Here is a 70,207-nt window from a genome sequence, read left to right on the forward strand (position 1 = left end):
GAGTGCACCCTGTCTCTCTGCAAGGCAGACACTTGTGCCAACCCAGTGTTCTGGGGTGTGTGTGTGTCTGGATAGTGTGGAGGCCAAGAATTAATTAATAAAGGTTTGAAGGGATCTTAATGTATGTTAGCTAATTAGCAGAGGTTAAGATGTTACCCTGTATCTGGTGCAGAGTGAATTGTGTGAAAAGTCGTTACGACCTTGTGAATTGCAGTCTTGTTTTCTGTTCTAGTATTGCAGACAAATAAGATAACGAATAGGCTTATGTATAAACAAATGCAAATGTTTACTTTTACTGTCTCCAGGTTTGCTAGCCACTGTCTGTTAAGAAGGTATAAAAATTATTATGATTGTTTACTAATTGAGAGAGATCCGTCCAGGACAAGGGGCAACCCAGTTCCTGACACTCTCTCCCTCTTGTGTTCACTAGAGTATTATAATAAAGTATTTGTTTTTGCTGCACCCAAACATAAAAGCGAGAACTGAGTTTTTCTTCGACAATTTGGGGGCTCGTCCGGGATGGCAACGCCCACGGACACACAGACGGCTGCTACGGATCGTTCCCCTTCGAACCCCATGGCGCCACAATAGAGGTAAGAGACCTTTTGAAATCTCTATTGGGGTATCGGAGGAGGACTGTCTGTGGGGGACGTCTGTTTCTGCTGGGCTCACGCCATCTGAACTTTTTGACTGTGCAGCAGGATCAAATGCAGAGTGGTATTGGGGAGAGGCCCCAATAAGGTTAGTTTATAGCAGTACTGGGAACTGCTGAGTTGGCCAACAGGTAATGCATAAGGTAATGCATTAGAATGCACCGGTGCTGAGGGGTTTTTACCGCCTCAAGAGGGGTTGTCATACCGCCTCATGGTATTGGTCCGGACCAGGTAACGATGCATCTTGGTTAAAAAAAAAAAAAAAAAATTTAAAAAGGTTAAAAAAGGGTTAAATAGAGGAAAAGAGGCCTTGGTGTGTGTGTGTGTGTATACCTGTGTGAGTGTTTGTTACTGGAAGACGCCCAGATTGCCCTGTGAAGCGATTGCTAATGATCAGGAGTAGTCTAACGCAAGCCCAGTAACTAGTGGATCTTTAGGAGATCCGACCCACGGTGGGCTGACTCAGCTTGGCATAGTCCGGCGAGGAAGCTGCCTGGGTCTAGGAGTGTGTGAACCCATCTTCCCTCCCTTTCCCTTCTGTGTGGGCTACTGACAATCTGATCGTATTGGCTGGCAAACTAAACCCCTTTCAGAATTGGTGACAGTTGCAAATCATTGTACGGCTTGCATAGACCAGAAGAAAGCAACTAGTGAAAGCAACTCTTCCCAGCAAAGCATCCCAGGAAAAACTCCAACTGTGTCAACCCAAGGTTTATTATCTTGGTCATGATATTTCTCATGGCAAGCGTCATTTATCAGACTCTCGTGTTTCAGCTCTTTTAAATATGCCTAGGCCTAGTACTGTTTCTCAAATGCGTACTTTTCTGGGCATGACTGGATATTGCAGACAGTGGATTTTAGGTTATGCAACAGTGATTAAACCCTTACAGGATCTGACTAAGTCTGGTACCCCTGAACCTCTTCCTTGGCCCCCAGAGGCTGAGAGCGCTTTTGTTGCTATTAAACAGAGACTATCTACTGCTCCGGCCCTGGGACTTCCTGATTATACTAAACCATTTACTCTTTTCTGTCATGAGCGTAATGGGTTTGCTTTGGCTGTACTAACGCAAAAGCACGGGGACAAACACCGTCCAATTGCCTACTACAGTACTGCCCTAGACGCTGTGGCGGTAGGATTTCCCCCTTGTTTACGGGCTGTAGCGGCCGCGGCCCTTTCTGTTCAGTTATCTGAATCTATTGTATTGGGTTCTCCTTTGAGTGTGTGTGTTCCGCATGCTGTGGCTGCACTCTTGTTGAAATCTAGGACGCAGCATTTATCCGCTTCTCGTCTTATCAAATATGAACTGGTTTTGCTATCTTCCTCTCATATTACTTTGGCTCGTTGCCCTGTTCTTAATCCAGCCTCTTTGTTGCCTGGGCCTGAAGATGGAACCCCACATGATTGTGTGTTTGTAACGTCTGTTCTTACTCGTCCTAGAGATGATTTACTGGATGTGCCTTTGCAGAATCCTGATCTCCTTTATTTTGTGGATGGCTCGTGTTTGCGAGATTCTAAGGGTAAATTAGTTGCTGGTTATGCTGTCTGCACTACCTGTGCTGTTGTTGAAAGTGCTTTCCTTTCTTCAGTGTTTTCCTCTCAAGTAGCTGAACTTGTGGCTTTGACTCGAGCTTGTGTTCTGGCTCGAGATCAAACGGTCACTATCTATACGGATTCTCGTTATGCTTTTGGAGTGGTTCATGATTTTGGATTGCTTTGGAAATATAGAGGCTTCCTTACATCCACTGGTTCTCCTATTAAGAATGGTTTTTATGTTTCTGCTCTTTTGGATGCTCTTTTGTTGCCTAAAGCTATAGCTGTTGTTAAATGTACTGCTCACAAGACCCCTCATGATGAAGTTACCCGTGGGAATGCTCTAGCTGACTCTGCAGCTAGAACAGCGGCTCTTTCTGCACCTCAGGCTGTACATTCCTGTGTACTGATAGAGCAGCCTTCACTGGCCTCCCTTGACGATCTGGCTAAGATCCAGGAGGCAGCATCAAGAACTGAGAAGCACTCTTGGAGTGCTGCTGGCTGCATTTTACATTCTGATAATCTTTGGCGTGCCCCGGATGGTCGCCTGGTGGCACCAAAGATGTTATTGCCCTATCTTGCTCGCATATACCATGGGATGGCACACGTGAGCAAAGGGGGGATGGTTGCTGCAGTTGCCCGAGATTGGTTTGCACCCATTTTCCCTTCTGTTGCCCATTCCTACTGTCAACACTGTGTGATTTGTCAACAACACAACATTGGTAAAGCTGTTAAAGCTAAGCGAGCAGCCCACCCTCCTCCTTGGGGACCTTTTGTAAATATTCAGATTGATTTTATTCAAATGTCTAAATGTTGTGTTTATGAATATGTATTGGTTTTAGTTGATGTATTTACCAATTGGGTTGAAGCTTTTCCCTGCAGGAAGGCAGATGCCAGGACTGTTGTGAAACTTCTGCTTAAGGATTTTGTCCCTCGTTTTGGCATTCCTGTGAGTATCAACAGTGATCGTGGAACTCACTTTACTGGACAGATTGTAAAGGAGTTATGTACAGCTTTGCAGATCCAACACAACCTTCACTGCCCTCATCACCCACAATCTGCTGGGACAGTGGAACGCCAGAACGGGATTTTAAAAAATAAACTGGCCAAGATTTGTGCTGAAACGAACTTAAAGTGGCCAGATGCCCTTCCATTGGCACTGATGAGTATGAGAGCCATTCCCAATCGAAAGACTGGACTCAGCCCTCATGAGATTTTGACGGGGCGCCCAATGCGACTACCAATTGCACCCCCACTGACCTTAGCTCAGATGGACATTCATTTGATGGATGATATAATGCTTAAGTATTGTCAGGCACTAATGAAATGTGTTAAGTCTTTTTATACACAGGTGAAGGAAGCCTTACCGAAGGATCCTGTGCAACCTTGCCACTCGTTGGAACCGGGAGACTGGGTCTACATAAAGGTCCATCAACGAAAGACTGCCCTGGCTCCACGCTGGAAAGGCCCTTTCCAAGTCCTGTTGACTACCAACACTGCTGTGAAGTGTCAAGGACTACCTGCCTGGACCCATGCATCGCACTGCAAAAAGACCCCTCCACCTCGGGAGGCCACACCTACTGATGATCAACGTGCTCCTTCTTCTAGCCCTGCTGTTCCTGCTGGACAGCGGAAGAAGAGGACAAGGTGACGTACTGGTGACCTCTCCCTTGTCCTCTGACGGACCTACTGTGCCTTTGGATTTTTCTAAAGGAATTCCAACATTACAACCCTCTTCCCTTTATCATGCTAGACCACGATTGTTTTTGGGGAAGAGGAGAAGATACATTCGTTCTGCAAACTCCTCCAGAGTCCAGGGATTCCTGACTAAAAGAGACATTATGAACTGGCCCTGGTGGAAGAAACGAAGCATCGTTTATTGGCAAGGAGGGAACTGTGGGGAGCGTGCTTGGGCGTGTGGGGTTGAATGGTGGCTTGGCTTTCTTCCAGGGGCAGGGCTCTGTGCTTATGGACAAGTACCCTGGGGATGTACTGCCCTCCCTAATTGGCTTTCAGATAATGACTACCAAAAGCACCTTGCTACCACAAAGGTTACCCCCACTAGCCCCTCAACCCTGGCCGTCACTTCTGTAATTTATCCAGATGTAAACGAAATTGTATATTCTAATGAGATTCATTGGCCCCGACCTTCCCATCTTAGTGATTTATTAGAATATTGCTCAGAAAGCCTATTTTTTGAAGTTCAACAGACTTCATATGAGAGGACCATTGAGTGGAAAACAAATGGATCAGTGGCAATAGAGATCCATAATATTACTGCAAATCAGCCCCTAGACTTTAAATATGAAATTGATGGATTCCATAGTGAAGTAGATATGATGGTTATTCCTGGAATTTGTGCTATGTTACCTGAAAGAGGCCCTTATTGTTATTTGGTTACCCAATTAGTGAATAATCAAACGACTACCCAAAGAGTTTGTTCTACTACTGGAAATTTTACCTGTCTTGAGACCATTCCAGTGACTGATAATGTGACTTGTACTTTATTGCAATACACTCCCTCTTATGCTATTGATATTAATGCCTCTCAGAAATATATGCAGGTCTACAACCAACAGATGTGGTATAGACCTACGCTGAGGGGAAATGTGCCAGAATATCGGTGGACTGTACTTAACACTACACTAGGGACTGTGAAGTTTACATTGCCTTTATCTAGTTTTCAGATCACCTCTACATATCCAAATTGTTCCCAAGGGGCTGCCATTAGATTAGCACAACTGAGGGCCTGGGTTATTTCCTCTAGAAAGAAGAGGGATCTAGCCGGATCCTTGTGGGATGGGGCCAATTCTGCAGCTGCTGTTTGGAATATTTTTAAGACCCAGGAGCATGATGAGAAATTGGGCCAATTAGAGAAGGCCACTGGCCTGATTTCTGGGGCACAGCTGACACAAGTGCGAACCGGAGTGGGTGAGTTACATGTCATTTCCGCCCTTAGTTCTCTGACCCAGAATTTATTGAGAGAAATGGTACTGAATATCACTGAGGCTGGGAAGGCATTGCAGTGGGATCTAGCATGTTCGGAAATTCAGGATTTCCTGAATGACCAGCTGATGGCCATTCGGAATGATCTAGTGCACCAAGCTTGGCCCACTGCCCTTACAGACACGTCAGGAGTACCATCTGATCTGTGGCCATGGAGACATACTTGGAGACTTTCTGGATGGAAATGTGGACGTTCACAGTGCTCCTTCCAAGCATATGGACCGGTTAAGGGGGTGTGGGCTCCCACATACCGAATCCTGCCGGGTCCATGGGGAGGATGCATGTGGGATTGGGTGATTCACCGAGATATCTGGGAAGTCAGGCCACCAGATTCTCCAAATCGATTTTTGGTTAGTGCTCCTGGGATTACAGCTGATATTTGGATGGGGTTAGGGAATTTATGGACATTTTGGCCGTTAGAACCACCACAGCTTCAGGTTATACGGAAACTGAAGCCAGGGGAAGTTGTCACTGTTTATGACAATATTTGCTGGGAGGGTAAAGGTCAAGGGACTACCCTTACAGGACACCCACTTTTTCAGGCTAATGATAGCTGTGTGTACGTTAATACCACCACATTACGAGATATACATTTTAATCTTACCACTGCTGCAGGCAATCATATTATTTACTGGCCTGCAGATAGAATGTTACATGTAGCTCTTAGATTTCAGGTATCTTTTAATTGGACTAGGATAGTACCTGATCGGTTTCAGAATTTGCTTTCATTGTTGCCAGAGGTTCGCAGAATTTCTGAGTTGCAAGGGCAAATTCACATGCTTCAGAATATATATCATGCTGAGCAGAATGCCTTTCATACAGCTTATAGAGTGTCTACTTTATGTACTAAGTTTGATGTATTGTGCTTTGTTACCAAAACTGTACGACAACCCCATTATTTTATTCCTATGGGGATGTTATTGTTTGTAGTGTTGTTGGTTGGTGTGGGATTATGTTATTGTTGTTGTTGTTGTAAAGGACGTAATGATAGTAATACTACTTTTCATGTTCATGCTAATCATGCATTGTCATTACATCCCATGAAAACCCCTAAGGTTGAGATGTCTCCTGTAGACTCTGAAATCCATGGTTTAATGCAAATTGAGATTTGAGGTATTTGTTGTACTAGAAGTACAAAAGGGGGGAGTGTGGAGGCCAAGAATTAATTAATAAAGGTTTGAAGGGATCTTAATGTATGTTAGCTAATTAGCAGAGGTTAAGATGTTACCCTGTATCTGGTGCAGAGTGAATTGTGTGAAAAGTCGTTACGACCTTGTGAATTGCAGTCTTGTTTTCTGTTCTAGTATTGCAGACAAATAAGATAACGAATAGGCTTATGTATAAACAAATGCAAATGTTTACTTTTACTGTCTCCAGGTTTGCTAGCCACTGTCTGTTAAGAAGGTATAAAAATTATTATGATTGTTTACTAATTGAGAGAGATCCGTCCAGGACAAGGGGCAACCCAGTTCCTGACACTCTCTCCCTCTTGTGTTCACTAGAGTATTATAATAAAGTATTTGTTTTTGCTGCACCCAAACATAAAAGCGAGAACTGAGTTTTTCTTTGACAATGCTCTAGGGACAGTGTTGGGGGGGGGGTTCCCCTGGCTGAGAGGGTAGTGGGCCAGTCCCTGGCTGGGAGGCAACCCCACTCTAGGCTGGGCTCCCTATCTTTGCAGGCAGGCTCTGCCGTCTACTCTCTGCGCTGCTGTGAAGGTGGCAATATATCGTGCCATGCCACCCTTACAGTGAATTAATTTTAACAGTTAAGGTTCTGACTTATTTTGCTAATTAAAAATGCTCTTGGTAGACATTTGCCAGTGTTGAAATGAAAGACACAACATCAATATGAATTGTGTTGCTGTCATAACAAATACTAACCTTTTTTCAGATGTACAGGAAGCATATATATTGTGTGGATGCAGCCTACATAACACACAGAAAGCTGCATATGCGGCCCACAATGGTAAATAGGTTGAGAATCACTTTTTGGAATGACTGGCAAGAGGCTACAGGGCACCATTGTTGTTTCCCACTTCGTGAACCTGTGCAACTAACACTTGGCCTGCAGGGACATCAGCAGGGAGGTCCATTTTTCTTGGCTGACCCAATGGCCCAAATTAGATCATCTGTTGTCCCCATTTAAAGTGGCAGATGCTGTTCCTGCAGGTGGTTAGGTGCCATCTATACTATCATAACTAGGCCTCCTAACAATCTTGTCTTTCCTTCCTAATCTACCCTGCATGCAGCAGGATCATTTTATCTAGAATACTACAACTGGTCTATCAAAGTCAGATGATATTTATAAAATTTTAACTGAAGAGGCTTAAAATTACAAACTCCTCTATGGATTAAAAATAGATCAACTCCTAGAGCTCAACTCCCATTCACCAACTGATTTTAATCCACGTCATGATTTATACTGCTAGATCATTAATCTTGGTCGTCATGTATATTACTACTAAACTGAAGAGCTCTGCATAGCTCAAAACTTAAGTTGGTTGAATAAAAGATGCTACCTCACCAACCTTGTCCAACTAAATGCTACCACAGGCCAGAAGATTGTATATCTTTTCCCCCTCACTCAGATGCCACATTCCAAACCTTGGGATCCATGGTATTTTATTTACACCATTCCACTTTATAAAAACAAAGACCAAACGAATCACCACCATATTTTTTAAAATCAGAGGTTCCCAGTAGCAAATACCATTGACCTCTTTCCATCTGAATCTGTGTTAATTCGTTGGTCAAGCAGCAAAGGGCTGCCATAGGGCATGTGATGCCTGCACTGTATTTTGTGGGGAAATGAAAGAAATATAACTATGCAGACGTGTTTATTTTAAACAAAGCACGCTGAGCAGAACTGCTTGTGCAGACGGCGCGAATCTCACGGGCAACGAAGGACGCAGATCCTGGTTACTGCGTGTGACCCAGCGCACGGAGTTGGGTGGGCTCAACGCTGCCGGCTACTCCTACGCTGGCGAGAGCAGCTACCGTCCGGGTGGGGCGAACGGGCCCTGGCTCGCCGCTGCCTCCTCGTAGCCCTCCTAGCCGCAGATCGTTGGTGGGGCTGGGGAAGAGCTAATCCCCCGCCCATCGCTGGAAGCTCCGGGGGCTTGAATCGCTCCCTCCCCGCCCTCTCACTGGCTTCCGCGTCCGCTCCCGTCCCGCCTGTTCCCAGGAGGTCGGGGCCAGGCCCGGGCCCGGGCCCGAGCCCCATCCTTTAGCTCCCGCAGGAAGGTCTCCCGCAGGCGGGCCAGGCCCCCGTCCCGCAGCAAGCGCCGCGCCGCCGCCCGACCCCCCAGCTGGGCCCGGGTCAGGGCTGAGGCAGTGACCTGGGCCGCCACGCGGATCGGCCGCGACTCCGACAGCTTCTCGATGAGCCGGGGGTTGCTGAGCAGCGTGAAGAGCAGGCGCCGCAGCACCATCTCGCGGCCCCAGACCCTGCGGCACGACGCCGGCAGCCGCAAGCAGGGAGGCAGAACCGCATCACGTGTGGAATCCAGCGCTGTGATTGGCTGAATAGCCCTAGGCGAAGCAGGCCAATAGAAGATAGACAGGACACAATCCCCTCAGGGATTGGCTGCTACCGTCGGGGCGGGAGAGAGTAGGCGGCCTTGCCTTTACCATGATCCTCACTATGATTGGCTGCTCAGAGCTGATGGATACGGAGGGACGTAGGGCGCTAGGTCACGTGCTCACACGGTAGCCGGCGGGTCCGTGAGCGTTGGGTCGGCTGCCTCGTGCCGGAGCCGGGCTCTGCGAGGCGCTGTCCGGGGCCCGTCCGCCATGTGCTCGGTAGTGATGCTGAGCGTCCTGCGCAGCGACTCCTACGTGGAGCTGAGTCAGTACCGGGACCAGCACTTTCGGGTGAGGGGCGGGGGCGTGGGGCCGGCGATCCGGAGGGGCGGGCGGGCGATGTGTGGGGGAAATAGGAACGTGGGAGGCGGGGAAGGGGGTGGGGTGGGGCGTGGCGGGGTCGGTTCCGGCGTGCTGGGGGTGAAGATGGGGATGTGGGGAAGAGGAGGATGGAAATCTTGGGCCCTGCACGTAGGGGTTACCAGCAACCTAACAGCTACAGCAGGGGTGGGCAAACTTTTTGGCCTGAGGGCCACATCAGGTTTCTGAAATTGTATGGAGGGCCGGTTAGTGGAGGCGGTGCCTCCCCAAACAGCCAGGCGTAGCCCGCCCCCATCCAACCACCCCGTCCCTTAATGGCCCCATGGGACCCCTGCCCCATTCCTCCCTCCCTGTCCCTTGACCCCCCACCCCTGACTACCTACCGCTGCCCCCATTCAACTCCTCTCCTTCCTGAATGCCCCCCCCCCGGAATCCCTGCCCCATTCAAGCACCCCTTCTCCTTGACTGCCCCTGGACCCCCTGCCCCTGACTGCCTCCCGGCCTCCTCATACAACTCCTCCTCTCATTCCTGACTGCCCCCCTGCCCCCATTCAGCCCCCCTGTTCCCTGCCCTCTGACCACCCTGACCCCTATCCACCCCCCCAAGCTCTTCTGCCCCCAGCCAACCCCCCCTACCTCCTTACCGTGCTGCCTGGAGCACCGGTGGCTGGCGATGCTACAGCTGTGCTGCCCATAGCACTGGGTCAGGCCAGCTCTGCAGCTGTGCTGCCCGGGAAGAGCTCACGGTCTGGATGCCCAGAACATTGTGCCTGGTGAGCTGAGGCTGTGGGGGAGGGGGAACAGCAGGGGAGGGGCCGGGGCTAGCCTCCCAGGACAGGAGTTCAGGGGCCGGGCAGGAGGGTCCCATGGGCCAGATGTGGGCCATAGTTTGCCCACCTCTGAGCTACAGGATTAAACTGTTCCTCACAAACTGATTAAAAAGCTGAATCTCTGCTGTCCAGATGTAGTGACCAGGGGAAATCTGACCTCGGCTGCTGGACAAGGGGCATGCTGGCCAGTCTCTTTATGGCATCCGCCTACTGGATGCCTGCTTATCCGAAAAACTATACACCCACAAGACCCAGTGGCTCCTGGAGGAGACAAGGGACACTCTCATTCTGTTTTCCCTCTTGTTCCCGAGCTTCTTGCCCTGTGAGGGCGGCTGGAATGTCTCTACTACTTTAGCTTTCTCACAGCCTCTTGATTGCTCTGATGTGGGTGTAATTTCCCTAGTCTATTCCTTATCCCAGGGTTCATTTTTGAGTTATTTCTCAAAGAATAATTCCACTGGCTCTTCTGCTGCTCCTAAGCAGCAGAGTGAAATTGGCCCATTCTGCTGCTGCTTGGCAGTTGGGACTAAAAGCAGTGAAAACAGGATTCTGTGTCAGTTCACTCTGGAACTGCTTTGCAAGGCTCTAAGCAGCAGAAGTACTGGTGCTTTCTGCAAACTTGGAAAAGTGCCTTGTAGTCTATTCTGTTCATTTTTGGAAGATTATCTTTATAACCATAAGGGCTAGAGGGTTTTTTTTTTAAATGGGCATATGTGGGCTAGTGTGTTTGTTCAGCCTCTTATCTGAAATATTTCCCAATACTGTTACGGTGTTGCAGATCAACTCATCCCACATGTTGCCACTTTACTGTTGAAGATATTGAATGGAGTGGAGTCTAAATGTTGGTTTTTACTGTTTGAAATTTCAGGGTAACAGATATGACCAGGAGCGACTGCTGAAAAAGAGCTGCACCCTGTATGTGGGGAATCTCTCCTTCTATACAAAAGAAGAGCAGATCTATGAACTGTTTGGTAAAAGTGGGGATATAAAGAAAATCATTATGGGCCTGGACAAAGTGAAGAAAACTGCTTGTGGCTTCTGTTTTGTTGAGTATCCTTGTCTGCAAAGTAAAACATCTATACCAGTGGTTCTCAAACCTTTGTACTGGTGACCCCTTTCACATAGCAAGCCTCTGAGTGCGACCCCCTTATAAAATAAAAGCACTTTTTAAAATATATTTAACACCATTACAAGTGCTGGAGGCAAAGGGGGTTTGGGATGGAGGTTGACAGCTCATGACCCCCCATGTAATAACCTCATGACCCCCTGAGAGGTCCCGACCCCCAGTTTGAGAACCTGTGATCTATACAGTGGGTATGGAAGCCAAAATCTAGCCAACCCTAACCAGAGTAAAAGAGTTGTAAAGGCTTGGCTTTGTTCCTATTGTAGGTACAATTACAATGTAATAACCAACCGAGTTAAAACACAGTTTAGCCTTGCAGTGCAGATAAGACTGAACTGTGCTCCTGATGGGGGACTGGGTATTTTTGTGCTAATCCCTCTCTCCAGGGCACTGGGTCAGTGTTCTGGGCAGTGTAGTACAAGAAAGAAGCTGACGTATGTAGAGTACATAAGGGTGCCATGTATGATTAGGAAGCTTGAGAAGCCAAATTTTGTTTCCTCATATCAATTTGAATAAAATGGTTAACTTCAGGCCCCCAAAATTGTTGGAAGGGGTATTGTCAGGTTAAAAATCATAGATGTAAAAGACTTGTTACTATTTTTTAGGATTACATAAACAGAATTAAAAATCTTTAACTATAATTTACTCTTAACTATGTATACTGTTTGACATTTGTCTCAACTGGGCTATACTTCAGGTACTCAGAAGAGCCAGTTCTTGTCTAGCACTTTTCACTAGTAGAAATTAGTTTGGATTGCAAATACTGTAATAATACAGTGGGTGTTTGTTTACAAATTTATTTGTATTTGAATAAAAAAACCATGGAAATATTTCTAATGGTCTTGTATTTTATAAGAACATATTTTTACAAACATAACATTAGATCTGAGATCTCCAATTTTGTTCTGCTTTTTAGTGTCTGTAGAGTATAACAAGGAGTAATGATATACAACTGGATGAAGAAAAGGGAAACTTTTCCCTGATAGGCATTCTAACAGTGAGATCTAGTAGACTGTAAAATAGTCTCAAAAAGGATGTTGGGGGAGTCGCATTGTTTTAATTATTTGGGATCTGACAGTATATTTGTGTGGTATGGAAAATCTGATATTCTGTCAGGTAGCGTTGGAAGTGACTTAATAACTAACTCATCTTTTCTGTGACTAAATCAAACACCTTCTAGATGCTGAACACAGTGATAAATATATCATAAATGTCTAGGTAGACAGATCCTGGGTATTCTTTTTTTGTGACTGTCTTGAATTTCCATTAAATACAAGGCAAACATTCCTGTAAAATTCTTTAGTAATCCTGCAAACCTGTCCTTTTCAACTAGGTTAAATTCTGGACTCTTTGAGGCTAGTTGATTTTTCTGTTGACTTTATTGGGATAACTTCAAATGGAATGCAGCACCCAGGTGGGTGCTTGTTTCTTCTTGAGTTAATAGTTTAATTTTTATTTTGCAAAGCATAGGGTTAAATTAATCTGATATTTCATAGCATTCCTAACAATCCTGGGTTACTGACATTTATCACACAGGTGATTTGATTTGTGAACAAGGAATTGATTTTTAAAATCTAACCCAGTAATGAGTTATACTCAATCAAATATTTGTTGAGATCATTATATTTGAATACTTATAAGTTTGAAAGACTGTTGAACCTCTTTCTTTAACATAATCTTAAAATACTACTCAAGAGGAGATGCTGAAAATGCAATGAGATACATCAATGGGACACGGCTTGATGATAGGATCATCAGGACAGATTGGGATGCAGGTTTTAAAGAGGGCAGACAGTATGGTCGTGGAAGGTCAGGGGGTCAGGTAAATTGTTCCACAATCTGTTTTTCACTGTTTGCTGGTGAAATTAGTGATGTTTCTTGAATCTTCACTTTTGAGTGACCACTTAGTAGTTAACTTTAATTTTACTAACTTCCATGGCCAGAGTAAAATTTCATCACATCTAAGAGACTATTATATAATGAATTGAAATATTTACCCACCAAGAATAAAACCTTATGTTATGTTCCTTTTCTTGGCATTCAAGTTACATTGGAGCCTGTGTTCAGCTGCTGTGGGAAGAGAAATGGTACTTGCAGAGCAAGCATAAAAGCTGCCCAGCTAAGAGCTGTGTTGTAGCCTGCCAAGAACCATGGGACATCACCTAACTTGCCTAAATTGGAGTAGATAGCAGTTGCTCTTATCTTTCGTGTGTAGGGTAGATCATGTAGATTACAGGTCCCAAGATGGGATGGTCCATCTTGATAGGAGGAGGGTCCTTGTGGGGGTTATTAAAGAAGACAACAGCTGTATGCTGATATATCAAATTGTGCAGGCTGCACTTCAGCTATTGCTGAAATGAAGTAGAGAAGGAAACTGTCACTAATTTTCCTAAATATTATACAGCTTGTACTGGGGTGTATTACCTGGACTATTGTTAACTGGGACAGGTGTTAACTGCCTTGTTGGTATTGTATATTAACACTTGTGCAATAGTTTACTTTCTGGAATGCTCTAATATTTCAATCCTCTTCCCCCCCCCCCCCCCCGGGCGCAATCCAGGTCCGAGATGAATATCGGCAGGACTATGATGCTGGGAGAGGAGGTTATGGCAAAGTTGTTCAACCCCAGTGAATATTGAATGACCCATCAGCATCACAGGAGAACTGTAGCTGCATCTTGGTAAATCTTGTGATGAGCAGCGAAGGACGTCTGTTGCACATGAATGTTGTTTAGGTAACTGAGACTTAGAAGATTTTTTTTCACTGTTGCTGAGATCGTTAAATATATTCAGTGTCTCTTCCATTTTTCAAGACCAGTTACAAAATCAGGATCAAAGCTATACTTTATGTTGTAGGGTAGATTGATAGAATATAATGAAGATCTGGGAGTAAAACTTATAGCACTGATTCACATGAAACATATGTGATTGCTAACTGCTGCTTTTTTTTAATGTTTGAAGTGTTATACTAGACTGAGCCAGAAGTCTTTAACAGTGTGTTGATTTCTTCCATATGTCCAAAACCTGATACACAGGCATCAGGTTTTTTTTGTTTACATTAGTAGTGAAGGGGGTGGGCAAGAATGGGTTGTGTACCAAACATAAAAATTAAGAGGAGAGAAATGGTTATTTTTTTGGTAAAATACAGAGAAGGTCCAGATTTCTCTGAATTGTGTGTTTGACTAGCAAGAAATAAGATGTCTTTTTTTTTTTTTTTTGGTAACAGCTAGCAAACATATGAAGGGCACACCTGAACAAACTCTTTACCCTGGGGTTATCTCTCTGTTCATCAAAGTGATAGGAGCATAGCAGCTAACTGAAGACCTGGCCCATATGTATTTCCACTAAGAGTATAGTATGCATTAGGTCTGATACCCAATAATATCTGTAGTGTGTGTATATTAGAGGCTGTCACTTTGATACTGTAAACCAGGTGGTGTGAAGTTCCCTTATCCAGTGGGTGGGAAGGGGGACTGCTGTAAGCAAGGGGAATGTAGAGAACTGAGAGTTTAAAAATTGGTGCTAGATGGTATTTGCTACCTCTGTAAACTTGGCAACACTCTTACTTTTTTATTTTTTTAAGGGTTGCTCCTGTATCAGTTTTCTCCAATAAAAGGGGTTTGTTTGTAATTTTATTATGTGGATGAATTCTTTTCCCTATTCCTCCACAGATGGGAGAATTTGCATGGTTACCTCCAAAAGGTGGATGTCTAAGGAGACAGGATATTGTAAAAGAAAAGGAAAGTAGTTCTGAAAGGGTGTGAGTTTTGTCTTCTATTTCAGGCTAGATTCATTCCTGCTTAGGTTTCAAATAACAAGCAAACTGGCAAAAGCCAATGTTCAAACTCCAGCTCTACCTTGGAGTCCATTATGCATCTGATGAGAAATCATATAGTGACTCTAGGACTTTATGTATGAGTTTCGCGGCTTGTGTCAAAACCGACTGAAATGATTGTATAGTAGTATGGACTCTTTAAAGTATTAACTGATGCTCAAAATGTTCAAAACCTGGAAATGTCAACAATGTCAAGTTCAGGCTTCCCTGGCTTTGCTTGAGGACTTGGGAATCTTGAGAGATGTATATTGAGTCTAAACACCTTAATCCGGCAGTGTTGAAGACTCATCTGCCTAAAAACTTCTTCCTCTCTCAAATTGCTCAGCCCCCCTGGACACTTAACTAATTTCATTAATTCTGCTTTTCCAATCATAATATTAGGGACTGACAACACCTGCATTTATGTAAAGAGAAAGCATAACTTATTCCTTTTCTTAAAATATAAAACCTTTTCAGGCCTTCATGTGAAAGGTATAAGCCTACTATTTTTCTTTTTACATCACCTGTAAAGAAGGGTAAAATGAACTGAGTGATGAGCTTTAATCAGACTTTCTAAGTATCTTACAGGTACCTCTATGCATCATGTTTCAGACCCATTACTTTAATTAAGTTATAGGTACAATGAAGTAAAATGCACACCCACCATCTTATCATCACATCTAAGAGAATTTTAAATGGTGTATTTCTAACCTTCTCCTGTCATGGAAGGTACTGTAAATGTTTAGTACTGGGATCTTTGATTAGGGGAAAGTCCTATAAACAGAATGAGTTAACCTAGGGTGTTTTTTTTTCTTACCTAATGAGGCACGTGTCTGAGCAGATCTGTCTACCACTTGCTCTGTAACATGTCCAGTAGCAATTTTCAGAAGCATAATCTGATTGCACAAGTTTTATGAAAAGATTGTCTATTGTCAAAACCACAAACTACTTTCAAATAAAGCTGCACTACTCAAATTGATTTGTTGTTAGATTGTCATTCGTGCCTTAACAGAAGCAGCGATGGGAATAAAGTAACTACACTTTGCACATTCTTAGCCAAATGCCTTGTTTGGGCTGTCTCCATGTGTAATTCACTAAATTATGGAAGAATAACACACTGGAGCAGTGAATACTCTCCTATCGCTTAATTAAGACACTGTCTCACAACTATACCCACTTGTTAACAGATCCGGAATGACAATATAACAATGTAATTTGTTTTGTCGCAGGTACCAGGGGGTGCAGCCTGAACTTAACATTATAGTGGACTGCCAGGCCTACTGTAGTTAAGGTTTGGACCAACTTTCTGTTTAAAGCGTGACTATAAGTGCTCTAAAATTTGCATGCTTACTGATTGATTGATTGCCTTAAAATTTTGGTGTGCCTCATGAGGGTGCTGGCTTGGGCTAGTGCTCCAATTTTGGGGTCATTTGACCAAGGAATTCCTGAGATACAACACCCCCTGACTCTCCCCCCCCCCCCCGGATTTTCTTAAGGTTGACATATCTTTGCATGATCTGGAGGTGAAACCATTGTTCAGATCCTTGCCCAAAGGTCTCGCTTGCGTGAGGGTTACTTCTAAAGACAGCCTAGCATCCCCTTGGCCTTTAGGGGAAGCAAAAGTCAGAACAGTATTAGACAGAGAGTTACGTACATGCCTACATTGAGAACAAGACATTCCAAAGTCTCGTGTGCCAAACTGATTACACTGCATGTGTGCAAAGAGAGGCCAAGAGGGTTTATTGCTACCATAACACACATGACTTGTGTGCCATTGAACCTCAACAACAGCTGGGTACTAGAAGCTCAAATCCAGTACTAGGCAAAAACCTGAAATAAAGAAGGCATATTGCCACAACCTGCCTCTGTCAAAAGATGTTTTTGTTTCAATTGTGGGGAAGTGTAATCTTGATACTGCAGAAAATGCAACAGGTGCTCAGAGTATTTTTGAAAAGAAAATAAATTACACATGCAAATGATGGCTGGGAGGTGATAGTGAATTAGAACAGAGGAGTGGCGGTGCAGAGGGGAGATAGGAGGAATAAATGGGGACGGTTGTGGGGCAGGATAGCATTCTGGGAGGAGTGATATGGAGGTGGGTATCAGGATGTGTTGGCGGTACTGGGGTTAGGGTTGGGATGAAGAGGGTAGATTAGGGGTGGAGTTAAGGGGTTTGGGGTAGGGTTGGTGCAGGGTTAGAGTTTGGGGTGCCGTTGGGTTAGGGTTATGATTAAGGTTGAGGTTCAGGGCTAGGATTTGGAGTTAGGGTCAGATTGATTGGTTTAGGGTTAGGGGTTGGGGTAAGGGTCAAGGTGAGGGGTTGGGTCAGGGTTAGAGTGTTAGGGGGTTAGAGTTGGGTTAGGGTGAGGGGTTGGGGTCGGGTGAGGAGTGAGGGTTGGGGTTAGGGTTGGTTGGGATCAGGGGTAGGGGTTGGGATGGGTTGGGGTAGGGTGAGGGGGTGGGGTTAGGGGGTAGGGTTGGGGTCGGGTTGGGGTTGGGGTGAGGGGGTAGGGTTAGGGTCGGGTTGGGGTGAGGGGTGGGGTCAGGGTTTAGGGTTAGAGGGTGGGGGTCAGGGGTAGGGTCGGGGGGTAGGGTTAGGGTAGGGGTGAGGGTTTAGGGTAGGGGGTGGGGGGTAGGGGTAGGTGGGGGTTAGGGGGTAGGGTTAGGGTCGGGGTGGGTTTTAGGGTTGGGATCAGGGTCAGAGGGTTAGGGGGTGGGGGTCAGGGGTAGGGTCGGGTTAAGGGTTAGGGGCGACGGGGTTGGGGTTGGGGTGAGGGTTGTTAGGGTGGGGGTTAGGGTTGTTAGGGTGAGGGTCGGGGTTTGGGGTGAGGGCCTGGGTAGGGGGTAGGATGGCGGTGAGGGTCAGGGGAGGGTTAGGTTAGGGTCAGGGTTAGGTTAGGGTGAGGGTTTAGGGTGGGGGTGAGGGTAGGGTTGGGGTTGGGTATGGGGTGAGGGTTTAGGTTGGGGTTAGGGGGAGTGGGATGGGGGAGTTAGGGTTTAGGGTAAGGGGTGGGGGGTCGGGGGTGAGGGTGGGGTTGGGTCAGGGTGGGGGTTGGGGTAGGGTTAGGGTGAGGGTTTAAGGTGAGGGGTAGGGTTGAGGGTGGGGTTTAGGGTTAGGGTCAAGGGATTAGGGTTAGGGTTTGGTTGGGGTGAGGGTTGGGTTAGGGTGAGGGGTAGGGTTAGGGCGAGGGGTTTAGCAGTTAGGGTCAGGGATAGGGGTGGGGTAGGGTTAGGGGGTGAGGGTTAGGGGTGGGGGTAGGGTTAGGGTTGGTTAGGGTCAGGGCTAGGGCTAGGTTGGGGTCAGGGCTAGGGGTTAGGGTTGTTGGGGTTAGGGTTGGGGTGGGGGTCGGGGTCAGGTTTAGGGGTTGGGTGAGGGTGAAGGGGTTGGGGTAGGATTTAGGGTAGGGGTTAAGGTTAGGGGTGGGGTTGGGGGAGGGTTAGGGTTTAGGGTGGGGTTAGGGGTTGGGGTGAGGGTAGGGGTTGGCGTGGGGGTTAGGGGTGAGTGTTGGGGGTAGGGTGGGGGGTGGGGTTGGGTTAGGTTAGGGTGAGGGGTGAGGGTTGGGTTTAGGGTGAGGGTGGGGGTTAGGGTTTTAGGGTCAGGGTTAGGGTTGGAGGGAGGGGGAGGGTTGTGAGGGTTGGGTTTAGGGTCGGGTAGGGTCAGGGTTGGGGTGAGGGTGAGGGGTTTAGGGTCGGGGAGGGGTAGGGTGAGGGTTGGGTTAAGGGTTGGGGTTAGGGGGTAGGGGTTGTTAGGGTCAGAGGGAGGGGTAGGGGGAGGTGGGGTTGGGGTTGGTTAGGGGTTGGGTTGGGGTTAGGGGTCAGGGTGAGGGGTAGGGTGGGGGTCGGGGTTAGGGTCGGGTCTGGGTCAGGGGGTTAGGGTTTAGGGTAACAGTCCTGGGGGGCTTAAGGGGCTCGGGGGGGCCACCAGACCTCTCTCCAGGCTGTAGGGGTCCCGGGGGGGCTTAGGGGGTTCCGGGGGGCCCCCCAGCCCTCTCTCCAGGGTGTAGGGTTCCCGGGGGGCTTAGGGGGTGCGAGGGGACACCCCAGCACACTCTCCAGGCTGTAGGGGTCCCGAGGGGTCTTAGGGGGTTCCAGGGGTCCCCCCAGACCTCTTTCTAGGCTGTAGGGGTCCCAGGGGGCTTAGGGGAATTTGGGGGGACCACCCTGTCCTCTCTCCAGGCTGTAGGGTTCCTGGGGGGGCTTAGGGGTTCCGGGGGACCCCCCAGACCTCTCTCCAGGCTGTAAGGGTCCCAGGGGGCTTAGGGGGATTCAGGGGGACCCCCCTGCCCTTTCTCTAGGCTGTAGGGGTCCTGGGGGGGCTTAGCGGGTTCGGGGGGAACCCCCAGACCTCTCTCCAGGCTTTAGGAGTCCTGGGGGAGCTTAGGGGGTTTGGGGGGACCCCCAGCCCTCTCTCCAGGCTGTAGGGTTCCCGGGAGGGCTTAGGGGGTGCGGGAGGACCCCGCAGACCTCTCTCCAGGCTTTAAGGGTCCTGTGGGGGCTTAGGGGGATTTGGGGGGACCCCCTGCCCTCTCTCCAGGCTTTAGGGGTCCCAGGGGGGCTTAGGGGGTTCCAGGGGGCCCCCAGCTCTCTCTCCAGGGTTTAGGATTCCTGGGGTGGCTTAGGGGGTTCCAGGGGGCCCCCCAGTACTCTCTCCAGGCTGTAGGGTTCCCAGGGGGCTTAGGGGGTTCCGGTGGGCACAGATAACTACATCTAGGCTGGAGGCGTCCCTTGGGGTTTAGGGGGTTTCTGAGGTGTGCAGATACCAGCCTCCAAGCATTAGGGGTCCCACGTGGTCTTAGGGGATTCGTGGGGTTCAGAGATACCTACGTCTGGGCTGGAGGGGTCCCGAGGGGATTAGTGGATTTGGGGGTGGGCACAGATACCTATATCCAGGCTGTAGACATTTCTGGGGGGATTATGGGGTTTGTGGGGGGCACAGATACCTACGTCCATGGTGGAGGGGTCCCTGGGGGGCTTAGAGGGTTCTTGGGGGGCACATATACCAACGTCCAGGCTGTAGGGGTCCGGGGGGGAATTAGGGGTTTCGTGGGGGGTACAGATACCTACGTCCATGGTGGTGTGGTCCCTGGGAGGCTTAGGGGGTTGTGGGGGGCAGAAATACCTTCATCCAGGCTAGATGGGTCCCGGCGGGATTAGGGGTTTGTGGGAGGCACAGATACCTATGTAAGCAGAGTCAGGATGAGCTCTACCCTGACATCTGGTGGTGAATTATGGCGAGTGTGGAAAATAATTTCAGGGGCTGATCGTGTTTGCATAGGCACAGCCCACGGCATTCTGGGATAGTTGCTTTGGCAGCTGTGGGATCCCCAGTTTCTTTGTTGTTAGGGTGGCAGAAGGGGAGTGTTGTCACCCTGAGTGTGTGGATGAGGAACTGTGAAACTGCTTTGTGACAGGGAATCTCACCACGAATTGAGTGGCACTCGCTAGACAAGGGAGTGGGCTCCTTGGGTAACCCAGAAACTCTGATTACATCTGCTTTTCTCTCTGGTGTTGGATAGCAGAGCTGAATTTTGGATTCTCTTAAGAATCTGAGTTCTAGGTTCCTGAGCTGAAATCACTAAAGAGCTGTTTTAAGTAGTGGCGGAGCCTGAAGCTATATTGCAGAGCAGTTGGCAGAGCGGAGCAGTTTGTGGGGATGGCTGGAGCAGATCACAGGATGGCTGGTAGAGCAGAGCAGCTGGCAGAGTGGAGCAGTTTGTGGGACAGCTGGAGCGGATAGAGGGACGGCTGGTGGAGCAGAGCAGCTGGCAGAGTGGAGCAGTTTGTGGGACAGTTGGAGCAGATCACAGGACGGCTGGTAGAGCAGAGCAGCTGGCAGAGCGGAGCAGTTTGTGGGACGGCTGGAGCGGATCGAGGGATGGCTGGTGGAGCAGAGCAGCTGGTGGAGCAGAGGTGAGCGGTTGGTGGGGAAGGCAGAAGCAGAATCCCATGGAGAGGTAGGCCAGTCAGCCCTGGACCCACGTAAGGTTCCCCTTTCTACCCAGGCTGGCAGGGGGAAAACACCTGCAGAGAGACTCATGAACTCTGGGCCTGTGGTTGATTTTTGGTTGCTGGACTCGGGATATTTGAGGCATTGGACTTTGGAGTCTTGGGGTGATTTGGGGGTTGCTGGACTCAAGAGCCCAGGGAAAAGGACTCAGCCTAGTTGAGGTGTTTTCCCAATTTAATGCTATGTTGTTTATCTCATGTTATTAAACATTTTCTGCTACACCCAGACTCTGTGCTTGTGGGAGGGGAACTATTGCCTCTTTGAGGTGCCCAGGGGTGTGTGTGTAAGATTTTCCAGGTCACTGGGTGGGAGCTCGAGCTGGTTTGCATTATGTTGTAGGGAGGGGTCCCCTATGTATTGAACCCGGCCCTTGCTGCTCTCAATGTAGCCTGGCAGAAGGGTTACAACTACGTCCAGGCTGGAGGGGTCCCTGGGGAGCTTAGGGGGTTTGTGGGAGGCACAGATACCTACGTACAGACTGGAGGACTCCCAGGGTGCTTAGGGGGTGGGGGGGGCTCATACCTGCGTCCTGGCAGTAGGGGTCCCGGGTGTGCTTATGGAGTTCGGGGGTGCACAGGTACTTCTGTCCAGGCTGTAGGGGTCCCGGAGCGGGGGCTTAGGGTTTCGGGGGGGGGCACAGATTCCTATCTCTGGGCTTTAGATGTCCCTGGGGGGCTTAGAGGGTTCGTGGGGGGCACAGATACCTACATCCAAGCTGTAGGGTTTCCTCTGGGGTTTAGGGTGTTTGTGGGGAGCACATATTCCTACATCCAGGCTGCAGGGGTCCCTTGGGGGCTTAGGGGCTTTGTGGTGGCCCCAGATATCTAAGTCCAGGCTGGAGGGGTCCTGGGAGGCTTAGGTGATTTGTGGGGGGCACCGATACCTACATCCAGTCTGTAGGGGTCCCTGGAGGGCTTACAAGGTTTTTGGGGGGGGCACAGATACCAACTTCCAGGGTTTAGGTGACCCTGGGGGGCTTAGGGGGTTCGTGGGGGTCACAGATACCTATGTCCAGGCTGTAGGGTTCCCTTTGGGGCTTAGGGGGTCCGTTCGGAGCACATATTCCTATGTCTAGGTTGTAGGGGTCCCAGGGGCGCTTAGGAGGTTCGTGGGGGGTACAGATACCTACGTCCAGGTTATAGGGGTCCCTGGGGTCTGAGGTGATTCGTGGGGGGCACAGAGGAGCTCCCTGAGGAGCTTAGGGGGTTTGGGGGAGGCACAGACACATGAGTCCAGGCTGGAGGGGTCCTGGGAGGCTTAGGGGATTTGTGGGGGGCAGATACCTATGTCCAGGCTGGAGGGATCCCGGGGGGCTTAGGGGGGTTGTGTGGGGTTCAGATACCTGCATCCTGGCTGTAGGGGTCCTGGGGGTGCTTATGGGGTTCGGGGGTGCACAGATACCTATGTCCAGGCTGTAGGGGAAGCTGGGGGTCTTACGGGGCTAGTGCAGGCACAGATACCTACGTACAGAGAAGAGGGGTCCCAGGGGGCTTTGGGGGTTTATGTGGGGGACAGATAGCGTCATCCAGGCTGTAGAGATCCTTGGGAGGCTTACGGGGTTTGTGTGGGGGCACAGATACCTACATCCAGGCTGGAGGGGACCTTGGGGGGGCTTAAGGGTTTCGTGGGGGGCACAAATACTTATGTCCAGGTTGGAGGGATCCCGGGAAGGATTAGGGAGTTTCTGGGAGGCAGAGATATCTACATCCAGGCTGTAGGGTTCCCTTGGTTTCTTAGGGGGTCGTGGGGGGCACAGATACTTACGTACAGTGGTGAGCCGGAGCCGGTTGGCAGGAACTGGTTGCTAAATTTGAAGCCGGTTTAGAACCTGTTGTTAGGGTTACCATACAGCGAGCAGCTGGGGGTGCTGCTGGGAGACAGGACCCCTGGCTCTGTGCAGCTAGAGCCCCCTTTTCCTGAGCGCTCCCTTCCCCCGGTTTGCCCGGCAGCCCCCCTCCCCCCCTGAGCCTCGTCACCCCGGATTCCTCCCCTCCGAGTCTCCTCTTACCTTGGGCTCCATTGAATCAGGCTGCAGCTCTCAGCCTGCCGGAGCTGATTCAATCAGCCTGCAGAGCCCAAGGTAAGACGAGACTGGGAGGGGAGGAATCCGGGGTGACGAGGCTCAGGGGGGGAGGGGAGAGGAATTGGGGGTGATGAGGTTCGGGGGGCTGCGGGGAAACCAGGGGAAGGTAGCGCTGGGGCAAAGGACGCTGGGCTCTGCAGCTGCACGGCTATCTCCCAGCAGCAGCCGTGGCCCCCGCTGCAGGGGAATCACTGCAGCTGGCAGCCTGCGGAGCCCCAGGTGTGACGGGGAGGGGAGGAATCAGAGAGTGACAGGGCTGGGGAGGGAGAAGGAATTGGGGGGTGACGTGGCTCGTGGGGGGAGGAATTGGGGGGTGACGAGGCGGGGGGGGGAGAGGGATGGGATCCCAGGGGGAGGGGGGAGTAATTAATAGCAGCTGTTCCCCTAGCAAAACCCTCCCCGCTACGTTCCCTTCCCAGTTTGCCTCATTGGCTGCAGTCTGTAGATCTGTTTTTAAAGCCAATATTATCGATCCATGTCCATCTCTCTCTCGGGCATCGGTGGTTTTTGCAGAGTTAAGGTAATAATTGGAGATAGACCAATCTCCTAGAACTGGAAGGGACCTTGAAAGGTCATCGAGTCCAGCCCGCTGCCTTCACTAGCAGGACCAATTTTTGCCCCAGATCCCTAGGTGCCCCCTCAAGGATTGAACTCACAACCCAGTTCTGCAGACGGCCCCAGTCTCCAGCTGTTCAATCCTTCACCGGGGGGGGGGGAGGGTTAATAGTGGGGGTCCCAGCCCGAGCCCCCAGCCCCCACTGCGGGGAGGGGCGCAGGGCTGGAGGACGCAGGGGCTTGTGGGAGTGGCAGTGCGCCCCGGCCTACAACTCCCATCAGCCCCCGCGGACCCAGCGGGCGGCGCTTTGGGCGCGACGGGCTGCGCTCGCAGGGCGGGGCCTGGAGCGGAAGTGACGTCAGCGGTCTGGAGGCCGCCCGTGGTAACCGGGGGACGCTAGTGCGTTGGGCGCGAGGCCCCGCGGGGTGTTTGGGACCAGCCCCGCCTCCCCCCTAAGTGCTCCCACAGCCCCCCCGTCTCCGCCTTCCCTCCGGCACCTCCAGCCACAGCCTCCCCCGGGCGCGTCTTTCCTCCTCCCCACCACGGGCTCCCACAGCCTCCCCGCATCCCCCCAGCGCCTTTCCTCGCCTAGCCACAGCCCCCCCATCTCCACCGCTTCCCTCACCCAGCCACAGCCCCCCCAGCGCGTCTTTCCTCCCCCGCACAGGCTCCCACAGCGCCCCTTTCCCCCCCTGCCCAGCCACAGCCCCCTCCCCCCATATCCCCCCCCCCGGCACCTCCAGCCACAGCCCCCCCGGCGCATCTTTCCTCCCCCCCACCGGCTCCCACAGTCCCCACCCCCACCTCCCCCCCGGCACCCCCAGCGCGCCTCTCCTCCCCCTCGCCTAGCCACAGCCCCCTCCCCACCCCCACCTCTCCCCCAGCACCCCCATAACCCTCCAGCCACAGCCCCCCCATCCCCACAGCTTCCCTCACCCAGCCACAGCCCCCCACCCTCCTAGTGCACCTTTCCTCCCCCCCCAGGCTCCCACAGCCCCTGCGACCTTCCCCAACCCCCCATGTCCCCCCCCATGCCCCCGCACTGCTGTGAGCTTCCCCAGCTCCTCATGGGCCACCCCTTTCCCCACACACCTTCAGTGTGCCACAAGCTTCCCTCCCCCGATGGGCCCCCACGGTGCCCCCCGGCACCCCCAGCACGTCTTTCCTCCCCCCAGCGCGCCTTTCCTCCCCCGCTCGCCCAGCCACAGCCCCCCCTATCTCCACCGCTTCCCTCACCCAGCCACAGCCCCCCCCAGCGTGTCTTTCCTCCCCCCCATGGGCTCCCACAGCCCCTCCCGGCACCCCCACCTCCCCCCCGGCACCCCCAGCGCGTTTCCTTCCCCCCCTGCCTAACCACAGCCCCCCCCATCTCCACCGCTTCCCTCACCCAGCCACAGCCCCCCCAGCGTGTCTTTCCTCCCCCCACGGGCTCCCACAGCCCCCCCCGGCACCCCCAGTGCGCCATTCCTCCCCCCCTGCCTAACCACAGCCCCCCCCCATCCCCACAGCTTCTCTCACCCAGCCACGCCCCCCACCCTCCCAGCGCGCCTTTCCTCCCCACCCAGGCTCCCACAGCCCCCTGCCCAGCCACAGCCCCTGTGACCTTCCCCAACCCCCTATGCCCCCCCCATGCCCCCGCACGGCTGTGAGCTTCCCCAGCTCCTCATGGGCCACCACCTTCCCCACACATCTGCAGTGTGCCGCAAGCTTCCCTCCTCCCACGGGCCCCCAGCACACTGTGAATTTCCCAAGCCCCCTTGGTGCCCCCAGCCCCCCTGCATCCCTAGTGCGCCGCGACCTTCCCCACCCCCAACCTCCCCAGCTCCCCGTGACATTCTCTAATCCCCCTCAGCCCCCCACAAACTTCCTCTTCCCTCCCGCACCCCCCAGCCCGCCCTGACTTTCCTCGTCCCCCCTGTAATCCCCAGCCTGCCCCAACCTTCCCCAACCTGCTTCCCCGGTCCCCAACCCACCCACCCCGCCCCCTATGCCTGCAGCCTTCTCCAATCTGAAGGCCCGTTCCTCTAGCCGAAACCAACCCGCCCCCGTCTATCCCCCCATCCATTGGGCCCCTCAGTCCTTTCTTCTCCCTCCAACACCTCCTAGGCCACCCCAACCTGCACCTCATCCCTACTTTCCCCCTTACATGCCTTCTCCCATAGCCCCCTTCCGCCCCCTCCCTCCCTCCCCAACACGCCCCAGCCTGCAACAACTTTCCCCAACCTACACGCCTGTATCCCCCAGGTCATTCCTCCATTCAAGGGACTCCTCAGATCCCATCTCTCTCCAACATCCTCCCAGCTCACCACAACCTGCGCCTCCATCCATGCCTCCACCTGTAGGGACTGCTCAGCGCCCCTTCCTCCCCAACAGCCCCCCCAGTTCATTCCCCCATCCATTGGGCCCCTCAGTCCCCTTTTTTCCTCCCTCCCACCGCAGCCTGCACCCCACTCTGTCCCTAGATCTGTGGGCCCCCCAGTGCCCTTTTCTCCTTTGTCCAACATTCCCCAACCTGCACCCCCATTCCTCCCTCCACCCATGGGGCCCCTCAGCCCTTCTCTCTCCTTCCTGCCCAGCACTCACCCTTCATAGCACACGGGCAGGCGAGCTAGGGACGAAACCCGTGGGGAGCAGTGGATTGTAGAGTGGAGCGGTGACTGATAGTGTGGGCTCAGTCTCTGTTCCTCGACTGGGGCGGCTGTAGATGGGATGGGAGAGGGAGGCAGGGATGAGGGTATTAATAGAGCTCTGTGTAGTGATAGTTCCTGCTTGTCTTTATTAGTTTGCAGAGGAATTGTCCAGGAGCTGGAGCCGGAGAAGAAACTGGAAGAAGAGCAGCCTGGATATCCTTGTAAGCAGAGATGAAGAGTCGTCAGCTTTCTGCCTTCTCCATGACTGGCTGTGAGTGAACAATTATGGCCTCTATCCCTCATCCGTACCACTCAAGTTTTCTTCAGAGGCCGTGAGCCTCCTTGTTGGCCATGGTGCTCTGTGGGATTATGACCAAGGGAAGGGACAACAGTCTCCTCTGCTCAGTGACTGTCTTGGATGCAGGTGCAACAGGCTGCTTAACATATGAACGTAAGAATGGCCAGACTGGGTCAGATCAAAGGTGCATCTAGCCTAGTATCTTGTCTACCCACAGTGGCTAATGTCAGGTGCCCCAGAGGGAATGAACAGAACAGGGAATTACCAAGTGATCCATCCACTTTCACCCATTCCCAGCTCCTGGCAAACAGAGGCCAGGGACACTATCCCTGCTCATCCTGACTCATAGCCGTTGATGGACTCATCCTCCATGAATTGACAGTAACTCTCCACTTAACATCCTCTCGCTTAACATTGTTTCAATCTTAGGTCCCTGGTCAATTACAGAACATGCTGTATTTAAAGTTGTGCAATGCTTCGCTATAACGGTGTCTGGCTGCCAGCTTTGTCCACAGTCGGCAGCCCCCCATCAGCTCTCCTATGCCCCCCCCCAGCACTTCCCGTCGGCCAGCAGACCCCGCGGATCAGTGCCTTCCCCCACGGCCTCCTGCCTGCGGCAATCAGCTGGCTTGTGGCGTCCGGGGACGGGGAGTGAAGACTCATTGTGCAGGCTCCCCCTCCCTCCTCTGCTTCCAGACGCCGCAAGCCAGCTGATTGCTGCAGGCAGAAGCGAGGACCCGGTGTGTGAAGTAAAGGGGAAGGAGCGGGGAGGAAGAGGCAGGTTAAGGGTGGGGGCTTGGGGGAAGAGGCGGCCGAGGGTTGAGGCCCCCGACCCTGGTGCTTGCAGAGAGGGGAAGCTGCCGCTGCTCCTGTGCAACGTGCTTCTGCTAGCCTACAGCACCTTCAGCCTCCTTGCGTGCCTCATTGTCATCAGTGCCAGTGGGCTGTGCCCATGTGGGGTAAGGCGGGGGCACTCCCCAGCTATAGTACTGTCCTGTATGGCAAAAAATAATTCCCTGCAGCGTAACCCCCCATTTACATTCATTCTTATGGGGAAATTGGTCTTGCTTAACATCGTTTCACTTAAAGTTGCATTTTTCAAGAACATAACGAGAACGTTAAGTGAGGAGTTGCTGTACCTAGTTCTTACTTGAACCCCATTATAGTCTTGGCTTTCACAGCATTCTCTGGCCAGGAGCTCCAAAAGCTGAGTGTGCGTTGCGTGCTTTTTAATTGTATCTATAAAGGTGTAATGGGAGATGGGAGAAGAAGAACCTACACAGCACTGCAGATACTGATGATAACTTCTGTTTTTCCCTCTTGTGTTGTGCTTAGTACCACGGAGAAAGAAGTGAAGGGTAAGAGCCCACCCCAATTGTGAGATGGAAGGCGCCCAAGAGCCGTGAGTCAGTGAGCGTTGTTGATTCCAGGCTATGCAGATGCCATGAAGCTGGGAGTGGAGCAGACGTCACCATCAGTGAGATAAGTGTCTGGTTTGGTGAGGACTCTGGTAACGGCCCACCTGCCTCCAGGCCAGGACTTGTTGTTAGCTGGGGCTGAGTTTGTAGGAAAAAGTTCCTGAATAGATGTAGTTACGAGGGAGACAAGGTCCCCATTTTCAGGGGCTGGTCATTTCTCTGTCCACAAGCAGTGTGTTCTGTGCAGCAGAAGGTTGGATCCAGGGGGATGACTCCAGCTGGTGAATTTCTTGACTTCATCCCACGTTTTTCTCTCTCTCTCTCTCTCTCCTCTAATGTGTTGGCCAACACGCTCTCTGTCTGTCTGTCTGTCTGTCTGTCTCTCTCTCTGTCCTTGCCTCTCCTTGTCCTGTCTCCTTTCGTAGGACATGGGCAGGTGTGGTAGCTGTGCGTCCCCACAGGCTAGGTCTTGGGAGCGATGAACAAGTAGGAGGGGACCAAAATCACACAGGGTGGTGGGCGCTAGAGTGCAGCGGTGACTGTGGGTGTTGACTGAGTCTCTGCTCTAGTGGGGCTGATGTGGATGGCGTGGGACAGGGAGGTAGGGATGAGGGCAAGATTTCATGCACCAGTTGAATTTTGTGTAGTGATGGCTTTTTCTTGGGTTACTTCCTGCGTTTGCAGAGGAATCATCCAGGAGCAGCAGCTGGAGGAGAAATTGCAGAAGTGGACCTGAGCCGCCTGGAAATCCTCTTAAGTGGAGATCAACAGTCCTCAGCTTTCTGCCTCCCACATAACTGCCTGTGAGTAAGAGGTCAGGGCTTGTAATTCCTCATCTCTACTCACTGCAATTTTCTTCACACTCTGTTTGCTTCCTCGTTGTCTATGGGGCTCGGTGTGATTAAGGCTTGAAGGGACCAGAGTCTCTAGATCTCTCCTGGCGTCTGCAGTCTGGGACTGTGGTGGGCCCACTGTGCACCCTTGACTCTCGCCCCCCTTTGCCTCTGCTTGCTGGAAGCAACAAGCTACAAGAAGCAATAAGTTACAAGCCAAAAACATGCTTTTCCCCACAGGTGTGGTGTGTGTGACCAGAGTGTGCTGTGCGGAGTGACTGTTTAAGGTGTCATTCCAAGGGTTGCTTTCTACTTGTAGTCCTAAAGGTGTGATGGGATGAGGGTTCAGGGCAGAGCCTCACTGTGTGGGAGAGGCGAAAAGTAGAGCCTCCCCAACATTGCCCACTGAGATGGTAACTTACTTGTTTTTTCCCCTGGTGCTGGGTTTAGTACCAAGGGAAAAGAAGTCACGTGTCAGTGTCTACTGCCATCATGTCATGGAAAGCGAGCGAGAGCGATGGGACCTCAAGAACTACTGATGCCAAGGAAAAGCTGTCTTACTGGGAGTGGAACAGTCACCACTCTCAATGAGATAAGTGTCTGTTTTGGTGATTGCTCTGCTCCCAGCCCACCTTGCTCCTGGTAGGGATGCTCCATTTGCTGGGGCTGTTTGTGAGAAAGTGTTTGTTTATGAGGGAGACAAGGTCCCCATTTTCAGGGGCTGCTCAGTTCTCTGGCCAGTAGCAGTGTGTCCTCTGCATCAGAAGGTGAGATCCAGGGGGATGACTCCAGGTGACGAGTTGCTTCCCTTCCTCCCATGTTTCTCTCTCTGTCTGTCTCTTCTCTAGTATGTTGGCCAACACTCTGTCTCTGTCCTTGCCTCTCCTTATCCCGTCTCCCTTCATAGCACACGGGCAGGCGTGCTAGGTGTGCATCCCCACAGGCTAGGTCTTGGGAGCTATGAACAAGTCAGAGGGGATGAAAATCATGCTGGACAATGGGTGCGAGAGTGGAGCGGTGACTCAGTGTTTACTCGGTCTGTATTCATTGAGTGGATTTTACGCACCAATAGAGCTGTATGTAGTGATGTCTCATGCTTGGCTTTTGCAGCTGCGCTTCTAGAGGAATCATGGAGGAGCAGCAGCCGAAGGAGAAGGTGGCAGATGTGGACCTGAGCAGCTTGGACATTGTTCTAAGCAGAGATTAACAGTCCTCAGCTTTCTGCCTTGCACATAACTGGCTGTGAGTAAGCGATACTGTATTCAAAGCACTGAACTCCTCACTTAAAGTCGCCCCGGTTAACGTTGTTACGTTGCTGATCAATTAGGGAACATGCTTGTTTAACACTGCGCAATGCTCCCTTATAACGTTGCTTGGCAGCTGCCTGGTTTATCCAGTCCTTGCAGAAAGAGCAGCCCGTTTCAGCTAGCTGGTGGGGGCTTGGAACCAGGGTGGACCGGCAGCTCCCCATCAGCTCCCCGCCCCCCTAAGTTCCCTGGGCGGCAGCCACTCAGCAGGCTATCAGTTGCCGGCAGTTCAGCTGTCCCTTCCCCCCCACTGCCATGTGCTGCTCCTGCCCTCTGCCTTGGAGCTGCTCCCCCGGAGCCTCCTGCTTGCTGTGCAGGGGAGAGGGGAAAGGGGGGATAATGTCAGGGTGTCCCCCTCCCCCTACTCCTGCCTCCCACTTATCCCTTCATCTAGAGCAGGGTGGGGACAGGACAGTGCTCAGGGTGGAGAGAGTCTGCTGCCTGCAGCTGCTGTCTCAACTTCCTGACCTACTTAAAAAGGCAATGTCCTTAAAGTGGTGTCAGCGCACTTGAAGGGGCAATATGCATCTCTCACTCTCCCCCCCCCCCCCCCACACACACACAGGGTGTGTCTCTGTCTCTCTCTGCCATGCTGTCTCCCCTCCCTCCCTCTATTCGTGCTGCCTTGTAGAGTGTGAGGTTACATTAACAACAAAGCGTTAACCCTTGAGGGCTCAGCTGAGTGCTAGTTCATCATTTAGCAGTAAGGCATTCCCTGGGAAATATCACACCCTCTGACTGCACCACCTCAACCAAGCTTCACAATCATCATTACTGGTTACAGGATTAAATTGTTTATAACTGATACTTTTAATTCCTCATCTTTACTTGCTCTAGTATTGTTCACTGGCCGTGTGCTTCCTCATTGGGTACAGGACTCTGTGGTATTAAGGCTGGAGAGTGGCCAGAGTCTGCTGTTCAGAGTGACTGTTGGGTGCTGTTGCAAGGGCTGCTTTTTGGCTGAGATGCTAAGGGTGTCATGGGAAGAGTGTTGAGGGCGGAGCACCGCCGTGTGGGAGAGGTGAAAAGAAGAGCTAACACGACGTTACCTGCTTAGATGGTAACTTATTTTTTCCCCTTGTGCTGGCTTTAGTACCAAGGGAAAAGAAATCAGGCGTCAGAGTCTACTCCCTTCATACGTTGGAAAGTGAGCAAAAGTGATCGGACCGCGAGAACTATTGATGCTACGGAAAAGCCGTCCAACTGGGAGTGGAACAGCTGCTACTCTCAATGATAAGTGTCTGTTTTAGTGATTGTTCTGCTCATGGCCCCTGTAACAGGTGGGTCCGGGGCTCAACCCTCTGAGGGGAGGAGGGGAGCCACACCGGCCCGCTTGTCTCACAGGGGTTCTGTCCTGTCTCTTTAAGGCTAGGACAGGCCCAGGCCCCCTGGTGCAGGGGCTGGGCGACAAACAGTCTAAATAGGTCTCAGGCCTTGGGTAGCAGGCTGAGCCAGTAACAAACAGTACAGGGGCTCAGGCCTTGGGTAGCAGGCTGAGCCAGTAACAACAGTACAGGGGCTCAGGCCTTTTGTAGCAGGCTGAGCCAGTAGCAAGCAGTACAGGGGCTCAGGCCTCTTGTGGCAGGCCGAGCCAGTAACAAACAGTACAGGGGCTCAGGCCTCTTGTGGCAGGCCGAGCCAGTAGCAAACAGTACAGGGGCTCAGGCCTCTTGTGGCAGGCCGAGCCAGTAGCAAGCAGTACAGGGGCTCAGGCCTCTTGTGGCAGGCCGAGCCAGTAACAAACAGTACAGGGGCTCAGGCCTCTTGTGGCAGGCTGAGCCAGTAGCAAGCAGTACAGGGGCTCAGGCCTCTTGTGGCAGGCCGAGCCAGTAACAAACAGTACAGGGGCTCAGGCCTCTTGTGGCAGGCCGAGCCAGTAGCAAACAGTACAGGGGCTCAGGCCTCTTGTGGCAGGCCGAGCCAGTAGCAAACAGTACAGGGGCTCAGGCCTCTTGTGGCAGGCCGAGCCAGTAGCAAACAGTACGGGGGCTCAGGCCTCTTGTGGCAGGCCGAGCCAGTAACAAACAGTACGGGGGCTAAGGCCTCTTGTGGCAGGCTGAGCCAGTAACAAACAGTACGGGGGCTCAGGCCTCTTGTGGCAGGCTGAGCCAGTAGCAAGCAGTACAGGGGCTCAGGCCTCTTGTGGCAGGCTGAGCCAGTAGGTAGAGGGGGACGACTGCCACCCGTGAGTGGGGTGGCAGGGGGGGACACAGGCCCACCCACTCCACTGTGTCCCGGCCCGGGGCCCTAGGCAGCGGTCCTCACCGCTGCCGGTCAGTGGGGATCCTGACCGCAACACACTGACATGGGTTCAGTCTGGTCAGCAGCCTGACTGAGGTCAGCTGCCCCCGGGCCACTTCCACTATCCCCCTCTTGGCCTACCTGGTCCACGGCGTCTCGCCCCGGGAAGTCCCACTGCATGGGCTCGTCCCAACCCGGGCTGGGGGGTAGGTCTGGTAGGTCCTTAGGGAAGTCCAGCCAATCCTGCCCCGGGGGCTCCTCGGGGTAACAGCATGGCAGCTGGGGCGTTCCCCCGGGCTCCTCGTCGTAGGTGGCGCGGGGGAGTTCCGGCTGGTCTTCCCAGGAGCGAGGTAGGGTGCTCTCCGTCCAGTCCAGGCAGTCGCTCGGGGCTCCAGTGGTTCCTCCGGTAGGAGCTCCCTCAGGCAGGTCTGCTCTCCCCGGTGGCTGAGAGCTGACTGAGCTGGGAGGCCCGGCTTTTATTCTTCCGGGTCGCCGCCTGACCCTCTGAGGGGCGGGCTCACCCTGCTGTAGCCCCGCCCCTTCCTGTGTCCGGGGCTCAACCCTCTCCGGGGAGGAGGGGAGCCACACCGGCCCGCTACAGTCCCCCCCCCTCAAGCCTGGCTCCCATACCTTGGGGCCAGGTCCTTCCATCTCCTCAAGGCGGGACAGGAAGTCGGCATTCGCGTGGTCCTTGCCCGCCCGATGCCGGATGGTAAAGGCATAGGGCTGTAGGGCTAGGTACTACCGCATGATCCGGGGGTTGTTATCCTTCATCCTCATTAACCATTGGAGGGGTGCATGGTCCGTGACGAGGGTGAAGGGGGCACCTAGGAGGAAGAATCGGAGGGCATCACAGGCCCACTTCACCGCTAGGGCTTCTTTCTCGATCACGGAATAGTTGCGCTCGCGGGGGAATAGCTTCCGGCTGAGGTATATTACTGGATGGTCCCCCCCATCCGCTTCTTGCGACGGGACCGCCCCGACGCCGGTCTTAGACGCATCTGTCTGTAGAACAAACGGCTTGTCGAAGTCCGGGCTGTACAGGACTGGTTCCTGGCAAAGGCGGTCCTTCAGGGTCTGGAAGGCCACCTCGCACTCGGCCGTCCAGCGCACCTGTCGGGGGCTATTTTTCGTGAGGAGTTCAGTTAGGGGTGCGGCAATTGATGCGAATTGCGGAATAAACCGCCGATAATACCCGGCGAGCCCCAGGAACTGCCGCACTTGGCGTTTCGTCGTGGGTGTGGGACAGTCCGCAAGGGCCTGTACCTTGCCTACCAGGGGTCTGATTCGTCCTCCTCCCACCGTGTAGCCCAGATAGGTGGTCTCCTGCCATGCGATCCTACATTTCTTAGGGTTGGCGGTCAACCCTGCCTCTCGCAAGGTTCGTAGGACCGTGGCGACCCGGTTGAGGTGATCTTCCCAGTGGCGGCTGTAGATTACCACGTCATCCAAGTAGGCGGCCGCATACTCCTGATGGGGCCGCAAGAGGTGGTCCATCAACCGCTGGAAGGTCGCAGGGGCCCCATGGAGGCCGAACGGCATTCGATTAAATTGATAAAGGCCTGAGGGGGTAGCAAAGGCCGTTTTCTCTTTGGATGCTTCGTCGAGTGGGATCTGCCAATATCCTTTGCTCAGGTCCAGGGTGGTAATAAATTGGGCTTCCCCCAGGCGGCCCAGGAGTTCGTCCACCCTGGGCATTGGATAGGCGTCAAACCGCGAGATGGCGTTCACCCGACGGAAGTCTATACAAAATCGGCGCGTACCGTCCAGTTTGGGGACCAGCACCACCGGACTGCGCCATTCACTGCAGGAAGGCTCGATGACCCCCAAGGCCAACATGGTTCGGACCTCTTCTTCTACCTCCTGCCGCATCCGGTATGGCAAAGGCCGGGTGGTTTCCCTGATCGTTTTCCCTGGCTCGGTCAGAATCGTGTGACAGGCCCGGGTTGTATACCCCGGGACTGCCGTGAAGGTTTTTTGGAAAGCCTGCAGGAGACAGGTAGCCTGCTTACGCTGCTCTGCCGTGAGCGAGGGGCCTATCGGGGGTTCCTCCACACCCCTTGTCTCGGCCGTGTCCGGGCCCAGTTCGGGCTCAGGCGGGCAAGGGTCGATCAGTAGGCCCTCTTGGTCACACCATGGCTTTAGCAGGTTGATGTGATAGACCTGGAGCTTCTTCCGTCGGTCGGGTTGGCGGATTTCGTATGTCACGGGTCCCACTTGCCGCACCACCTCATAGGGCCCCTGCCAACGGGCCAACAGCTTCGACTCGTTGGAGGGTAGAAGCAGTAGGACCCGGTCCCCAGGAGCAAACCTCCGGGCCCGTGCCTCCTGGTTATAGTTCCGCTCCTGCTTCGCCTGGGCTGCCCGCAAATTCTCCCGGGCTACTGTCCCGGCCTGAGTTAGGTATTCCCGTAACTGGTGGACGTACTGGAGGAGGCCCTGGGTTGGGGAGACCGACTCCTCCCATGTTTCCCGCATCAAATCTAGAAGTCCGCGGGGTCTCCGCCCGTACAACAGTTCAAAGGGGGAGAACTTGGTCGAGGCTTGCGGAACCTCCCGGATGGCCAGCAGCAGGGGCGGTAGGAACTGGTCCCAGTGCCGCAATTCCTCGGGGGGAAATTTTTTTAGCATGTCCTTAAGGGTGCGGTTAAACCGCTCTACCAACCCGTCGGTCTGCGGGTGGTATACCGACGTATGCAGCTGTTTCACCCCCAGGAGCTTGCAGACCTGTTGGAGCAACCGGGACGTGAAGTTAGTGCCCTGATCCGTTAGGATCTCCCTAGGCAACCCTACTCGGGCAAAAATCTTCATCAGTTCCCCCGCAATGGTCCGGGCGGTGATGCTCCGCAGGGGAACGGCCTCGGGGAAGCGGGAGGCGTAGTCCACGAGGACGAGAACATACTGGAAGCCGGCCGCGCTTCGGGGAAGCGGACCTATCAGGTCCATGGCGACCCGCTCAAAGGGGGTCTCGATGACTGGCATAGGGACTAAGGGGGCCTTGGATACCCGAGGCGGTGCGGCCAGCTGGCACTCGGGACAGGAGGTACAATATTGCTTCACCTCTTGATGGATACCGGGCCAAAAGAACCGCGCCAGGATTCGGGCGAGGGTCTTTTCTTGCCCCAGATGCCTGGCGGCAGGCACATCGTGGGCCAACTGCATCACGGCCCTGCGGTGACAACGGGGTACCAGCAACTGCGTCAAGGGTTCCCGGGTCTCGATCGATGCGGTAGAGCCGATCTCGCCGCAGCTCGAAATGAGGCCACTGCGTGGCCCGATGAGAATCCACTACGGAGCCGTCGACGGCCGCAAGTTGTTGGTAGGCCCGGCTAAGCGTTGGGTCCGACCGCTGGTCGCGGCAAAAGTCCGTATCGAAGCAAGGTGCTGAGGGAGTTGGTCCCAGCGGCCCCTGACCTTCTTGGTCTCCTCCCTCACTCTCCTCACCCGCCTGCCCCGCCTCTGGTGGAGGTCCCCGGGGTTCAGCAGCCAACCCCGGCGTTGCCCTGAGGACCTCTTCAAATGAGGGCCAATCTCGCCCCAGAATCACAGGATAGGCCAGGCCGGGCGCCAGACCGACGACTACCCGCCGGGTAATGCCTCCCACCGTTAGCTGGGCCCAGGCACTTGGGTAAGGTCGGACATCTCCATGGATGCACTGTAATTGTATCGGCGTCAGACGGGGGTCGGCCGGTGGTCCCAGAGTTTGGCGGACCAGGGTCTGGCCGCACCCTGAATCGATCAGGGCCTGTGTGGTCTGGTTCTCAACCGTCACCGGGATTATCAGCTTGGGGGCCTCCGCCCGGCGGGCCCGGCCGGCCCCTACGTAAACCTGCCCGAAACTGCAATCCATCTCAGGACAGTCTCGTTGTACATGTCCTGCTTTCCCACATCTAAAGCAGGGACCGAGCTCAGGGCGTCCACTCCGGGGAAGGCTTGTTCTGGTACTTTGGGGGGGGCTCCGCCGGACCTTGGGCACTCCCTGGGTGAAGGCCGGGGTAGTCAGCCGGGGGGCTGCTTCCCAGCGTGGAGTCAGGGTTCCCTGTCGGGGTCCCGGCCCGTGATCTGGGCCTCGTGGGTGGGGCATGTTCGACGCCCTCTTCTCGTCCCGGGGTCGTTCGGGCCCCGAGGTAGGTGGCCGGAAGGTGGGCCCTATCGAGGCTTCAGCAGCCAGGAAGCCCTCCATGAGCGCGACGGCGTCCGCTAAGGTCTTCGGTCGGTGGCGGAGTACCCAGGCCCTGCCTTTGGCCGGCAGGGTGTGAACAAACTGCTCCAACACCACCTGCTCGGTGACCTCCTCCGCCGTCCTGACGTCTGGCTGCAGCCACCTACGGCAGGCCTCCTTCAGGGTCTGGGCCACCATCCGGGGACGGGCTCCCGCCGGGTAGGTATGTCGCCTGAATCGCTGCCTAAACGTCTCCGGGCTAATGTCCAAAGCGTCTAGGACTGCAGCCTTCACGCGGTCGTAGTCGCGGGCTTCTTCGGTCGCCAGCCCCCGGTAGGCTGCTTGGGCCATCCCGGTCAAATAGGGGGCCAGCAAGGTGGCCCACTGGTCTCTTGCCCATCCCGCCACGAGGGCCACCCGCTCAAAAGTGACCAAGAAGGCTTCCGGGTCGTCATCTGGGCCCATCTTGGTCAGACGCAGGGGGGTCGCCAGACGCGGACCCCCCCCCGTGCCCTCCCCCGCGGGCCATTCAGCGGGGCGGGGGGCGGGCCCGAGGAGGTGCTGCAGCTGGGTCCCAAGCTGCTGCACCAGCTGCTGTTGCTGCTCTAGCTGAGCTACCTGTTGCTGTTGCTGCTGCTGGAGCTGGGCTGCGTCTCGCTGCCGCTGCTGTTCCAGCTGGGCGGCATGCTGTTGCTGCTGTTGTAGGAGCTGAGCCGTCTGTTGCCGCTCCTGGCTTTCCACCAGCAGCTGGAACAGCCGGTCAGTCTCCATCTTCCTGGCTAAGAGGGGCGGTCCGCCGCCCTCTCACCGGCCCCTTCTCACAGGGGCAAGGGATCACGATCCCTGGTCAGGCGCCACTTGTAACAGGTGGGTCCGGGGCTCAACCCTCTGAGGGGAGGAGGGGAGCCACACCGGCCCGCTTGTCTCACAGGGGTTCTGTCCTGTCTCTTTAAGGCTAGGACAGGCCCAGGCCCCCTGGTGCAGGGGCTGGGCGACAAACAGTCTAAATAGGTCTCAGGCCTTGGGTAGCAGGCTGAGCCAGTAACAAACAGTACAGGGGCTCAGGCCTTGGGTAGCAGGCTGAGCCAGTAACAACAGTACAGGGGCTCAGGCCTTTTGTAGCAGGCTGAGCCAGTAGCAAGCAGTACAGGGGCTCAGGCCTCTTGTGGCAGGCTGAGCCAGTAGCAAACAGTACAGGGGCTCAGGCCTCTTGTGGCAGGCCGAGCCAGTAACAAACAGTACAGGGGCTCAGGCCTCTTGTGGCAGGCCGAGCCAGTAACAAACAGTACAGGGGCTCAGGCCTCTTGTGGCAGGCCGAGCCAGTAGCAAACAGTACAGGGGCTCAGGCCTCTTGTGGCAGGCCGAGCCAGTAGCAAACAGTACAGGGGCTCAGGCCTCTTGTGGCAGGCCGAGCCAGTAGCAAACAGTACAGGGGCTCAGGCCTCTTGTGGCAGGCCGAGCCAGTAGCAAACAGTACAGGGGCTCAGGCCTCTTGTGGCAGGCCGAGCCAGTAGCAAACAGTACAGGGGCTCAGGCCTCTTGTGGCAGGCTGAGCCAGTAACAAACAGTACGGGGGCTCAGGCCTCTTGTGGCAGGCTGAGCCAGTAACAAACAGTACGGGGGCTCAGGCCTCTTGTGGCAGGCTGAGCCAGTAGCAAGCAGTACAGGGGCTCAGGCCTCTTGTGGCAGGCTGAGCCAGTAGGTAGAGGGGGACGACTGCCACCCGTGAGTGGGGTGGCAGGGGGGGACACAGGCCCACCCACTCCACTGTGTCCCGGCCCGGGGCCCTAGGCAGCGGTCCTCACCGCTGCCGGTCAGTGGGGATCCTGACCGCAACACACTGACATGGGTTCAGTCTGGTCAGCAGCCTGACTGAGGTCAGCTGCCCCCGGGCCACTTCCACTATCCCCCTCTTGGCCTACCTGGTCCACGGCGTCTCGCCCCAGGAAGTCCCACTGCATGGGCTCGTCCCAACCCGGGCTGGGGGGTAGGTCTGGTAGGTCCTTAGGGAAGTCCAGCCAATCCTGCCCCGGGGGCTCCTCGGGGTAACAGCATGGCAGCTGGGGCGTTCCCCCGGGCTCCTCGTCGTAGGTGGCGCGGGGGAGTTCCGGCTGGTCTTCCCAGGAGCGAGGTAGGGTGCTCTCCGTCCAGTCCAGGCAGTCGCTCGGGGCTCCAGTGGTTCCTCCGGTAGGAGCTCCCTCAGGCAGGTCTGCTCTCCCCGGTGGCTGAGAGCTGACTGAGCTGGGAGGCCCGGCTTTTATTCTTCCGGGTCGCCGCCTGACCCTCTGAGGGGCGGGCTCACCCTGCTGTAGCCCCGCCCCTTCCTGTGTCCGGGGCTCAACCCTCTCCGGGGAGGAGGGGAGCCACACCGGCCCGCTACAGCCCCCTTGTTTCTGGTAGCGATGCTCCGTTAGCTGGGGCTGGGTTTGTAAGCACAGGTTCCCGACTAGTAGTTATGAGGGAGACAAGGTCCCCGTTTTCAAGGGCTGCTCAGTTCTCTGGACAGGAGCAGTGTGTCCTCTGCAGCAGAAGGTTAGATCCAGGAGAATGGCTGCAGGTGGAGAATTGCTTGCCTTCCTCCTGTGTTTTTCTCTCTCTCTCTCTCTCTCTCTCTCTCTGTTCTCTAGTATGTTGGCCAACATGCACCCTCTCTCTATCCTTGCCTTTCCTTATGCTGTCTCCCTTCTTAGGACATGGGCAGGTGTGCTAGGTGTGCATCCCCACAGGTTAGGTCTTGGAAGCCCTGGAGTAGTAGGAGGGGACGAAAACCATGTTGGGCAGTAGGTGTTAAAGTGGAGTGGTGACTGTTGGTGTTAACTCGGTCTCTGTTCGTCGAGTGGGGCCGATGTAGATGGGATGGAAGAGGGAGACAGGGATGAGGCCAAGATTTCAAGCACCAATAGAGCTGCGTGTAGTTATGGCTCATGCTTGGCTTTTGCAGCTGCGCTTGCAAAGGAATTGTCCAGGAGCCCCAGCCCAAGCAGAAACTGGCAGAAGTGGATCTGAGCAGCCTGGACATCCTTCTAAGGAGACATGAACAGTCCTCAGCTTCCTGCCTTCTGAACAACTGGCTGTGAGTAAGCGGTCAGTGCTTTCAATTCCTTATCTGTACTTGCTATAGTTTTCTTCACAGGCCATGTGCTTCCTCGTTGGGTACAGGGCACAGTGGTATTAAGGCTGGGGAAGGGACAGGAGAGTCCTGAGCAAAGTGACCATTTTGGGTGCAGTTACAATGGGTCCTGTCTAGTTGCAGGTGTAAAGTAGTAACGGGAGATGGTTTGAGGGCGGAGCTGTGGGATACAGGAGATGTGAAATGAAGAGACTACGTGACATTGGAGACCGAGATGCTATTTTTTTTTCTTTTTCTCCCCTCTGCTGGGTTTAGTACCAAGGAAAAAGAAGTCACACGTCAGAGTCTACTGCTCTCATGCCATAGCAAGTGAGTGAGAGCAGCGAGCCTGTGAGCATTGTTCAGGCCAGGCAAGAGCCGTCCATCTGGGAGCCGAGGAGATGCTACTGTCACTGAGATAAGTGTCTGTTTTGCTGAGGGTCCTGCTCACGGCTCAGCTCCTGGTAGGGACGCCCCATTAGCAAGGTCTGGGTTTGTAAGAAAAGGTTCCTAACTAGTGGTTATGAAGGAGACAAGGTCCCCATTTTCAGGGGCTGGTAATTTCTCTGGCCAGGAGGGGTGTGTCCTCTGCAGCAGAAGGTTGGATCCAGGGGGGTGACTCCAGCTTATGAGTTTGTTGACTCCCTCTTGTGTTTTTTACACTCTCTCTCTACTCTAATGTGTTGGCCAACACACACACTGTCTGTCTGTCTGTCTCTCACTCTGTCTCTGTCCTTGCTGCTTCTTGTGCCGTCTTCCTTCATAGGACACGGATAGGAGTGCTAGGTGTGCATCCCCACAGGCTAGGTCTCGGGAGCTATGAACAAATAGGAGGGGATGAAAATCATGCAGGGTATTAGGCGCTAGAGTGGAGCGGTGTCTGTGGATGTTGACTCCGTCTCTGTTCATCGAGTCGAGCGGGTGTAGATGGGATGGGAGAGGGAGGCAGGGATGAGGGCAAGATTAAATGCACCAGTAGTGCTGTGTAGTGATTGTATTTGCTTGACTTTATTAGTTTGCAGAGGAATCATCCAGGAGCCTTTGCCGGATGAGAATATGCAGAAGTGGACGTGAGCAGCCTGGACATCCTTCTGAGGAGACCTCAACAGTCTTCAGGGTCTGCCTTCTGCCTAACTGACTGTGAGTAAGCGGTGAGTGCTTGGAATTCCTCATCTGTACTTGCTGTGATTTTCTTCACACTTTGTTTGCTTCCTTGTTGGGTGTGGGACTCTTTGGGATTAAGGCTGGGGAAGGGACCAGAGTCACAATTGCTAACTTTCACTGGGGAAATAAGCACCCCGACTTTGACAATAAGCCAAAAATCAAGATAAACCCATTTGAAAACAAGGCCAAAACAAGCCAATCCCTAAGAACCCCAACACTCAATGACTAGATCTCCCCTGGCGTGCAGTCTGGGACTGTGGTGGGCCCGCTGTACACCTCAACTAGCCGTCTCCTTTGCTCCTCCTTGTCCGTGCTTGCTGGAAGCAAAAAGCTACAAGAAGCAATAAGTTACAAGCCAAAAAGAAGCACAATTTCTACGTGTTTTCACCACAGGTTTGGTGTGTCTGACCAGAGTCGTCTGTGCAGAGTGACTATTTCAGGTGTCGTCGCAAGGGGTGCTTTCTAGTTGTAGTCATAAAGGCGTGATGGGAGGAGGGTTCAGGGCAGAGCCCCACCATGTGGGAGAGGCAAAAAGAAGCGGCTACCCAACATTGCCAATTGAGATGGTGACTGACTTGTTTTTCTGCTGGATTTAGTACCAAGGGAAAAGAAGTGACAAGTCGGAGTCTACTGCCTCCATGCGATGGAAAGCGAGCGAGAGTGATGGGACTGCGAGAATTATTGATGCCTTGAAAAAGCCGTCCAACTGGGAATGGAACAGTCATCACTGTCAATGAGATAAGTGTCTGTTTTGGTGATTGCTCTGCTCACGGCCCACCTTTCTTCTGAAAGGGATGCCCCATTTGCTGAGGCTGTGTTTGTAAGAAAAGGTTCCTGACTAGCTGTGGTTTTGAGAGAGAGAAGGTCCCTATTTTTAGGGGCTGCTCAGTTTCCTGGCCAGGAGCAGTGTGTCCTACGCAGCAGAAGGTTGCATCTAGGTGAATGAGACCAGGTGGTGAATTGCTTGCCTTCTCTCGTGTTTCTCTCTCTCTCTCTCTTCTCTAGTGTGTTGGCCAACACTCTTTCTCAATCTGTCCTTGCCTTTCCTTGTGCCGTCTCCCTTCTTAGGATATCGGCAGGCGAGCTAGTTGTGCACCCCCACAGGTTGTGTCTCGGGAGCCACAAAGAAGTAGGAGGGGACGAAAATCATGCAGGGCAGTCGGTGCAAGACTGGAGCGGTGACTGTTGGTGTTGTGGGGCTAAGACAGATTGAAAGCGACGCAGGGAAGAGGGCCTTAATTGGGCTCTACGTAGTGCAGGAGTTCTCAAACTGGGGTTTAGTTCCCGTCAGGGGGCCGCAAGGTTGTTATCTGGGGGGTTGTGAAATGTCATCCTCCATCCTAAACATCACTTGGCTTCCAGCATTTATAATGGTGTTGAATATATAAAAATTGTTTTTAATTTATAAGGGGAGGGTCACACTCAGAAGCTTGCTATGTAAAAGGGATCATCAGTACAAAAGGTTGAGAACCACTGGTGTGTAGTGATAGTTCTTGCTTGCTTGTCTTTATTAGTTTGCAGAGGAATTGTCCAGGAGTCTCAGCTGGAGAAGAAGTTGGCAGAAGTGGACCTGAGCTGCCTGGACATCCTTCTGAGGAGACAGAAAGTCCTCAGCTTTCTGCATTCTGGATAACTGGCTATGAGTAAGAAGTCAGTGTTTGCAATTCCTTGTCTGTACTCACTCTTGTTTCCTTCATAGGCCGTGTGCTTCCTCGTTGGGATTAAGGCTGGGGAAGGGACAAGAGTCTCCTGAGCAAAGTGACTATTTTGGGTGCAGTTAAAATGGGTCTCTTCTAGTTGCAGCTGTAAAGAAGTAATGGGAGATGGGTTGAGGGCAGAGCTGTGGGATACGGGAGATGTGAAATTAAGAGACTGTGACATTGCAGACGGAGATGGTAATTTTTTTTTTCTTCCTTTTACTTCTTCCTTGGTACTAAACCCAGCAGTCACACATCAGAGTCTACTGCCCTCGTGCGATGGAAAGTGAGTGAGCTCAGCGAGCCTGTGAGCATTGTTCATGCCAGGCAACAGCCGTCAATGTGGGGGTCGAGCAGACGCCACTGTCAGTGAGATAAGTGTCTGTTTTGCTGAGGGTTCTGCTCACGGCCCATATGAGTTTCTTGCCCCTCTCTCTCTCTCTCTCTCTTACTCTCTTCTCTAGTGTGTTGGCCAATACTCTCTGTCTCTGTCCTTGCCTCTCCTTGTGCTGTCTCCCTTCATAGGACACGGGCAGGAGTGCTAGGGTGTGTATCCCCACAGGCTAGGTCTCAGGAGCTATGAAGAAGTAGGAGGGGATGAAAATCATGCAGGGTAGTGGGCGCTAGAGTGGAGCAGTGACCGTCAGTGTTGACTCAGTCTCTGTTCATCGAGTCGGGCTGATGTAGATGAGATGGGAGAGGGAGGCAGGGATGAGGGCATTCATAGAGCTCTGTGTAGTGACAGTTCTTGCTTGGCTTGGCTTTATTAGTTTGCAGAGGAATCATGCAGGAGCCCCAGCCGGATGAGAATGTCAGAAGTGGACCTGAGCAGCCTGAACATCCTTCTAAGGAAACAAGAATAGTCCTGAGGTTTCTGCCTTCTGCATAACTGGCTGTGAGTAAGGGCTCAGTGCTTTGAACTCAGAGTCATCTGTACTCACTGTAGTATTCTTCATTGACCGTGTGGTTTCTTGTTGGGTACAGGGCTCTGTGTGATTAAGGGTAAGGAGGGGCCAGAGTCAGCTGTGCAGAGTGACTGTGTTGGGTGTTGTTGTAAGAGGTGCTTTGTACTTTTAGTCCTAAAGGTGTAATGGGTAGATGGCGGAACCCCGCCGTGCGTGAGAGAGGAAAAGAAGAGCCTAAGAGACACATCTGACTGAGACGGTAGCTTACTTGTTTTATCCCCTGGTTTTAGTACCAAGCAAAAAGACGTCACATGTCAAAGTCTACTGCCCTTATGAGTGAGAGTGACGAGACTGCGAGCGTTGTTGGTGCCAGGCAGGAGCCGTCCATCTGGGAGCAGAACAGCTGCTACTATCACTGAGATAAGTATCTGTTTTGCTGAGGGTTCTGCTCACGGCCCACCTGGCTACAGGTAGAGACACCCCGTTAGGTGGGGTGGGTTTGTAAGAAAAGGTTCCTGACTAGCTGTGGTTTTGAGGGAGACACGGTCCCCATTTTCAGGGGCTGATGATTTCTCTGGCCAGGATCGGTGTGTCCTCGGCAGGAGAAGGTTAGATCCATGAGGATGACTCCAGGTGGTGAGTTGCTTGCCTTCCTCCTCTGTTTCTCTCTCTGTCTTCTCTACTCTACTTTACTCTACTGTGTTGGCCAACACACACACACACACACACACACACTCTCTCTCTCTCTTTCTCTTTCTCTTTGCTGACTCGCTTCATAGGGCATGGGCAGGAGTGCTACGTGTGCATCCCCTCAGGCTAGGTCTCGGGAGCTATGAACAAGTAGGAGGGGATGAAAATCATGCAGGGTAGTGGGCGCTAGAGTGGAGCAGTGACCGTCAGTGTTGACTCAGTCTCTGTTCATCGAGTCGGGCTGATGTAGATAGGATGGGAGAGGGAGGCAGGGATGAGGGCAAGATTACCTGCACCAATTGAATTTTGTGTAGTGATGGCTCTTGCTTCGCTCATTTCCTGCGCTTGCAGAGGAATTCTCCAGGAGCAGCAGCTCAAGGAGAAAGTGGCAGACGTGGACCTGAGGAGCCTGGACATCCTTCTAAGCAGACATGAATGGTCCTCAGATTTCTGCCTCCCGCACAACTGGCTGAGAGTAAGCGGTCAGTGCTTGGAATCCCTCATCTGTACTGGCTCCGGTTTTTCCTCATTGGACACGGTGCTCTGTGGGATTCAGACGAGGCAAAGGCACAAGTCTCCTGTGCAGAGTGAGTATCTTGGATGTAGGTGTAGTGGGCTGCTTTTTAGTTGTAGTGCTAAAGCTGTAATGGGAGGAGGGTTGAGGGCGGAGCCCTGAGGTGTGGTAGATGGGAGAAGAAGAACCTATGCACGTTGCAGACTGAGACGCTAACTGATTGGTTTTTCCCCCTAGTGCTGGGTTTAGTACCAAGTGGAGAGTCAGAGTCCACTCCGCACATGCCATGGAAAGGGAGCGAGAACTGGGAGATTCTAAGCATTGTTGATGCCAGGGAAGAGCCATCCAGCTGGGAGTGGAGCAAGGACCACTGTCAGTGAGATAAGTGTCTTGTTAGGTGAAGGCTCTGCTGTGGTTACGAGGGAGACAAGGTCCCTATTTTCAGGGGCTGCTCAGTCCTCTGGCCAGTACCGGTGTGTCCTCTGCAGCGGAAGGTTGGATCCAGGAGGATGACTCCAGTGACAAGTTGCTTGCCTTCCTCCCGTGTTTCTCATTTTCTCGCTCTCTGTCTCTCTAGTGTGTTGGCCAACGCTCTCTCTTAATCTGTCCTTTCCTTTCCTTGTGCCATCTCCCTTCTTAGGACACAGGCAGGCCTGCGAGGTGTGCATCTCCACAGGTTAGGTCTTGAAAGACCTGGAGTAGTAGGAGGGGACAAAAACCATGCGGGGTAGTGGGTGCGAGAGTGGAGCAGTGACTTTCAGTGTTGAATCGGTCTCTGATTAAGTGGGGCTGATGTAGATGGAGTGGAAGAGGGAGGCAGGATTGAGGGCAACATTTCAAGTATCATTAGAGCTGTGTGTAGAGATGGCGCATGCTTGGCTTTTACAGCTGCACTTCCAGAGGAATTGTCCAGGAGCTTGAGCCGGAGGAGAAACTCGCAGAGGTGGATCTGAGCAGCTTGGACATCGTTCTAACCAGACAGGAACAGTCCTCCGCTTTCTGCCTTCTGAACAACTGGCTGTGAGTAAGAGGTCAGTGCTTTCAATTCTGTATCTGTACTCGCTGTAGTTTACTTCACAGGCCTTGTGCTTCCTCGCTGGGTACAGGACACTGTGGTATTAAGGCTGGGGAAGGGACAAGTCTCCTGAGCAAAGTGACTATTTTGGGTGCAGTTACAATGGATCCCTTCTAGTTGCAGATGTAAAGTAGTAATAGGAGATGGTTTGATGGCGGAGCCGTGGGAGATGGGAGATGTGAGATGAAGAGACTACGTGACATTGCAGATGGAGATGCTAATTTGTTTGTTTTTCTCTCCTCTGCTGGGTTTCGTACCAAGGAAAAATAAGTCACATGTCAGAGTCTACTGCCCTCATGCAATGGAAAGTGAGTGAGAGCAGCGAGCCTGTGAGCATTGTTCATGCCAGGCAAGAGCCGTTCATTTGGGAGCCAAGCAGATGCCACTGTCAGTGAGATAAGTGTCTGTTTTGCTGAGGGTTCTGTTAACAGCCCATCTGACTCCAGGAACAGACACCCTGTTAGCTGGGGCTGGTTGGTCAGAAGAGTTTCCTGACTAGCTGGGGATACAAGGGAGACAAGGTCCCGGGGCTTGTCATTGCTCTGTTCACAAGCAGTGTGTCCTCTGCAGGAGAAGGTTGGATCTAGGAGGATGACTCCAGATGGTGAGTTACTTGCCTTTCTCCTGTGTTTCTCTCTCTCTTCTCTAGTGTGTTGGCCGACACTCTTTCTCTCTCTGTCCTTGCCTCTCCTTGTGTCGTCTCCCTTCATAGAACAGGGGCAGGAGTGCTAGGTGTGCATCCCCACAGGGTTGGTCTCGGGAGCTATGAACAAGTAGGAGGGGATGAAAATCATGCAGGATAGTGGGAGCTAGAGTGGAGCAGTGTCTGTGGATGTTGACTCAGTCTCTGTTCATTGAGTCCGGCGGATATAGATGGAATGGGAGAGGGAGGCAGGGATGAGGACATTCATAGAGCTCTGTGTAATGATGGTCCTTGCTTGGCTTTATTAGTTTGCAGAGGAATTGTCCAGGAGCCCTCGCCGGAGGAGAATATGCAGAAGTGGATCTGAGAAGCCTGGACATCCTTCTAAGGAGACATGAATAGCCCTCGGGTTTCTGCATAACTGGCTGTTCCTCATCTGTACTTGCTGTAGTTTTCTTCATAGGCCGTGTGCTTCCTCCTTGGGTACGGGGCTCTGTGACTGGGGAGGGGCCAGAATCTGCTCTGCAGAGTGACTATGTTGGGTGCCATTAAGAGGGCCAATGCAGAGAGGAGAAAAAGGGCCTGAACCCTGATTACAGGGCGGTCACCCTTTCTTTAGTAAAATACTCCTCCTTTAAACTCGGTGTGAGCGGGGGGCGGGGGGAAGTCCCCAATGTGAAAAGATCTGGAAATGAACAGGTAAGGGAGGGATCCTGCTGAGTGTCTCCTTTCCGATCAATCCTCCATCTCTCAGCGACACCCTTCCGGGCTTAACTTCCTACCTCACCAAGAAAATAACTTTGTGCTCCCTAACCTTTACCAGAAAAGACCCCTCTTCCTTGTGACGCAGTCCTGTTAGTAGGGTTAGGTGCACCCACGTGCTGGCTCTGAATACCACCGCATGTGATTACAACACCTGAACATCAACACATTTCAGAAAGGATAGCCATATCAATCCCTTCGGACATAGCCATAGGAATCTCCTCTGTCTATCTCCAAAGAGACACAAGGCCTGGAATTTGGACACAGCTGAGGGAGCTGTCCGAATGTCTACAGTTGAACACTCATCAGTGCGACGGTGTCTTTCTTGTGCACAAGAAAACAAAGGGTCAAAGTTGTGGTTGGTTGAGCGGTGTAAATTGGGCAGGGCAAAAGGACTTGAGGAAGGATGAGGTGGAAGTGAGGGTCTGAAAGGAGCCCCCCACCTCACCTGTTCAGGTGCGGTGTGAAAACACAATAGCAGATCTTAAGGTGGCCATCCTTCAGCAAAAAAACTTTAGGACCAGACTTCTGAGCTTCAGTTCATTTGCAAATTTGACACCATCAGTTTAGGATTAAACAAAGACTGTGAATGGCTTGCCAACTACAGAACCAGTTTCTCCTCCCTTGGTTTTCACACCTCAACTGCTAGAACAGGGCCTCATCCTCCCTGATTGATCTAACCTCGTTATCTCTAGCTTGCTTCTTGCTTGCTTCTATTTACCTGCCCCTGGAAATTTCCACTCTTGCATCCGACAAAGTGGGTATTCACCCAGGAAAGCTCATGCTGCAAAACGTCTGTTAGTCTATAAGGTGCCACAGGATTCTTTGCTGCTTTTATTAACATTTAGGAAGACACTGGAGTGAAATAGCATTATTGTCTATATCAGGGCAACCTTTCACAAGCGGTGTGCCGAGTCTTCATTTATTCACTCTAAAATGTATTACTGGCACGCGAAACCTTAATGTTTTTCAGAAGGTCTGTTTAGTTATATAATATATAGACATAGAAACTAGTGTTGTATTGTAAAATAAACATTTTGAAAACCTTGTTTAAGTAGCTTCATTTAAAATTAAATTAAAATGTTGATCTTACACCGCTGGCCTGCACCACCCGCTGCTGGTCTGGGGTTCTGTTCCACTAGGTCGCCAGCAGGCTCTGCAGGGCCCTGCCCACATACAGCGGGTAGCTACCTTCTCCCTGGTTCTGGCCATTCTCTTCCTCTCTCTGCACTGAGCTGAGGGTGGCAGTGGACTGAGCACAGGGCTGGGGCTGAAGGGTCTGGCCCAGGAGCCAGAATGAGGGAGGGGGCTCAGGGTTGGGGCAGGAGGTCTGGGTGTGGAAGCACTTACCTGGGCAGCTCCCATTGGGTGTGAGAGGTGCAGGTGGGAATGTGAGTGGGGGTGCAGGAGCTCCCGTTTGGTGCTCAGGGTGGGGGTGGGGATGTGCAGGGGTACAAGAGTCAAGGCAGAGGACTGGGGCCATGTGAGGGGGGTGCAGGTGTCAGGGCGGGGGGGCTGGGTATGTGGGAGGGTGCCAGAGTCAGGGCTGGGGTCGGGGTGGTGAAGGAGTCAACAGAGGGCTGGGTGTGTATGAGGGAGGTACTGGGCTCAGGGCAGGGGCCTGGGTGGGTGGGGTGGGGCTCGGGGCAGAGGGGCTGGGTGACTGCCCCCCTCAGCACCCTCAACCCCCCTCTGCTCCTGTCCCCTGACTGCCCCCCTAGGAGCCTATCCCCTACCTGTCCCCTGACTGCCCCAACCCTTATCCACACCCCGAGACAGACCCCCGGACTCCCACGCCCCATCCAACCACTCCCCACCCCTGACAGGACCCCCAGAACTCCTGAGCCATACAACCCTCCCCCTGTCTCCTGTCAGCCCCCTCCCAAACTCCTGACTCATCCAACCCCCCCAGCTCCTTGTCCCCTGACCACCTCCTCCAGAGACCCCCCCCAAACTGTCCCCTGACCCCTATCTAGCCCCCATCCCCCGTAATTCCCATGCCCCATCCACCCCCTGTTCCCTGTCTGCTGCCTCCAGAGACCCCCGCCCCTTGCCACCCCCTGGGTTCCCACCCCCTATCCAACCAACCCTGCTCCCTGTCCCCTGACTGCCCCCACCCCTTACCAAAGCCCCCCAGATCCCCTTACCATGAGCCTCCAAGCAGAGCCAGCCTATGCTGCCCCACGGGAGCGCGCAGCCCCGGCCCCAGAGCTCTGCGTGCGGCGGGAGAAGGCGGGGGAGGGGCTGGCGGCTTGCTGCGCTCCGCCCAGTGCTCCAGCCCAGGAGCGCGGACCCTGCAGCTTGCTGTGCTGGCAGGATTTTTAATGGCACCCTGGAATCCCGGCAGGCAGCCGTGTGCCATTGAAAATCGGCTCCTGTGACATCTTTGGCACGCGGCTGCCGGAGGTTGCTGACCCGTGACCCAGTGTCTCTGGCTCCATGAGGGAAATAACTAATGACACCGTGTGGCCATGTGGGGTATTGCACAGAACATTTCTTGCATGGAGCAACAGTGACACCGTGTAGCCACGCAGGGTATTGCACAGAGCAGTTCCTGCGTGGAGCAACAGTGACACTGTGTGGCCACGCAGGGTAATGCACAGAGCATTTCGCGCATGGAGCAACAGTGACACCGTGTAGCCATGCGGGGTATTGCAGAGAGCATTTCCTGCGTGGAGCTACAGTGACACTGTGTGGCCACGCAGGGTAATGCACAGAGCATTTACTGCGTGGAGCAACAGTGACACCGTGTGGCCACGCAGGGTATTGCACAGAGCAGTTCCTGCGTGGAGCAACAGTGACACCGTGTGGCCACGCAGGGTAATGCACAGAACAGTTCCTGCGTGGAGCAACAGTGGCACCATGTGGCCATGCAGGGTAATGCACAGAGCATTTTGCGCGTGGAGCAACAGTGACACCGTGTGGCCACGCAGGGTAATGCACAGAGCATTTTGCGCGTGGAGCAACAGTGACACCGTGTGGCCACGCAGGGTAATGCACAGAGCATTTTGCGCGTGGAGCAACAGTGACACTGTGTGGCCACGCAGGGTGATGCACAGTTGTTCCATGAAGGAAATGCTTTGTCCAGTAGTCAGAGTGCTCACCCCTGGGGCGGCTCTAACAATTTCACCACCCCAAGCATGGCGGCATGCCACGGGGGGCGCGCTGGCGGTCACCGGTCCCGCGGCTCCGGTGGAGCATCCGCAGGCACGCCTGCGGGAGGTCCACCGGAGTCACCTGCTGCTCTCCCAGCGACAGGCAGAGCGCCCCCCGTGGCATGCCGCCCCAAGCACGCGCTTGGCGCGCTGGGGTCTGGAGCCGGGTCTGGAGCCGGCCCTGGCCCACCGGGTGTGTGTCTTGCTCCATGAGATAAATGCTGTCTGCATTCTCCCAAGAGGCCACCCACTGACACTGCTGCTCCATGAGGGAAATACTTTGTGCATTAACCCCGACTGGCCCCTCGTTGTCACTGTCCCTTGATGAGGGGAAATGGTTTGTGACTTATCTGGATTGGCCACCCGGTTTCACTCTTGCTCTGGGAGGAAAATACTTAGTGACACCAGGTGGCCACTTGAGGTAATGCACCTAGCATCTCCTTCAGTGCATTCCAGCCTGCCCCCCACCGGGACCCATTCAATCTTCTCCAACCTGCTCCGGCATCCCCAGATTTGCCAGCATACTGCTCACCCCACCCCAATCTGCCCCCTGCACGTGGCCCTCCAATCCACCCCATCTGTTCCCCATCTCAGGGCAACCCAACATCCTCCATGACACCCAATCCCTACACCTCAACCCCAATTGGTTCCAACCTATTTCTCCTTTGCTGGGCCCCACTTCCCCAGCACCGCATTTCCCCATGCCACCCACAGCCAGCCAGGCTTCCCTCTCCAATTCCTGTTACCCTTCCCAGCCACACTGGGGCCTTTCAACCCCCTCCACCCTGCCCTTACTCTCCAAGGCTTATAAATCCCACATTCCCTCATGGGAAGGAGACTCTGGAAAAATTCCACCACGATTTACAATATATATCTCCAGATCAGTGGCACCGCTATGGGCACCCGTATGGCCCCACAATATGCCAATATTTTTATGGCCGACCTGGAACAACGCTTCCTCAGCTCCCGTCCACTCACGCCCCTTCTCTACCTACGCTACATCGATGACATCTTCATCATCTGGACCCATGGGAAGGAGACTATGGAAAAATTCCACCACGATTTCAACAGCTTCCACCCCTCCATCAACCTCAGCCTGGACCAATCTACACGGGAGGTCCACTTCCTAGACACCACGATGCAAATAAGTGATGGTCACATCAACACCACCCTATACCGAAAACCTACTGACCGCTATGCCTACCTTCATGCCTCCAGCTTCCATCCCGGACATACCACAAGATCCATTGTCTACAGCCAAGCACTGAGGTACAACCGTATCTGCTCTAACCCCGCAGACAGAGACCAACACCTAGAAAATCTCCACCAAGCATTCTCAAGACTACAGTACCCACACGAGGAAATAAGGAAACAGAGCCAGACGTGTACCCAGAAGCCTCCTACTGGAAGACAAACCCAAGAAAGAAACCAACAGGACTCCACTGGCCATCACATACAGTCCCCAGCTAAAACCCCTACAACGCATCATCAGGGATCTACAACCCATCCTGGACAATGATCCCACACTTTCACAGGCCTTGGGTGGCAGGCCAGTCCTCGCCCACAGACAACCTGCCAACCTGAAGCATATTCTCACCAGCGACTGCACACCGCACCATAGTAACTCTAGCTCAGGAACCAATCCATGCAACAAACCTCGATGCCAACTCTGCCCACATATCTACACCAGCAACACCATCACAGGACCTAACCAGATCAGCCACACCATCACCGGTTCATTCACCTGCACGTCCACCAATATAATATATGCCATCATATGCCAGCAATGCCCCTCTGCTATGTACATCGGCCAAACTGGACAGTCTCTAAGGAAAAGGATAAATGGACACAAATCAGACATTAGGAATGGCAATATACAAAAACCTGTAGGAGAACACTTCAACCTCCCTGGCCACACAATAGCAGATCTTAAGGTGGCCATCCTGCAGCAAAAAAACTTTAGGACCAGACTTCAAAGAGAAACTGCTGAGCTCCAGTTCATCTGCAAATTTGACACCATCAGCTCAGGACTAAACAAAGACTGTGAATGGCTTGCCAATTACAGAACCAGTTTCTCCTCCCTTGGTTTTCACACTTCAACTGCTAGAACAGGGCCTCATCCTCCCTGATTGATCTAACCTTGTTATCTCTAGCTTGCTTCTTGCTTGCTTATATATACCTGCCCCAGGAAATTTCCACTACTTGCATCCGAAGAAGTGGGTATTCACCCACGATAACTCATGCTGCAAAACATCTGTTAGTCTATAAGGTGCCATAGGATTCTTTGCTGCTTTTACATTCCCTCAGTACAGCTTGGGAACCCTAAACCCCTCTACCTCACAGTGCAGCCCCCACCCCCAGATATCATACAACTAAGCCACTGATGCACGGATCTCAAATTGCCTACTGAACGTGTCCATTGATCAGCCCCATGGACTCTCTCTCTCCTTTCCTCTCCTTGTGCTGTCTCCCTTCCTAGGACATGGGCAGGCGTGCTAGGTGTGCAGCCCCAAAAGCTGTGTATCGGGAGCTGTGAAGAAGTAGGAGGGGACAAAAATCCTGCAGGGTAGTGGATAGTGGAGTAGAGCGGTTTCTGTTGGCGTTGACTCAGTCTCTGTTCATTGAGTGGGGCAGATGTAGATGGGACTACAGAGGGAGGCAGGGATGAGGGTAAGATTAAACACAGCAATAGAGCTCTGTGTAGTGATAGTTCTTGCTTGGCTTTATTAGTTTGCAGAGGAATAATCCAGGAGCCCTCACCGGTCGAAAATATGGCAGAAGTGGACCTGAGAAGCCTGGACAGCCTTTTAAGGAGACATGAATAGTTCTCAGCTTTCTGCCTCCCGCTTAAGTGGCTATGAGTAACCAGTCAGTGCTTTCAATTCCTCATCTGTACTTGCTGTAGTTTTCTTCACAGACCATGTGGTTCCTTGTTGGGTATGGGGCTCTGTGGGATTAGGGCTGGGGAGGGGCCAGAGTCTGCTGTGCAGAGCGACTCTGTCGGGTGTAGTTGCAAGGTGTGCTTTCTACTTGTGGTCCTAAAGGTGTAATGGGAAGAGGGTTGAGGGTGGAGCCCCGCTATGCAGGAGAGGCAAAGAGAAGAGCCTACGAGACGTTGCTGACTGAGCTGGTAACTTACTTGTTTTATCCCCTGGTTTTAGTGCGAAGGAAAAAGACTTCATGTGTGAGAGTCTACAGCCCTCGTGATGGAAAACGAGTGAGAGTGACAAGACGGCGAACGTTGTTGGTGCCAGGCAGCAGCCGTCCATCTGGGAGCAGAACAGCCGCTACTATCACTGAGATAAGTGTCTCTTTTGCTGAGGGTTCTGCTCCTCCAGGTAGGGACACCCCCGTTAGCTGGGGCTGGGTTTGTAAGAAAAGGTACCTGAGTAGCTGTCGTTATGAGGGAGACAAGGTCCCCATTTTCAGGGGCTGGTCAGTTCTCTGGCCAGTAGCAGTGAAGTTAGATCCGGGAGGATGAGTGAAGGTGGAAAGTTGCTTGCCATCCTCTCATGTTTCTCTCTTTCTTCTGTACTGTGTTGGCCAACATTCTCTCTCTGTCTGTCTGTCCTTGCCTTTCCTTGTGCTGTCTTCCTTCGTAGCACACAGGCAGGCGTGCTCGGATTGCATCCCCACGGCCTATGTATTAGGAGCCATGAAGAAATAGAAGGGGATGAAAATAATGCAGAGTAATGGGCACGGGAGCGGAGTGGTGACTGTCGGTGTTAACTCAGTCTCTGTTCATCGAGTGGGGCTGATGTAGATGGGATGGAAGAGGGAGGCAGGGATGAGGGCAAGATTTCAAGCACCAATAGTGATGTGTGTAGTGATGGCTCATGCATGGCTTTTCCAGCTGCTCTTCCAGAGGAATTGTCCAGAAGCCCTCGACGGAGGAGAAGCTGGCAGAGGTGGACCTGCTCAGCCTGAACATCCTTCTAAGCAAACATGAACAGTCCTCAGCTTTCTGCCTCCCGCTTTACTGGCTGTGAGTAAGAGGTCAGTGCTTTCAATTCCTTATCTGTACTCGCCATAGGCGGCAGGTTCGTATAATTTTTGGTGGGGCCCAAAATGGTGGACCAAAATGGTGCCCCCCCCGCTCTCACCCTGTAAGCCGATATAAAATGAAGCTACAATTCGTCGGCACCACAGGGTTACAAGGGTCAATTAAAAGTGGAAAATCAGAAGCAGCACTTGCCTGCTTCAATATACAGTATTAAATTTTGTTGCACCTGTTGTGACAAAGTGGGAATGTTCTTAATGTGTTCTCTGAATACTGTGTGGGTGCCTCAGTTTCCCCTGCAAGGTGCCAACTGATGGTGTTGGGGACAAAGAGATCAGGTGGCCTCCTTGTCCGGAAGAGACACAAAGGCCAGATGAGGGAGTGTCAGTTTGGAGCTGGCTGGGGAAATCGGGAGAGGCCCAGAACTTGGGTCTGGGCTCCCCACCCCCCAAGATGGACCTGACTAAGGGGTCCTGTTTTCTGTACCTACAAGCTCTGTTTTAGACTGTGATCCTGTCGTCTAATAAACCTTCTGTTTTACCAGCTGGCTGAGAGTCACATCTGACTGCGGAGTTGGGGTGCAGGGACCTCTGGCTGCCCCAGGACCCCGCCTGGGCGGACTCACTGCGGAAAGCGCATGGTGTGGAAGGGGATGCTGAATGCTCTGAGGTCAGACTCAGGAAGGTGTAAGCTTCTTGCCCTGGAGACAGTATGCTCAGAGAGAGGAGGCTCCCCCAGAGTCCTGACTGGCTTTGTATGGAGTAGTTCCAAAGCATCCCCTTCCACACCATGCACTTCCTGGAAGTCTGCACAGGCACTGACACTCCCTCCTCTGGCCTTTGTCTCTTTTCCAGGAATTAGGAGGCCACCTGATCTCTTTGTTCTCCAACACCTTCAGTTGGCAGCTTGCAGGAGAGTGGCCCAGGCCATCAGTTGCCTGGAGACAGGGTTGCAGACATTCTCTGTGCAGACGGCATCACACTGGCCCTCTAGGGCTCTACAACAATCACACCCCCTTATCCCACCATCTAGATCCTTGAGAAATGCATAGGGGAAACTGAGGCACCCACACAGTATTCAGAGAAGAACATTCCCACTTTGTAACACCTGTATACGACTAGTTATGTACTTTAAAGGAGTGTAAAATAATCAAGTATTGTGCTAAACACAATGATACTCCAAACTGACCACCAAATTTAAGTTGCATGTTTTTCCCCTCAGGTGAGGGCTCTGGGGTGGGGCTGGGGATGAGGGGTTCACAGTGCAGGAGGGTGCTCAGGGTTGGGGTGCTGGGGGCACAGGGCTGGGGATAAGGAACTTGGGATGCAGACAGGCTGCCCCAGGGCTAGGGCCAGAGAGGACTCCCCATCACCACCACTGGCAGCAGCAAGCTCCAGGGGAGGGACCCCTCCTCTCTCCCCCTGCCCCCCACGGCACACTCACTCTGCACCACAGTCACTGCACATGCTCCTAGGGCCCCTCTCAGGTCCAGAAAGCTCACTCACCTCCCCTATGATGGGTACTGGGTGGGGGGGGGGGTTTGCCAACACAGGTGGCCTTCCATGTTGCTGCCCCTCACCATAACTTCACTGTGGATGGGGGATGGGGCTGCCCCTTGCCCAGCATGGGGCAGAAATGGGGTAGGCAGGGTGGTGGCTGGCTATGGGGTGGGGGAGCAGGGTGTCATAAAATTCACCCAAGCCCCAGCTGCTCAGGTCTAGGAAGCCTCCCTCTCCCATCCCTCCTGTGGTGGGTGAGTTGGTGGGTGCTGGGGGAGGGGGCATTGCCTTCACATGTGGCTTCCTGCCTCCCCTGTGCAGCCTGCTGCCCCTCACTGGGGGTAGGAGCTGGGGCTGGGGCAGAATCATAGGGTCAAACACTCACGGAAGCAGCTGCTAAGGTGAGTGATGTCCGTCTCCTGGCCAGAAGACCCCTTCGGTCTCCTCCAGGTAGGGGCAGGGGAGGGGAGCACAGCACAGCACGGCCCCCTCCACTCCTCTCCCCCTCCTCCTCCCCCTCCCGAGGTGCTACAGCAGTAGCTAGCATTGCTCTTTCTTATGCTAATGCTGCAGCTTTAGCCCTTAGGTTGCGGCAGCAGAAGGGAGAGAGATTCGCTGCGTGCTCTCTTTACATTCAGGCAGGGAAGCTCCGGGGAGGGGGAGAAAATATTGGTGGCCCCTGATTATGAATATTCCTGGGGCTTTAGCTCCACGAGCCCATATAAGCTGGCGCTCATGGTACTCGCTGTAGTTTTCTTCACAGGCCGTGTGCTTCCTCGTTGGTGTCACGGAGTTTGGGGGAGACAAGGCCCTGCACCCCCGGCTTCCTGCGATTCATGATGACTGTCAGCCAGCCAGTAAAACAGAAGGCTTATTTAGATGACAGGAACACAGTCCAAGACAGGTCTTGCAAGTACAGATCACAGGACCCTTTCAGTTAGGTCCATCTTGGGGGGGCCCAGGGAGGCCAGAGCCCCGTCTGGGCTCCCCTCCATTTTCCCAGCCAGCTCCAATCGGAGACTCTCCAGCCCCTCCTCTCTGGCCTTTGTCTCTTTCCCGGGCCAGGAGGTCACCGGATCTCTTTGCAAAGGGGCCAACTGAAGGTGTCAGAGAACAGAGGAGAGGCCCAGGCCGTTAGTTGCCAGGAGAGAGTGCCGGCCATTCTCTATGCAGACAGTATCACAGGGGCCCTCTAAGGCTCTGCAAAAATCATACACCCTGATCCCCCACACCTAGATATTTAAGAAAGGCGTAGGGGAAACTGAAGCACCCACACAGTATTCAGAGAAAACATTGCGAACATTCCCACTTGGTCACAGTTGGGTACGAGGCTCTTTGGGATTAAGGCTGGGGAAGGGACAAGAGTCTACTGAGCAAAGTGACTATTTTGGGTGCAGTTACAATGGGTCCCTTCTAGTTGCAGGTGTGAAGTAGTTGAGGGCGGAGCCATGGGATACGTGAGCTGTGAAGTGAAGACTACTCAACATTGCAGACAGAGATGCTAATTTACTTTGTTCTTCTCCCCTCTGCTGCATTTAGTGCCGAGGGAAATGAAGTCACACGTCAGATTCTATTGCCCTCATGCGATGGAAAGTGAGTGAGAGCAGTGAGCCTGTGAGCATTGTTCATGCCAGGCAAGAGCCGTCCATTTGGGAGCCAAGCCGACGCCACCGACACTGAGATAAGTTTCTGTTTTGTTGAGGGTTCTGCTCACGCTCCATCTGACTCCAGGTAGAGACACACCATCGGCTGGGGCTGGGTTGGTAAGAAAAGGTTCCTGACTAGCTGTGGTTTTGAGGGAGACAAGGTCCGCATTTTCAGGGGCTGCTCATGTCTTTAGCCAGGACTGGTGTGTCCTCCTCTGCATATTAGATCCAGGAAGATGACTCCAGTTGGTGAGTTTCTTGATTCTATCCCACCGTTTTCTCTCTCTCTCCTCTAATGTGTTGGCCAACACACACTCGGTCTCTGTCTCTCTGTGTGTGTGTGTCTCTCTCTCTCTCTCTGTCCTTGCCTCGCCTTGTGCTGTCTCCCTTCGTAGGACATGGGCAGGTGTGGTAGGTGTGCATCCCCACAGGCTAGGTCTTGTGAGCTGTGAACAAGTAGGGGACGGAAATAGTACAGGGCAGTGGGCACTAGAGTGCAGCAGTGACTGTGGGTGTTGACTGAGTCTCTGCCCTTGTGGGGTGATGTAGATGGGATGAGAGAGGGAGGCGGGGATGAGGGCAAGATTTAATGCACCAATAGAGCTCTGTGTAGTGACGGTACTTGCTTGCCTTTATTAGTTTGCAGAGGAATCATCCAGGAGCCTTCGCCGGACGAGAATATGCAGAGCTGGACCTGAGCAGCCTGGACATCCTTCTAAGGAGACATGAATAGTCCTCGGATTTCTTCCTTCTGCATAACTGGGCTGTGAGTAAGAGGTGAGTGCTTTCAATTCCTCACCTGTATTCGCTGTAGTTTGCTTCACAGGCCGTGTGCTTCCTTGTTTGGTACGAGGCTCTGGGATTAAGGCTGGGAAAGGGACAAGAGTCTCCTGAACAAAGTGACTATTTTGGGACATAGTGTACTTAGATTTCCAGAAAGCCTTTGATAAGAGCCTTTGGTGAAGGACCTTAGGTAAATAAAATAATCCATGAAAGGATCTTCCCTCTTTTCCAATGGCTAAGAACTGGATGAAAGACAGGGAACAAAAGGTAGGAATAAATGGTAAATTTTCAGAATGGAGAGGAGTAACTAGTTGTGTTCCCCAAGAGTCAATCCTAGGACCACTCCTATTCAATTTATTCATAAATCATCTGGAGAAAGGTGAGGTGGCAAAGATTGCAGATGATACTAAACTGCTCAAGATAGTTAAACCCAAAGAAGACTGTGAAGAACTTCAAAAACATCTCACAAACTAAGTGTTTGGTCAGCAAAATGGCAAATGAAATGTAATGGGGATAAGTGTAAAGTAATGCATATTGGAAAAAATATCCCCAACTATACCCACAATATGATGGGGGCTAATTTAACTACAGCTAATCAGGAAAGACATATTGGAGTCGTCATGGATAGTTTTCTGAAGATGTCCACGCAGTGTGCAGCGGCAGTCAAAAAAGCAGACAGGATGTTTGGAATCATTAAAAAAGTGATAGAGAATAAGGCAAAGAATATCTTATTGCCCTTATATAAATCCATGGCCCACCCACATCTCGAATACTTTGTACAGATGTGGTCTCCTCATCTAAAACAAAGATATACTGGTACTAGAAAAAGTTCAGAGATGGACAACTCAAATGATTAGGAGTTTGGAACATTGCCCATATGAGGAGAGATGAAAAAGGCTAGGACTTTTCATCTTGGAAAAGAGGAGATTTATCATATCCCCCCTTAAAGTATATAAAATCACTAGCAGTGTGGAGAAAGTGAATTAGGAAAAATGTATTTACTTTGTTCCCATAATATAAGAACTAGGGGCCACCAAATGAAATTAATGGGCAACTGGTTTAAAATAAATACAAGGAAGTTCTTCACACAGCACACAGTCAACCTGTGGAACTCCTTGCCTGAGGAGATTGTGAAGGCTAGGACTAACAGCATTTAAAAGAGAACTGGATCAATTCATGCAGGTTAAGTCCATTAGTCAGGATGGGTAAGGAATGGTGTCCCTAGCCTCTGTTTGTCAGAGGGTGGAATGGATGGCAGGAGAGAGAGCACTTGATCATATACCTGTTAAGTTCACTCCCTCAGGCGCCTGGCATTGGTCACTGTCAGTAGGCAGGATACTGGGCTGGATGGACCTTCGGTCTGACCCACTATGGCCGTTCTTACATTCTCTCTTCTCCATGACTGGCTGTGAGTGAACAATTACGGCACTCTATTCCTCATCCGTACAACTCTAGATTTCTTCAGAGGTTGTGAGCCTCCTCGTTGGGCATGGGGCTCTGTGGCATTATGACCAGGGGAAGGGACAATAGTCTCCTCTGCACAGTGACTCTCTTGGATGCAGGTGCAACGGGCTACTTTCTTCAGACAGTGGCTAATGCCAGGTGCCCCAGAGGGAACAAACAGAACAGGGAATAAGCAAGTGATCCATCTGCTGTCACTCATTCCCAGCTCCTGGCAAACAGAGGATAAAGGCACCACCCCTGCCCATCTTGACAAATAGCTGATGGATCTCCATGAACTTCTCTAGTTATTTTTTGAACTCCATTAAGCTTGACCTTCACATAATTCTCTGGCGAGGAGTTCCACAGGCTGAGTGTGTGTTGTATGCTTTTAATTGTATCTGTAAAGGTGTAATGGGAGATGAGAGAAGAAGAACCTACACAACACTGCAGATTCTGATGATACCCTTGACTTCTTTCTTGTTGCTACAAAGCACAACCAGGAGGGAAAATCAAAGGTTAAGAGCCCACCCCCGTTGTGAGATGGAAAGTGCGCAAGAGCCATGAGACAGCGAGCGTTGTTGATTCCAGGCTATGCAGATGACGTCGAGCTGGGAGTGGAGCAGACGTCACCATCAGTGAGATAAGTGTCTGGTTTGGGGAGGACTCTGGTAACTGCCTGCGTGCCTCCAGGCTGGGAATTAACATTAGCTGGAGCTCAGTTTGTTGGAAAAGAGTCCTGACTCGGGAGACAAGATTTTCAAGATCTGGTTATTTCTGTGGCTAGGAGTGTGTCTCCTCTGCAGCAGAAGGTTGGATCCAGGGGGATGACTCCAGCTCATGAGTTTCTTGCCTTCCTCCCATGGTTTTTCTCTCTCTCTTTCTCTGTACTGTAGTGTGTTGGCCAACACACTCTCTCTCTCCTCTCCTGTCCTTGTGCTGTCTCCCTTCACAGGACACGGGTAGGCATGCTACTTTGCATCCCCACAGGCTGTGTCTCGGGAGTTAGGAAGAAGTAGGAGGTGACAAAAATCATGCAGAGCAGTGGGCGCGAGAGTGGAGCGGTGACTGTCGGTGTTAACTTGGTCTCTATTCATTGAGTGGCGCCGATGTAGATGGGATGGGAGAGGGAGGCAGGGATGAGGGCAAGATTTCAGTCACCAATAGAGCTTTGTGTAGTGATGGCTCATGCTTGGCTTTTGCAGCTGCGCTTCCAGAGGAGCTGTCCAGGAGCCCCAGCCAGAGGAGAAAGTTGCAGAAGGGAACCTGAGCAGCCTGGACATCCTAAGCAGACATGAACAGTCCTCAGCTTTTTGCCTCCTGCATAACTGGCTGTGAGTAAGGGGTCAGTGTTTGGAATTCCTCATCTCTACTCGCTTCAGTTTTGTTCAGAGACTGTGAACTTCCTCGTTGAACATAGTGCTGTGTTGTTCCTTATCCCGGCAGAGCCAGAGGATTGAAAGCAGCAACATCAAACCCCGGTGTAGCTCGCAGGAATGAACATAAACACTCCCTGGTATCTGAGGAGATGTTCAGCTTTGTCCTTGGTCAACTACAAGGCCAAAGGGAAAAGAGGTGGCACCAAACACAGGTACAAGTACTAACAACAGTGGCTGCCTTTTAGCCATAGATTTTAATCGGGGCAATAAGTTGAAACAAACCCCTGTTAAATCAAGGGCCGCCCAGAGGATTCCGGGGGTCCAGGGTCTTCGGTGGCAGGGGGCCCCCGCTTTGGCGGTAAGTTAGCGGCGGAGAGTCCTTCCGTTCCGGGACCCGCTGCCAAAGTGCCCCAAAGACCCAGAGCGGGGGCCCCCCACCGCCGAATTACCGCCGAAGCGGGACCCGCCCCTGAAGTGCAGCCCCCACCACGGGTCTTTGGGGCACTTCAGTGGCGGGTCCCGGAACGGAAGGACCCCCCCCCACCCTCCCGCCGAATTACCACCGAAGACGCGGCTGCACTCCGGCGGCAGGTTCCGCTTCGGCAGTAATTTGGTGGCGGGGGGGGGGTGTCCTTCTGTCCCAGACCGGGAGCGAAGAAGCTCTGGGGGCCCGGGTCCCATGAGAGTTTTCCGGGGCCCCCGGAGCGAGTGAAGGACCCTGCTCCAGGGCCCCTGAAAAACTCTCGTGGGGGCCCCTGCTGGGCCCGGGGCAAATTGCCCCATTTGCCCCCCCCCCTCTGGGCGGGCCTGCATACAGGAGGCCTGTGATATGCAGGGGGTCAGATTAGATGCTCTAATGGTCTCTTCTGGCCATAAAGTCGACTAATTTCTGAAAAACTGAGTGTAGCATTGGGAGCAGCATCTGATGTTTTCCTGTCTAGCCGGCTTGCTGCCTAGAACGAACGCTCCTTGAGTGGGGTGACCCACAGGGAGTAGCTCAAACCTCCAAAGTGCCTGGCCAGGGGCAGGACATTAGCACAGCAAGGGAGGGGTGTGGCAGTGACATCACAAAGGCCTTTTGCAGGACCTCAGACTATTGGCCAAAGGCGGTGGGGAGGTGGTGACCTCACAGAGAGATGCTGACATCAGCCAGGCAGGACAGGTGCGAGGGGCCAGGGAAACCTCAGAGACCCCTGTGGCTTTGCTTCAGCAAGTCTCCTTCTCCAGGTCTCTCTTTGAGGACTGAGAGAGTATTCAGGTTCACGGACATGAGCGCCAGGAGGAACCTCTTTGGAGTTTTCTCCTTCCCTTTTAGTGATTTTACTAGAAACCAGCCGTCCCTGTTTAGACGGTAAAAGCCTCCTCGAGGGAAGGGGTGTCCTGGGGGTGTCACAGTTCAGATGCCGGTGCTCCCCCATTCAAGGAAGTTCCCGCCACCCTGATCTGTGTTCGCAGGGTGGGAGAGAGCAGCATTTCACAGCAGTGATTTGCTCCTGGCTGCTGGAGCAGAGCAGCAGACTCAGCTGTCAGAACTTCCTGGAGCTATGAAAGGGGAGAGGCCCATGGCTCTGTAGCAGGACTGCAGGGCAGGCGAGTTCACAGAGGGTATTGTGGGATACTGGCAGAGGCCAGTTATGGTGATATAATGAACAGCAGTGTCTACACTGACACTCTGTCACTTTAAGTTTGCTGCAAAAAGCTCTACTGTTCTCATTGAAGTGGTTTTATTTTGCCACCAAAACAGGGCAGTTTTGTCGCCAGACGTGGCATTGCAGTGTGTACACCAGCCAAAAGCTGCTGACCGAGGGAGCGTTGTGTGTTTTTCACACACTAGAGCAATATAATTCTGCTGAAATAACTTTGTAGTGCAGATCTGGCCAAAGATTCACACACACACACAGCTTGCAAGGAAAACCTCACCTGCTCCTCTGCTTTGTGGGGCCAGGTGGGGCCCAGGGAGTCAGGTGTGAGCAGACACTGTACCTTAATCACAGGCAGGCTCTATGATTTAGCTGGTTAAAGTACCTGTTTTGTAAACAAGAGATCCTGGGTTCAACTCCCAGTGGTGCCTTGTTGAGATGTTTTGAGAACACCTGGTATTGGCTACTGTCAGAAGACAAAGTACAGAGCTAGATGGACCTTTGGTCTAGCCCAGTGTGGTTTTTCTTATGGTTTAAATTACACTCACAGGCACTGATAATAGAATTACTGAAAGTTTGGGATTTAAGAGCTGATAGGTCAGTGGGCCAAGCCCCTCGTGGATGACCCCCTCCCTCTGGGACAGGGGCAGTTTTGGGCTCTCGCACCAAATGCTCATTGTGGCTGCCAGAATCTGTGGGCAGCTCATTTAGTTTCCACCCAGGGTTGAGTCCTTGGTTCACACATCAAGGATAACAACCCTTTGTTTCTCCTGCCCCAATAACATGGAGACTGGGAATGCAACACCAGCCACAAGTGATCATTTCGGCAAGCAACCCAACCTATTTCCAACATACTGTAAATCCACATGCAGACTCATACACGAAACCTTGCAAGAAAATCTTCCTGAGGGGCTCTGAAGCACCTGCTGCTGGAGGGAAGGCGGGAGCTGTGGGTTGGGATTGAGGAGCAGCGTGAGGAGCGGGGGGCCTGTGGATTGGGATTGAGGGGCACTGGGAATAGAAGGGGCCTGTGGGTTGGGATTGAGGGGCACTGGGAATAGGAGGGGGCTGTGGGTTGGGACAGAGGAGAAGGGTGAAGAGGAGCAGGCTCTGGTTGGGAGTGAGGCTGGGGACTGGGTCCCAATACTAAAATTTAGGGGTTAGATCAACGTTAGGACAGGGTGGCTGTGGAGGGATGAGTGAGTCCCTAGACAACACAGTGAGTACGGTGCCTTCTTATTTTCCCCCTTTTCCACCCAGGCAGGCAGGTGAACTCTACAGAGGCACCTCTGGGGTTGCACTGACTAAGGACAACAGCTGTGAGTGGGGTGGGAGAGGGGATGGCTCATGTTAAAGGACTTTTGGTTGCTGGACTTATGAACCGTAGGGAGAAGGACACTGCCCAGCTTATTTGGGGGTGGGTCTTTCCCTCGTGGTTTATGTTTATGTGTTGGGGCTGCTGACATGACTTCTGCTAACCCTGGGCTTACATTGCAGTGTAGACATACCCTGAGAGGGCATCTATACTGTGATAAAATCCCGCTGGCCCGGCTGGCCTGGATGATCTGATTTGGGCTCCTGGGGCTCAGACTGGAGCCCAGGCTCAGAGACCCTCACCCCTCGTGGGGTCTTGGAGGCTGGGCTGAAGCCCAAGTGTCTACGCTGTAATTTTATAACCCTGCAGCACAAGCCCCACAAGCCTGAATCAACTGACCCAGCGTTTGAGAATAGTGACTTGGGTGTGTTAATGGCAGTGTAGACATAATGCTAGGCTATGTCCACACTGCAATGAAACACCCACGGCTGTCCCGTGCCAGTGCAGGCTCCCAGGCTAGGGCCGTGGGGTGGTAAATTTGCACTGTAGACATCTCAGCTCAAGCTCAATATCAGGTTCTGGGAGCCCTCAAAGTTGGGAGGGAGTTTAGCAAAGTGAAAAAGGTAAAATGGCAGTGGAGTATTGCCTGGAGTCAATGGCATTTCTCCATTGGTCTGTCTGCTTTGGGACAGGGATAATAACATGTCCTGCTCCTTTCGTTATTTCAAAGGTCGGTTTAGGATTTTCATTCTCACACACGGTGCACGAAGCAGGACTCAACCCTCGGTGCAAACTAAATGAGCTGCCCACAGATTCTGGCAGCCACAATGAGCATTTGGTGTGAGATCCCAGACCTGCCCCTGTCCCAAAGGGAGGGGGGTCATCTGTGATGGGCTGGAACACTGACCTATCAGCTCTTAACTCCCAAACTTTCAGTAACTCTGTTATCAGTGCCTGTGAGTGTAATTTAAACCATAAAAACAGCCACCCTGGGCTGGACCAAAGGCCCACCTAATGCTGTATTTTGTCCTCTGACAGCAGCTAATATCAGGTACCCGAAGAGTTACTCAACAAGGCACTACTGGGAGTTGAACTCAGGATCTCTTGTTTAGAAAGTAGGTGCTTTCGCCAGCTCAACCATGGTGCCTACCTAGAGCTAAGACACAATAATGCCCACAGCTGACTCCCTGACAGCTCCACCAGGGCCTGACACGCTTTGCATGTGTTTGGATTCTGCAAAGCAGAGAAGCAGGTGAACTTTTCCTTGCAAGCTCTGTGTGTGTGTGTGTGTGTGTGTGTGTGTGAATCTTTGGCCATGTCTGCACTACAAAGTTATTTCAGCATCATTATATTGCTCAGGTGTGTGAAAAACACACAATGCTCCCTCGGTTGGCAGCTTGTGCCTGGTACACACACTGCAATACCACGTCTGGCGACAAAACTGCCCTGTTTTGGTGACAAAATAAAAACACCTTGATGAGAGGTCTAGAGCTTTTTGCAGCAAACTTAAAAAGACAAATTGTCAGTGTAAATGCTGCTGGTCATTATATCACCATGACTGGCCTCCACCAGTATCCCACCATGCCTTCCGTGAACTCGCCTGCCCTGCATTCCTGCTACAGAGGCTGGGCCTCTCCCATTTCATAGCTCCAGAAAGTTCTGACAGTTGAGTCACTATCTGGGGGGAGGAATAGCTCAATGGTTTGAGCATTGGCTTGTTAAACCTCAGGTTATGAGTTCAATCCTTGAGGGGGCCATTTAGGGATTGGGGCAAAAATCTGTCTGGGGAGTGGTCCTGCTTTGAGCAGGGGGTTGGACTAGATGATTTCTTGAGGTCCTTTCCAACTCTGATATTCTATGATTCTACACTGGGATTAGGTTGATATAACTGCATTGCCAGCCTAAGTAATGTAATTACACCAACCAAATTTTGTAGTGTAGACCTGTCCAAAGAATCACACACACACCTTGGGAGCAAACTTCAGCTGATCCTCTGCTTTACACAATCCAAACAGGAGCAACACTTGTCAGGTCCCAGTGGGGATTGGCAGAGAGTCAGGTGTGGGCAGACAAGATGCTTTAAATAACAGCAGGCACCATGGCTTAGCTGGTTAAAGTGCCTGTTTTGTAAACAGAAGATCCTGGGTTCAACTCCCAGTGCTGCCTTGAGGAGTGGCTTTTGGGAGACCTGGTATTGGCTACTGTGAGAAAACAAGATTCAGAGCTGGATAGACTCCTATGCTGCCCCTTCCTCCTGCTCACTGCTCTCCACCCTCACTTGCCCTTACGGTCATTACAAAGTGGCAAGGCAGAGCCCTCCCATTTTTAAAAGTCCTGGGGTGTTGTTCCCCCCTGTTCAGGCACCCCTGGGGCCCTGCACTTCACACAGCTCTCCCTGATTTCAGCTGTTAGTGATGGAGCCTCACTGCTAGCGCAGACTGGGCAGTTTCTTGCATGAGAGACACTCTCCCAAAGCAGGACTAATGCTTAGAGCTGGTTATCAGTGATTTCAGATCTGTTGGTCTGCAGCAAGACTCTCCATTGAGTCTTAACCAGCTCTGTTATTACACAGGGAAGAACAAAAGGGTGAAATGGTGCCTGGAACCCTTAAGAAGAATCCACCCCACCAAGTACCAACACTTGTTGCTATCCGCTCTCAGCTCAGTTTTGGGGTCACTCCTTGCCTTTATCAACCTAGGGGGGGGGGCTCAGAAAATCATAGCCAGCATGTTCTCCAGTGGTGCAATTAGTTAGTGCACAGTACTTATAGAGCAGTGCTGAGGAGCTATGCTGAGGTTGTGAGTTCAAGCCTCACCTTGAGCACTGGTTTCCATTAACCAAGTGACATCACCCCCTCATTTGGCCCTGTGGAATGTAGAATTCCAGCACTGAGGAGGAGAGGAGACAAACATGCTCCCTTCAATTATTACCTCCTCTCTAGAGCACAGGTCAGAATCTATAATCCTTTCTTCCCCCCTCCACCCCAGCCCCTGGGCCAGGATCCCTCAAGCAGAGCCTGGAGTCCTGCCCCTGGCGTCTGTACTATTGACAAACTCTAAGTGACAGGGACAAAACACTCAAATCCCGCCTGGTGGGAGGAGCCAGGTTTGCTCTTCAAATTCTGTCTTTGGTACATTTCCAGGCCTGGGAATGTCCCACAACAGCATTGAATGGGAAGCTGCCTGCAGAACAGTTACAGTGCACAGAGCTCCTGTGGAGGAGGGGTGGGAATTAGTCACATTTTGAGGATCGTTTGGGAAATGAGCCTTTGCTGACAAGGTTTGTCTCTGTTCATATTTCACCTTCAGGTGTTATGTTGAGGGATCTTTAATATATTTTTGTGAGGTTAACAACTATCTCCTCAACTTTATTTACTCAACTTAAAAATTGATGTCACTTGATTTTTGCATCTTCCTGTGAAAATACAACTGACACGTGTGGCTTTCTACAGGGGGTCATGATATTAAAGTTGGGGAAATCAGGTCTCTGTACTTCTGTGGAGGGGGGGGGTTGCTTTGTTACAGCTGACTCACTGCCAGGCACACCGGGCTGTTAGCTGCACCCACTGTCCTTGCCAGGGGCCCCTGCTGAACCCTGGGCGGCTGCACTGCCGTGCTGGAGTGACTCTGCAGGGGGAGAAGCTGCTGTGGAGCAAGATAGAGCAGGTGCAGGAAGGAGACGGGGTCACTATTCACATTCTGAACTGCACAATTTTCCAAATTTGGGAATAGATTCATTGACTTAAGGTCAGAAGGGACCATTATGATCATCTAGTCTGACCTCCTGCACAATGCAGGCCACAGAATCTCACCCACCCACTCCTGTAACAAACCCCTAACCTACGTCTGAGTTATTGAAGTCCTCAAATCGTGGCTTAAAGACTTCAATGTGCAGGGAATCCACCAGCAAGTGACCCGTGCCCCACGCTGCAGAGGAAGGTGAATGTCCGAGAACAATTCTAAGGGGAAGGTGAATGCAGAGCAGTGACACTGGAGATGCCCAGACCTCCAATGGGGGCAGCGTAGAAATTAATATTGGGAAGATCATTTGTGAAATTAGTCGTCACTGACAAGCTTTGTCTCTGTTCCTATTTCACGCAATGGTGTTAGTTAGAGGCATCAGGACAGGTTTTTACTATATTAATTAAACACTTAATTTTATTTAACCAAGCCAAAAACTTAGTGTCACTTATTTTTTCTCTGTCCTAGCAAGAATGAATTGAATTTCATGACTTTCTGGAAAGTGCAGCGAGATGAAATGTGGGGAATTCAGTCTGTGTGTTTGTGAGCTGATGTTTTCCTCTCACAGGTCAGTGCCTGCATTGAAATACCAAGAGGGATCTAAGGGCTGGTGTACGCTGGGCACTGAACTGACAGAGCGACGTCTCTCAGGGTGTGAATCCCCCCTCCCCCCAAACCCATAGAGTTAAGGTGACCTAAGCCCTGGTTAGATAGTGCTAAAGAAAAGGAAGAATTGTTCTGTCAATGCAGCTATTACAGGGATGGGAAAACCCCTCCAGTCACTGTCTACTCCAAAGTGCTATAGCAGTGCCACAGCAGCATTTTAAGTGTAGACAGAGTGAAGCTAGATCTGGCTCCAATTTGCACTGTGGATGCTCAGGCACTAAGACTACAATAATGACAACAATAGCACAGTGCTTGCGTAGTTGGCAGGATTTAAACCTGCATGAGGTGACCCCAAGGGATTTCTAGTCCATCGCCTTAACCACTCGGCCACAACTACTTGATGTACAGCTGTTCCACTGCATGATGATTCAGTTCTCACTGAATTGTCACTTCAAATTGTTTGCTCAGACCAGCTTCCCCAGCACACTCACGGCTGCGCATCAGTGTAAGTGTGTCCTGGGCTGAACAGTGAGAATTCCTGCCCATTTCCCTTCTGGCTGGAGCAGGCTGAGAATGTGTTTGTGTTAATGGCATTGCTGTAGATTGTTGTTCATTCCCCACTCTGACAATACAGGGAATAAGGGAATCTCTCTGATTTACCCTAACTACTTTTGTTGTTACAGTGGATGAAATGACATTTTCCCCTATCCCTGCCCTCTTCCTGCTCTTTGTTATAGTTCAATATATTTTAACTGAGGAAAATGATAATAAAAATATCTGCTCTCCAGCAAAACTTGAAGCAACATCAAAGCAACTGGGAATGAAACAATTTGTTCCCGAAGGGGGAACTTGATGACTAACAATTGCTTTGAAATGGGGGAACAGTAAAACCGTGACGCTCAGGCTTTGGCCAGCCCAAATCAAGGCATTTCTCACATTCTCTCCCATGTGGATTGTCTGATGTCTAATAGGGAACGTCCTCTGATTGAAGCTTTTCCCAAATGCAGAGCATGTGTAGGGTCTCTCTCCACTGTGGATTCTACGATGTCTGACAAGGTTTGAGCTGTCAATGAAGGTTTTCCCACACTCAGAGCATGTGTAGGGTCTCTCTCCTGTGTGGATTCTACGATGTCTGCTCAGGCTAGGGCTCTGTTTGAAGCTTTTCCCGCACTCAGAGCATCCATAAGGTTTCTCACCTGTGTGGATTATCTGAGGTGTGATAAGGGCTGACGTCCGACTGAAGCATTTCCCACACTCAGAGCACGTGTAGGGTTTCTCTCCTGTGTGGATTCTCTGATGCGTGACAAGGGCATATCTCCAACTGAAGCGTTTCCCACACTCAGAGCATCCATAAGGTTTCTCACCCGTGTGGATTCTCCTATGTGTGATAAGGTAGGAGCTCCGACTGAAGCTTTTCCCACACTCAGAGCACATGTAGGGTCTCTCTCCTCTGTGGATTCCCTGATGTGTGAAAAGGTCTGAACTCCCATTGATGCTTTTCCCACACTCATGCCATGTGTAGTGTGTCTCTTCCAAGTTGATTCTCTCGTGTGTAATAAGATCTGAGAGGCTACTCAGGTTTTCCTCTGGCCTCTGCTGAGACTCACAGGCTTTTGCTTTTTCTGGGAGTGCACAACTCTCGGAAACATTCCCTTTGGGTCTTCCTGATAATGTCCTATGTGGTTCTACTTGCTCAGCATCTTCCTGCTGGGGATTCTCCTCATTCTCACTCACCATCCCAACACCTGATGGGAGACAGAGAGAATCCAGACATAGGTCACTCCCTGCACCGGAGAGAAAGGAAATCTCAGAGACAAGAAGGGAAAAAGGGATGAACAAACCAAAATACGTGTGGGAGAGATCAAACCTATCAGGAGCTCATTTTCCTCAAACCCTTCCCCAGACGAGAGAGGAAGGGATCAGTTCTGGGTGTGCATCTCACCACAACACTCAGGGGAAAGTGAGATTGGGGAGGGACCTGCTGCCAGTTGTCAGTTAGGGTAGGTGGGAAGCCATGAGTGACATCTGCCTAATGATTCCACATCTGAA

General features: G+C 52.4%; 2 protein-coding genes across 2 annotated transcripts; one reads left to right on the forward strand and one right to left on the reverse strand.

The window, feature by feature from the left end:
- Window positions 1-8,012: 8,012 nt before the first annotated feature.
- On the reverse strand, window positions 8,013-8,671 carry LOC123354679 (protein NCBP2AS2-like). Its single transcript, XM_044996804.1, has one exon. It carries the CDS (start codon window positions 8,621-8,623, stop codon window positions 8,336-8,338), a length of 288 nt encoding a protein of 95 aa, XP_044852739.1. The 5' UTR covers window positions 8,624-8,671; the 3' UTR covers window positions 8,013-8,335.
- Window positions 8,608-28,148, forward strand: LOC123354678 (nuclear cap-binding protein subunit 2-like). The gene is made up of 6 exons (XM_044996802.1): window positions 8,608-9,065; window positions 10,794-10,974; window positions 12,731-12,870; window positions 13,609-16,152; window positions 26,290-26,408; window positions 27,771-28,148. The coding sequence occupies exons 1-4, from the start codon at window positions 8,985-8,987 to the stop codon at window positions 13,678-13,680; spliced, it is 474 nt and encodes a 157-aa protein (XP_044852737.1). The 5' UTR covers window positions 8,608-8,984; the 3' UTR covers window positions 13,681-16,152; window positions 26,290-26,408; window positions 27,771-28,148.
- The last annotated feature ends 42,059 nt before the right edge of the window (window positions 28,149-70,207 follow it).

Source organism: Mauremys mutica, chromosome 22 (assembly GCF_020497125.1).
Source record: "Mauremys mutica isolate MM-2020 ecotype Southern chromosome 22, ASM2049712v1, whole genome shotgun sequence".
NCBI lineage: Eukaryota > Metazoa > Chordata > Testudines > Geoemydidae > Mauremys > Mauremys mutica.

Bases quoted from the DNA above. Each gene is read 5' to 3' on its own strand.
- LOC123354679 (XM_044996804.1), bottom strand. From the start codon at position 8,623: ATGGTGCTGCGGCGCCTGCTCTTCACGCTGCTCAGCAACCCCCGGCTC.
- LOC123354678 (XM_044996802.1), top strand. From the start codon at position 8,985: ATGTGCTCGGTAGTGATGCTGAGCGTCCTGCGCAGCGACTCCTACGTG. The intron at 10,975-12,730 runs AGTATCCTTGTC...ACATAATCTTAA, and splicing joins TTGTGGCTTCTGTTTTGTTG to AATACTACTCAAGAGGAGAT. The intron at 12,871-13,608 runs GTAAATTGTTCC...GGCGCAATCCAG, and splicing joins GTGGAAGGTCAGGGGGTCAG to GTCCGAGATGAATATCGGCA.